The sequence below is a fragment of the Drosophila subobscura genome, chromosome O (assembly GCF_008121235.1).
Source record: "Drosophila subobscura isolate 14011-0131.10 chromosome O, UCBerk_Dsub_1.0, whole genome shotgun sequence".
Lineage (NCBI taxonomy): Eukaryota > Metazoa > Arthropoda > Insecta > Diptera > Drosophilidae > Drosophila > Drosophila subobscura.
The window spans coordinates 27,197,865-27,258,812 of NC_048533.1; the positions used below are offsets into that span (position 1 = coordinate 27,197,865).

The 60,948-nt window shown below is 46.8% G+C and overlaps 9 protein-coding genes across 10 annotated transcripts; 5 read left to right on the forward strand and 4 right to left on the reverse strand.

Moving 5' to 3' along the window:
* The first annotated feature begins 6,115 nt into the window (after positions 1–6,115).
* On the forward strand, positions 6,116–10,043 carry LOC117898097 (farnesol dehydrogenase). The gene is made up of 5 exons (XM_034807277.1): positions 6,116–6,329; positions 6,388–6,553; positions 6,620–6,746; positions 9,449–9,584; positions 9,781–10,043. The coding sequence occupies exons 1-5, from the start codon at positions 6,192–6,194 to the stop codon at positions 9,955–9,957; spliced, it is 744 nt and encodes a 247-aa protein (XP_034663168.1). The 5' UTR covers positions 6,116–6,191; the 3' UTR covers positions 9,958–10,043.
* An 8,726-nt stretch (positions 10,044–18,769) lies between these two features.
* Positions 18,770–19,940, forward strand: LOC117896974 (protein FAM170B). The gene is made up of 3 exons (XM_034805528.1): positions 18,770–18,932; positions 19,025–19,654; positions 19,735–19,940. Exons 1-3 carry the CDS (start codon positions 18,838–18,840, stop codon positions 19,895–19,897), a joined length of 888 nt encoding a protein of 295 aa, XP_034661419.1. The 5' UTR covers positions 18,770–18,837; the 3' UTR covers positions 19,898–19,940.
* Positions 19,941–21,001: 1,061 nt separating this feature from the next.
* On the forward strand, positions 21,002–24,287 carry LOC117896855. Its single transcript, XM_034805383.1, has 2 exons — positions 21,002–21,148; positions 23,784–24,287. Exons 1-2 carry the CDS (start codon positions 21,146–21,148, stop codon positions 24,270–24,272), a joined length of 492 nt encoding a protein of 163 aa, XP_034661274.1. The 5' UTR covers positions 21,002–21,145; the 3' UTR covers positions 24,273–24,287.
* Positions 24,288–27,069: 2,782 nt separating this feature from the next.
* LOC117897371 lies at positions 27,070–27,976 on the forward strand. The gene is made up of 2 exons (XM_034806169.1): positions 27,070–27,267; positions 27,326–27,976. Exons 1-2 carry the CDS (start codon positions 27,241–27,243, stop codon positions 27,833–27,835), a joined length of 537 nt encoding a protein of 178 aa, XP_034662060.1. The 5' UTR covers positions 27,070–27,240; the 3' UTR covers positions 27,836–27,976.
* A 332-nt stretch (positions 27,977–28,308) lies between these two features.
* LOC117897372 lies at positions 28,309–28,914 on the reverse strand. The gene is made up of 2 exons (XM_034806170.1): positions 28,781–28,914; positions 28,309–28,699 (listed from the first exon to the last, which is right to left on the reverse strand). Exons 1-2 carry the CDS (start codon positions 28,808–28,810, stop codon positions 28,328–28,330), a joined length of 402 nt encoding a protein of 133 aa, XP_034662061.1. The 5' UTR covers positions 28,811–28,914; the 3' UTR covers positions 28,309–28,327.
* A 268-nt stretch (positions 28,915–29,182) lies between these two features.
* LOC117896020 lies at positions 29,183–29,986 on the reverse strand. The gene is made up of 4 exons (XM_034804027.1): positions 29,850–29,986; positions 29,638–29,793; positions 29,401–29,571; positions 29,183–29,338 (listed from the first exon to the last, which is right to left on the reverse strand). The coding sequence occupies exons 1-4, from the start codon at positions 29,907–29,909 to the stop codon at positions 29,183–29,185; spliced, it is 543 nt and encodes a 180-aa protein (XP_034659918.1). The 5' UTR covers positions 29,910–29,986.
* Positions 29,987–30,398: 412 nt separating this feature from the next.
* On the reverse strand, positions 30,399–31,909 carry LOC117896021 (ataxin-2 homolog). Its single transcript, XM_034804028.1, has 3 exons — positions 31,717–31,909; positions 31,370–31,648; positions 30,399–31,321 (listed from the first exon to the last, which is right to left on the reverse strand). Exons 1-3 carry the CDS (start codon positions 31,747–31,749, stop codon positions 30,542–30,544), a joined length of 1,092 nt encoding a protein of 363 aa, XP_034659919.1. The 5' UTR covers positions 31,750–31,909; the 3' UTR covers positions 30,399–30,541.
* A 6,331-nt stretch (positions 31,910–38,240) lies between these two features.
* LOC117897369 lies at positions 38,241–50,667 on the forward strand. Its single transcript, XM_034806168.1, has 7 exons — positions 38,241–39,005; positions 43,434–44,029; positions 46,181–46,453; positions 46,580–46,757; positions 47,048–47,154; positions 49,414–49,491; positions 49,584–50,667. Exons 2-7 carry the CDS (start codon positions 43,658–43,660, stop codon positions 49,722–49,724), a joined length of 1,149 nt encoding a protein of 382 aa, XP_034662059.1. The 5' UTR covers positions 38,241–39,005; positions 43,434–43,657; the 3' UTR covers positions 49,725–50,667.
* On the reverse strand, positions 45,472–60,689 carry LOC117897368 (carcinine transporter). 2 transcript variants are annotated; one of them, XM_034806166.1, is made up of 11 exons: positions 60,330–60,689; positions 60,152–60,270; positions 59,652–59,814; positions 59,383–59,559; positions 59,145–59,294; positions 58,843–59,067; positions 58,620–58,747; positions 58,042–58,463; positions 57,700–57,831; positions 51,481–51,486; positions 45,472–45,483 (listed from the first exon to the last, which is right to left on the reverse strand). In XM_034806166.1, exons 1-9 carry the CDS (start codon positions 60,635–60,637, stop codon positions 57,721–57,723), a joined length of 1,803 nt encoding a protein of 600 aa, XP_034662057.1. In that variant the 5' UTR covers positions 60,638–60,689; the 3' UTR covers positions 45,472–45,483; positions 51,481–51,486; positions 57,700–57,720. The 2 variants fall into 2 exon arrangements, with proteins under 2 accessions (XP_034662057.1, XP_034662058.1); XM_034806167.1 differs by lacking the exons at positions 45,472–45,483; positions 51,481–51,486 and having other exon boundaries at positions 57,531–57,831.
* Between the last annotated feature and the right edge of the window lie 259 nt (positions 60,690–60,948).

A 60,948-nucleotide genomic window follows, 5' to 3' on the forward strand; every position in this document is an offset into this window, starting at 1 on the left:
ATCCGATCAAATCGATGAACACAGGAAGTGTTCAATCTAATAACTAATTTGACCTTTTATGCAAAAGTAGATGTAGAATCGTGTAGAATTGGGGGATTCTTTATAAAATGAAAAGTTATACAGCAAAAGTGAAATACAAATCTGCGAATGGAAGTACTCGTGTGCATTAAATTCTTGCAAAATCTTAGGATTATTTATTAGAGACAACACCTGGTTCGTACGAGTATATACTTTTGGATCGTTCATTTCCACTTGTAATTCTTTTGGTGCATGTGCATTTGAGGTTCAAGGAAATAGATCATGACAAACACAAGCTTGCCCAGTTGGTGATCTGCTGGGACCACCCTAAAAGGGAAACTTTCTAGCCATTGTACAGCGGGTGGAACTTCCCACAGCGTTGGTTCCACTTGAAGTGGTCGCCATATGGTGTCCTGGTCGAAGGAGTATCAGTACAATTTCACCATAAACCACACCGCCCATACGCTGGCCATGAGACAAGCGCCTGTTTCTCAAATTAATAATTGCAAAATTTCGCGCTAAGTGAAACCAAGAGAATGGGATTGGTAATGCTTGTGCCCGTTAAGGTTAAGGGTCACACATGCCCGGCACATTTGGGCCTCGATTCGAGGAGTCAGTTGGTCACATTTTATGAGTGCATTAACTGGACGGGGGAGGTACAGCACGTCCCGACACGGCATGAAGCTCACAGTTTCGACTTTGACTTGGACAAACAGCATGGGAGGACGAAAGACAAACAACCGCCAGAATATGCCGCTGCTGCTGCTGCCGTTGCTGTTGCTGTTGCTGATGTTTCACCCATGTGTGAGCCATATGAGACGCTGTTCAGTGACTGATCCTTGCGTGCGTGACCGTTACAAACAGGACGCCGGCCATTCGACCATTCGAACATTCCCATTTCGATGACTCAGCCGAGTGCTATATGCTATTTGGTGGCAAGGATCGGGAATAGCAGAGAGGCGCGGGTGCAGGGCGTGCGTCAGTTGGTCTAACCCTTAAACGCAGCCGGCTCTAACACGCCAGCCACCCTCTCCAGAGTCTATCTAGTGCAGTGCTGCCACTCCACCCCGTGTGTCCCAGTTTAAAATGTTAACCGACAGATAAAGAAGCAAGCGGCAATCGACGCGCCCACATTAACCGAACCCCGAAGTTGTTATCCTAGGAATATTTTCATTTTAATTGTTATGCTGATGTTGGCACGAGCCATCGCCAGCCCGAGCATATGTTGGCAGAGCAGAGCGGAGGTGCGTCCTCGTCCTGGCAACAGCGTTTTCAGAACCCAGTCGAATGTCATTGACTGCCAACGCGGTTGCCGCTGCTGCTGCTGCTGCTTCTGTTGTTTTGGCGCCCAATTCCCAATCGCACCGGACTCCCGCTGCAGGAAAACTCCTCGCTCGGGGGTTGCACTGTCGCTGAAGGAAAACTGTTAGTTCTGCCACCGTCGCCACCGCCACGCCACCACCACCAGGCAGCGGAGCGCAACCAAATTATGCTCAAGTTGTGGCAGCAGCGCTTGGCTGACTCCTCGACTCTGTCTTTGGCTTCAACTTCGACTTCTGCTTCTGCTTCGGGGCTGGCCCTCAACCTTTGCCTTGGCCATGGTTTTGGAATGGGCAAAGAGCACGCGCTAGCAGCCACTTCCACTTCCACATTCACATCTACATCCATTTCCTCAACTTCCTTTTGAGGCACGGCACCCAAAATGTAATGAGTCGGCTGTGTCAGGTGCATGCATGTTACATACTGAATGACCCCGACAGCGACGGCGACCGCGATCGCGACCCCAACCCCATTTATCCACGAATTTTCTTAGTTTCTCTCTCTGTGTCTCTCCGACTTTGGCTCTCTCTCTCTCTCTCTCTCCATCTCTCTCTTTCTCAGTCTAGCGCATAATTACAGTTGAAGTTTTTCTTTATGGGCCAGGTCAAAACAGCGACAACGAAAAAGACAACGACGACAACGAGGAGGACTCGAGAGCGGTGTTCATTAGACCAAAGCATTTTCATGGCCTATAGTAGAGGGTGCATAGACATCTGTATGCGAGCACGAGCTATGCCCAGTTTTGTCCTTATGTTTAGCGTATTTCGTTGTAATAATTTGAAATTTTGATCAGGTGTTTCTTTTTATGCACTCTGGCTTTCTTTCTCTTCCCTATCGCTGTCCCTGGGTCGGGGTTCAAAGGGGAACTACCAGCGTTACGAGTCGTCGAACCGTAGAATGCCACACCACACCACAACGCAAGGCAATGCAACTGCCTGTCTTGGGGAGGGTCAGTAAGTAGGAGTGTAGTACTCTGGGAGAGCCTGCCCCTGCCCCCGAACAGGAAGGAAAACCGACAATAAAAAGCGCGCGATTTTTGGGAATTTCTGTGCGTGTGTTCTTGAGCTGTTTTGGCCATTTAGCATACGAACCGTGTCGTGGGGTCTCCACTGAAGTATTCAATGGGTAAGGGAAGTTTGATTTGCTCAAAGACAACAACAGGTGTGGAACTAACAAAAGTTCAAAATCTTATCCACTCGGAACCACATTTCCTGTACATGTCTGCCTCAAGTTGTTTCGGTCGGAGAACAATGCCCACAAGCAGCGTCAAATTCAATCTGCATCGCCCACTCCCAGATCTTGGCGGCACTCCTAGTTCCTTTTCTGCCTTTGCCTGGCAACACGCCAACTCCTTCTTCGTCGGCAATCCCCAAGACATTATTGAGCAATTTTGGGCTGCAGACGATATACAAATTGGCATACGGGGAACGATGAGTGCAATGCGAGTACTAATGAGTGCAAGATCAAAGTCAATTCTGGGCCCACGTAAAGTCACGCAATATTGTGTGGAGGCAGGATGGCAGGATCAAATCAAATCGGGCTCTCTTTGGGTTGCATTTCAGCATAATTTATGTTTTCGTTTGCCCTTGGTAATTGCAGAAAAAAGCGGTAAAATTGTTTATTGGATTTGCTTGGGAAGTTTTGATTTTGATCGATTTCGGAATCATTCTTCAAAATATATTTTCCAATGATCTTGCAAAAGGTTCAAAAGGTTTTAGTTAATATCGTCAGGGTATTCACTGTCTCGACTCGGACAGTTCGGACTATTCCATAATTTGTTCTTGCAGTTCTTGCAATTGAAATAAGTTTTTGTGTTCTTGGCAAAGGCCACCAAAGCGTGCAGCGCACGTACCCACAAAATTATATTCACTGGCAAATTGAGTTTTGGTTTCTGCCTCAATGGATGAACGTTTTGAGGGAGTGCTGACGAAAATTGCCGAAAAATGAGCCGAGAATCCGTGCGATGAGAACGGACAAATGCAAATCAAAAACCAAATTCAACCGCAATGAAAGCCAGTGGATGGGGGAATCTCAATCTGAATAAGAAACTGAAACTGATCCGCTTAACAATATAGTACAAACAAGAAGTTTTGGACAGTCTCAAGTGTACTCAGCCATGACCGGAAAGTGCATTAAAAGTTGACCGCTGGCCGTGGGACAATGGCTAGAATATTGAAAAGGTTAAACGGGGCCAGGTTCAGTCAGTAAAACAAACAGAACCAGGGCGACATACATACAATGGCCAGCGGTCAGTGGTGGAGAACCCGTTGCAGGGTTTTCTAATGCAATTAAAGTCTTTCTTTCATCCACATCTGCATAAGTCAAATGCGAATCGAAGCGTAATAACCCGTTGGCGCGGCCAAGTGTTTGCTTAGTTGCGGTCAGTTGCGTTTGCCTTAAGGATCGAGCTGGGTTCGTGGATCGGGTATATTGTGTAACCGATCTCGATTCAGCTCCTACGGTTACCAGTGGCAGGACAACGAGGGGTCAGCGAATCGCGTTAGGGCATCAAAATGTTGAAATTAAGCGTTAAATGGAAAAACAAAAGCTTAATCTTAAGAACAAGGCAATGAAAAGACAAACTAAAATGGAACACAAAAGAAATATAATTACGACCCCCGGGCTTAGGCAAAAGGTTGCAGTTGCAGGGGTTGCATTAGCCTAGGAATATGTTGGAATGGGTGGTCCTCTTCTGGACGGGGTTGCGATGGGGTGGACACTTGAACCCGAGAACCTGGTCAGTTATGACTATGAAATGGCAACCGGTTTATTGCGGTTATTTGCCGAGTTTTGACGCTGGCCGCGTAATGAAGATAAACGATTTACAATAAAATTTTATTGTCTTTACACCACCAGATTGCGCTGTCCAAGGCTTACTGGTCAAGGATATTAATGATTGGCTGACCACCACCAAAGTCGCTGTCCTTGGCGAAGACGCTGCTGCTGCTTCTGCTCATGCGGGACTTCGTTACACTTATCCATTCAAAGGAGTGTCTAATGCGCAAAATCCTGTTTAGATACTCGTAAAGACCACAGCAGGAGACCCAATACGGGATGAAGGATACGTTTCCATGTCACATTATGACTTTGATGGGACAAGGCTGAATTCGTCTTCCTTTGGGACTTGAAGGACTTCTGCAGCACTCAGTTAAAAAGTTAGTAGGTATGTTTTAGTTCTATGAACTGACAAAAGCTGCCTCCGGGAAGGTCTAAAGTTGATGGCTGTAGCTTATGTTCGTGGACATATTGTGCTCAAGGTGAGTATCTTTTCATGCCATCCAAAAGTCAATTAATATTCTTAGAAATTTACTTATGTAACGTTAAACCTGTGTGACAAATTCGGTGAAGTTAGTGCCTCAGTGGTGCCAATATGTGCGTCCGTTTTTTGAACTATGCTCTTTCTACAGGATGACTACTTGACATTACTTACGTTACATGACATTTAACATTACATTATATGAAAAAAAGTTCACAGAACTCCCGCTGACAAAATGAGGGCGCCACAGTTATTTGTCAATTGACATTCTGACAAAAGCTGGTCGAAGCTGAAATGTATCCTTTCATTTACTGAATGTCACACTTGAGCCACCAGCGGCTGGTAATACAACGCTGCTAATCACTAGCGCCCCCAAACGGAGAGTAGAAATAACGCAGCATTACGAAATTAGCAACATTCTTCATCAGCGGAGTTTTATGGCAGTTTGACTTTGTCAGAGATGAATGTCTATTATTATTGATGTTGCGTGTCGTCAGCAGGTGTCGCTAACAAATGTAGTTAGTATGTCATGTCAGAGCTCTCTCTGGGAGCTCTTAGCTTCGGCTTCCAGGAGATACTCCTGATCTTGCAATCAACCCAAAAAGTACCTTTGGGGTGTGTAACTCTAAGATACTATCTAGTAGTTCCTTCGGCCATCTGTCCTATGTCACCGAGATATATTGGCACGAACTTTTGGCTGTGCCAATAACTCAAATATCGGTATTTTCAAACCTTTCTTTTTGGCTTAAAATAATTAAGAGTGAAAAACGTGCACTTGTTTTTGTTCGATTTTAACTGTATCCATAGTTTCGCCAGCTTCATGTTCCTCTTTGTGTATCTCTCTTTCTCTATTACCAAGTCTCTTTTCACCCGCAGTGGCTTTAGTTTTTTGAATAGAAGTATGAAAATAATCCCCAAGTGTCAGCCCGAGAGATTAGTGACAACAAACCAAAGCCGCAAAGCGAAATGAGATTTTTCATTTGGTATCAGATATCCGCAAAACCAAGCTTGGAAATACCCACGCAAACAAAAGAAAATGCGAAGATAAAAAAAACAGTGGAAAACCAAAGTGAAACGCAAACGAGTGCAATGCTCCGTGAAAAGTGCCGGGGGGAAGGTCTTGGAGTGGGGCAAGTGCAAAACGCAGAGTGCAGCCATACAATATGACAGAACGTAAATTGCAATCAATTAAATGCGACTGGTCCAGCAGCCGATGCAATCAAAGGGAACATCGTCCCTGGCCCCTGAACCGCAAAAACCTAAAGAAGCCGACGTTGAGCTGATCGACAACTCGAAAGTACAGTGGGGTCATAGACGCGAAAAAATTGTCAAAAAAGGTTGTACAAAAATATGCCTATGCTATATAAATCGAAGTCGTATAAATTTTGGTCATTGTTTTTACAAGATCAACCTAATTAATGTCACTTTTAGTGCACATTCTCTTCACGTTATGCCCACGGTGCTGTGCTATGGCTGCTTACGCTGGATCCACGATCGCTGGCAGCATCCCCAGGCAGTTGCTACCGGCACACGAAGCTGCTAGGTTGTCTCCACTGTTACAGCTCCCTAAAAATTGTCAGTCTTTTGCTTCTAAGCCATGGATAATTCCTACTGGCGAAACAAGGTGGCCGTGGTAACGGGCGCCTCAGTAGGCATTGGTGCCAGTACGGCTGTGCTCTTGGCCAATGCCGGCATGACTGTCGTTGGACTAGCACGGCGAGTGCAGCTCATTGAGGTGAGAAGTGAATATTCAACATACGTACATACGTGAAGCTCTCGGCGATATCTCGTAGGCTCTCAACGATCAAGTGAAAGGCGAGGGAAAGATCTTGGCCCATGAGTGCGACTTAAACGATGAGCAGCAGTTGACCAGCGCCTTTGCCTGGCTACGCGAGAAGTTCCAATGCATTCATGTCCTTGTCTGCAACGCTGGCATCCTAAAGGCAAACTTTCTCAGTGGTTAGTGTCGATTTAAACACGTTTAATCTTGAACAACAAAAAACCTTCCCTCCATCACACTCCTAGAGTCAACGACCAAGGACATTAAGGAGCTTTTCGATACGAATGTGGTGGCCACAGCCAGCTGCCTCCGGGAGGGTCTAAAGCTGATGGCTGCAGCTAATGCTCGTGGACATATTGTGGTCATGAATAGGTGAGTATCTTTTCAGGATATTCATGCTAGCCAAAGGGTCAATTAATATTCTTGGAAGTCATTACTTTCACATTAACCAGTTGGAGAAGTCCTTTGGGTTGGTAATAATGTTATTTCAAGCGAGGTTCCTTTCAGTCTCTCTTCGGTGAACTTTATCTCTTGATACTAAAAGTGAAATCAAAACGAAACCACAAAACATTCATTTATTAACAATTCTGAATAGACATATGTATGTACAAATGCTAGTCTTTGGCAATTGTTTTATGGTTTTCTGAATACTGCTTACCCTGCTAAAATACGAAAATTAGGCTTAAACTGAAATGAATGCTTGCCCCCCCCCACAGCCACAGCAACAGCCACACATGAATACGTCCATATCCATATAAATGTGTGTGTGCATAGCGGAAGAGAAGGTAAATCAGTTAGCACACTCGCACCTATTTGTATTATAGCTTTGCTTACATGGGAAACACGGGTTGACCAAAAGCTTCTGCCTTGAGTGCCAAAATATTTGCCAAAATATGTCGTGGGGGGAATGCGTGAGTGGGTGTGTCCGGTCGGGGCGTAATGAAAGTGCAAACAGGGGGCAGCCAGGCTGCCATGCCCGATGTTGGTCAATGCATGCATGTTGCATGAATCGCGCAAAAAGGACTCTGCTCCTCCTAGCCCCCTGTTGCTGACGTGATGGTTGGGGTTGGTGCAGAATAGCGAGTGGGGCTGGTGCGTTATTTAAATTAAATTAAAAGCCATGCGGCAAACAAACAGCACAACAGCACAAACATTTATTGATATTTAAATGCTGAAAGCAAAGAGAGTGACAGCAAGGGTGGGAGCCAGCGAGCAAGAGGGAGAGATGGAGAAAGAGAGGGACAGATAGGCGGACCTGTTAGGGTGACCAAGCACAAGCCAAGCTCTTCCTGTTCAATCATGTTCATTTCTCTCGCTGCTGTTGCTTCTGCAATACCCTTGGAGAGGGTGTCAGGACTTTACAACATCCTTCTGCAGTAGCATATACAATTCATAATCTGTTTGTACATCTATCAGAGCTTGGGAAATAGCATCAACTTAAATGCTCTTTGGGTGAAATATTTTATGTTAGCTTCTTTTTACGAGGGCATCTAAAGCTGCGGCCTTGCAGCTGGACTCCTTTCCTGTTGTTGTTGCTGTTGTTGTGCTTTTGCGGTGTGGGTGTGCATTAAAAGCTTTGCATGCCCAATGTGTTTGCACAAACAACTCCAGAATCCAGCAGCAACAGCCGCAGCAACACCAGAACCCCAGAACCCCAGAACCAGAAACAACAACAACTCAATTATTCAACATAATTAAGTATTTTGCATTAAGCTGAATGCGTATTGCATTTGCATTTTCCATTCAGCCTCCCCGCAGTTTGCCCAGCCACCCATCCACCCAACTGCCCAGCCGCTCGTCGATGATTTTTATTATTTCATGAATTCCAATGCGCGACGCATTTAAAATCAAAAATGTTGCGCATTAAGCCGAATGTTTGATTTGCGCTATGGCTTTAATTTCAAATTGCATTGATTTAATTTTAATGAAATTTACTTGAGTGCACAAACGAGAGTGCGAGTACATATGTACATACATACATACATATTTACATATTTACCACATGGAGCCCAATAGCAGATAGCAATTATTGCCGTTCGCCCATGAGCAAATGGATAAATTGAATAATTGCGTAGACGCACTGTGGGCGAGCCTGTTTTTCCATGCCAAATTCATGGAACAAAATTTGTATGCCGAGTTCTATAAAGTCAACATTTTATTGATTATAGGGCAAACGGATGGAAATTGGGAGTGGAATTTGACTCAGTTATTCCCTTTATTTATGAGCTGCTTTTAAAGACACTCAATCCATAAATGCAGAACGCATTTTTCCGCCATAATGAGCAACGGACATGGACATATTGTCAAAACCGAATACAATTGAGCAGTGGAAAAGGAAACTTCGAAATTCGCAAACGTTAATTAATGAGAAAATGTATTTATTTGGTGGGCGGTGCATTGGGAGTCAAAGACAATACACGGGCCGAGCGGAGTCGAAGCCGAAACTGTCCACTGAGGCGTTGCTAATGAGCGTGTGACGCTGTGGGGTGGGCCAGTGGTCGTCAATATGCATTTCGCTTAATGTCAATGAAATAATATTAAGACTTAATTAATTAAAAAAAGTGCACAGGGATGGATGCTGGCTGGACGATGGCGTGGCTGAAGCTGAAGCTGAGGCTGAGTATGCAGCTGTTTGCTTTAAATGCTCTCGTTCCCGAAAACGTATGGCTACGGTCACCTTGACGGTAAATTAAAAGAAGTTTACGCAATGTTTGCACAAAATGCACGGCGACATGCAGGCAGATGGGGCGAGACAGGACTCCGACTCGAACACGGACAGGGACAGGGACACGGACACAGGTACCCGGACACATTCTTTGAGGCATGCAAAGTGTGGATTGCAGGCGGTGGGGTTGCGTGTGGAGACCGTGTCAGCTGCTGACCGCCATTTTTCGTAAGTGTTGCTGCTGCTGCTCCGAGCTCTCTCCTGTCTGTGTCTCTGTCGCTGGCATTGTTTTTTGTTGCTGTTTTAAGTGCTTAAATCCGTTATGTTGACTTTATTTACCCACACTCACGCACACACACTCTGTCTGCTCTGCCTCCTTACGTACCTACACTGCTGACGCGTTTGACAGCGTCCTCGGCCATCGCATACCGGAAGTGCCGGTACCCTTATTCAGCGTTTATCCGGCCACGAAGCATGCAATTACGGCACTCTGCCAAACGGTGCGCCAGGAAATACATTTTCTCAAATTAAATATTAAATTAACGGTAAGTTAAATGCAGTGCATACATGGCACTCCCCTCCACTCCACTCCACTCGTCCCCATCGATAAGACCACCCCACATTTACCCCCATCGACAATCGGCAATCACCAACCCAATCCATTCACGAAAATTTGCATGGCCATCAAACATGACGAACGCGTCTGGTAACCAAGCAGTACTCGTCTTTATCCCCCACCAGAGCATCTGTCCTGGCATGGTGGACACGGATTTTCTCAGTGTTTACTCGCACGCGGTGGCCGAGCTGCCCAAACTGCAGCCCCTGGACGTGGCCAAAGCCGTTCTGTATGCACTCGATACGCCCGATGGAGTTCAGGTCGAGGACATAATCCTGCAGCAGATGCGAAAGGTTAATTAATGTTCCCAGTACAACGATGGACACATTTTACCATGCAGATAAAACATGCATTTCACTCCTAATTATCTACACAATTTCTACGCAATGTTTCATCACCTAGACATATTTTTTATGCTCTTAAACTCCCATTTAATTTGAATAAATGTTCGTAAAGATGCGGAATTTTTGTTAAGTTAAGCATCTTTCATGCTGAAAATTAAACTATTCATATGAAATGTTATCTTAGACTTTAGCTATAGCTTACATTTCATTTTGATTTCGTTACACTTGAAATTCCTTCGCACAAAAGGCAATCCTTGCTCTGTTTTTCTCATCAAGTGCTTGACACATTTTTGCCTACGTGCAGACATGAGCATTATCGATAATCTGGCATAACATATTCCATTATACTTTGATTGTTCCCTCAACAACAGGCCATGAATATTTGTATTGGTATTCGAGTATTAGTTTTCCACCTGACTGGCTGCTCCGAGTCTTATCGTATTTTTGTAATTACTGAACAAGAGACTCGGTTTCAGAGCGGTTGGATGGCACATCGATGGCTTCATGTCGCCGCATGCCTCAGTGGGTCTGCTGGCAAATCAAAAATCAACTTTATCTAGACTCGAGGAAAGTATTTGCATGCCAGCAAGCCGAAACCGAAGATATTCAAGCGGCAAATACTGAAAACCACAACGAGTGGACTGAGAGGGGCAGCTCAAAAAATGCACATAAACGGGACAGAGCAACGTTGCAGTTGACAGTCGTAAAATGCAGGTGCAGCTTAGCCAGGATGGGGCCAGGAGGAGCTGATAGTCGTGAATGCTGTCACAACGAGCCTTTTGTGCATCCACAGATGCAATCGGGCACAAGTCAAGCAATTGTTTCGATTGGTCGGCCATAAATTTCCTAGTATTCATGTGGTACAGTTGTGCAAGCTGTTAACTAACAGCGATCCAACAGGCAGAGGCTTGAAAATCAATTGGAGAAAAGCCATCAAACAAAATGCTCACATACAGGGAAGGGGCAACAGAATTTATGGGGCCATAAAGTAAAGTGGCCAGAACTGGAGATAGCACACATGGAAAAGATCAAGAGCCCATGGCTCTGTCTTGGTGGCCATCAAACTGGCAACTACCAAGCTGACCACAAAAATGTACAATTGTAAATATTTTCGGTGGCTTGGGAAGTTTCCATGAAAATTGATAGAAAATTGGCGGACAGAATGTGCTTGATTTTATTTATTTTCTACCACTTTCCGTGTGGGAAGTGGGTAGGGATGGAGTGGAAGGTCTGGACTCTAGGGTGTGAAGGGAGTGGGGTTTGAAATAAATGAAAAGCTGGCGTCATGGTGGAATTTATTGTTGCATACTTTTCGGCTCAGCGCTCGCTGTGGCATGCAAAAACCAAACGAAACGAAGCGCGAAAGAATTTTTGTTGCACACATGACGGTGCAGGCAGCACCACGCAGCCTCATGCCACCACCCTCACCGTTGGCTCTGTTGGCCTTGTTTATTTTTCGGTTAAGCCCAAATATGCATTTTTCATGGCACATCGCAGCCTTTTCGCTGGTGTTGCTTTCCATTATAATTGTAATAACATTTGTCGAGACCGAACTTATATTGCATTTACGAGTATTTCTGGCAATTAGCGCTGCTGTTCGGCACCGCGTTTATTATATTTATATCACTGACACACGTCATGGGTTCGGGGCTTGCACTTTTGCGCTTTCTAAATCGAATAAAACGAAGCTCTGGGCAAAGTACAGGGAAACAATGGCCACAGAAAAACACTCGCGGCATGTGCAAACAAAACATCCAATTAAATTAGAAAAACTTTACCTTGAAGCCGGAGCATTTAATTGAATTGCTCAGTGCTTTAAGCACCTCCTCCACCCAAGGAGGGTGTGAGTTGTAAGCTATGCATGAGGAACTGTTTCTAAATAAACATTTCCCATGCGTTGCAGTGCTAAGATTTATCTTAAATTACTATAAAAAAGATATGTTATTATCGTAATGTCGTAAACTGTTCACGATTCAACAAAGAGACTCACGCTCCTAGCGAAAAGTATCCAACATTTTCACTTATTCAGTCACATATCCTTTCCCCCTTGACATAACCTCGTTTATCCATTGTCCCAGCTCACACGCAATCCACAGAATGTTTGTTATGTGACAATTAATCAAGGGACGACAGAATGATTTAATTAAGTGCCACGCCCACAATTGACACCTGTACAACATGACACTTAAGAGCGTAAAGGAGAGAGTACGGGCACTGGGACAGAGACACGAACATTGCCAGAGATAGCGGGCAAGAGGGCGTGCGTAAGACGACTTTCACAAAACAACTACAAAACTTTGTTGGAATTTTAAAGCGTGTAAAGCGACAGCTGCCAGGGGCGAGGACAATGAAAACGAAGGTGCAGAAAAACCATTTTGTAACCCAAAAAACTATGCGAACAATTTTAATGTAAAATGCCAAAACGGTGTCGGCCATAATGCTGCTGCTGGTTGCCATGGCTGTTGCTCCTATCGTTTCTGTTATAGCCACACGCAGGCACATCGCACATCGAGACAAATTTTGATTAAATTAAAATTTATTTTAATTAAACAAGCGTCGTAAATGTTTCATTTACGCTTCAATGACATGACAAACCAGATGAGCCAGAGGGGCCTGAGTGGTGCGGAGCGTACAAATATATCCATCCCAGTGTGTGGGTGATGCTCCAGTGTGGCCTTAATGTTTGCGTGTTTTGTGGTCTACTGACAATTTGTGTCCTTCTCCCCAACGAGGTCAGAGGCAGGCGGCACGGCACCAGCAGCCCAGCCCCCATCCCGTAGCACAATTTTTGAGTTGGTTCCCCAAAAATTGTTGGCAACATTATAAAGTATGTTTTTTTTTTGCCGCTTTGGTTGTTTTGGTGCTTCCCCAGAAGCACAGAAACTGCAATTACATATATTAAATGCTCGTCCGCCCAGAAGCATGCTAACCATTTGTGGCAGCATTTCAGCCCGAAAGGGTTGAGCTTGGGTGGGGTTGGGTTGAGCTTGGGGTTGCAAGCGTAGCTGCCATTAGGCGGCACATAAGCCGCGTTTAAGTCCAACTAATTAGCCCAAATTTGTTAGCCGGCTACGCAGCCACCTGATAAGTGGGCAGAAAACGAAACTAATGCAGGGTAGGCTGCTGTATGCTGGAAACTGGGTGGACAGAAGATGTTTGTGGCTGCTAATTTGATGAGAAGTTCCTAGGTTATGCCACATCCTTCTGCATTTCGAAAGACAATCAACCAAAGCAGAAAATTGTACTTTACAGGGTACATTCGGGTTGAGTTCCAGGGTGTGGTGTCTGTGCTCTGCTCACATAAAGAGTTAACTCTGCTGCATTTAGCGCTAAGCGAATGCACGACCACAAAAGTTTTTCGGGGCTGCGGATGTGGCAGTGGCAGCTGGAAACTGGCAACTGCCAAACTGCAACGGCAACTGGGATGCTGATGCTGCTGCTGCTGCTGCTGCTGCTGCCACTGCCACTGCCAAGTGTTGCAAGTGTGGCGCTGGTGTTGCCAGTTGTTGCCAGTTGTTGTTCTGGTATTAGTCGGTCTGCTGCTGTTTCTTGTTTTTGGCACTTTATTAGGGAGGGGCCTCGGCATTCCCCCCATTCCCCCTCGGCAGACGGGGCTATTATTTGATGTTATTTATGAGTTGCAGACGTTAAGACATGAATTGGCCAAAGCACACACTGGCACCCACTTAGAGATGTGGTTCACCTGCAGCCACATAAGATATGCAATGTTATTTTCATTTCAGAGGATAAGTTTCCCTGGCTGGCGCTGCGGCAATTAGAGGAAAGTGTTAAGGACGCTCGCCGATGCCGCTTTCATTAGAGCTGCCGAGTTTCGTCCATTTTTTGGCTGCCTGATGAGCTGCCATTAGGATGCACCCGCCTCGCACTGAGCGAAATCTAAATGTGCATTAAGCTGCAAAACAGAATGAGCAACTTTGTGTGCGTCTTGGATTCCCTAGTCTCCTCTTCTGCTGTTGGCTGGCTAAGCCGGACGGACCCGGCTAAGTTTTTACAGCGGGGCGCTCGTGCATGTCGCCGGCGATCCTCGCCAGCTTCCACTGCTGCTGCTGCGGCTGCCACTGCCACTGCCGCAGGCATAAATCACGTGCGCAGCTCTCACAAGAAAGTTTTGATTTGTGAAATCAAAAGCCATTTGCCGAGCTGCAATCAGCACAAACATTGTATGCAGCAGGAGCAAGAGCAGCAGCAAGGAAACTTTTGCTTTTTGGCACTCGTCAGATATGGATGCCATCACCAGCAACAAGGCTGAGGCTAAGAGTGAGGCTGAGGCTGAGACTGAGACTGAAACTGAGGATGCAGCAGTGGGAGGCGAAAGTCTTGGTCCTGCAACTTTTTCTTGTTGCAAAAGTTTTTAATAGTTTGTTGGCGCTTTCGCTGATTTGCTGCAAAGCAAAGTTTTCTTTTTCTCCAGCATCTCTCCAGGGGATACCAGGGGGGTCCGAGATGGCCTTAAAGTATGCATCGCATTGCTTTGGTATGCTAAATTTCAATGGAGTCCCTAATGAAGAGGCAGCTGCCCATTGCTGCTCCTAATACGCAAGTGGGTTGCCCAAACATGTCATCTGCTGCTCGGACTTGCTTGTGGGAGGCGCAATCCCCACTACTTTGCATGTTTTTGTCATTCAGTAGATGAACAGCCAGGAAGATCTGAAAAGAGTTACCTCTGAGAATGCATAAGTCAAGGCTTAATATCTGATATACTTATGTATAGAGTAGTAGTTAGATTTTAAACACTATCAAACACAACGATGATTTGTGATTCGTTCTGGTTCTCTAGCAGCCCAAAGTCCATTGTCAATGCCCCACTTTCAACTCTTTTTAAATCCTAGCAAAGGATACTTTCCAGTCGGACTGCTCCACTAAAGTGTTCTGAGTGGTTTTTGTTTTTGTCTCTCCTTGTGTCTTTTATCTGCGAGTGGCTGCGACGTGTCCGCAATAATCTGGCCGCACTGCGCTGCGCCCGAAGTATGCTAAAAACCATGGGAATATATGTCAGGCGTGGCCGGAGAAAGCCGAGGGAATTTGTCACAGTTTGTAGGCTGCAGCAGCGCAGCAGGAGCATCCGCACTAAAGGAGCGACTAAAATAAGCAGGCGAGGGGCAAGTGCCACAACTGCGACAAAGTGTGCCGCACCAAATGAAGAAAGTTCGCGCTCTTTCCGGCATTTTACTCGACTTCTTTTTCCCTGGTCCCAGCAATGCGAAAAAGTCGTAGAAAAGTAGTTAAACTCCAACTTTTAGCTGCTCCAGCCTGACATAATTCTCGAAAAGTGAGCGCGGCGCCAGCTCTGAATGATATTTCCAAGTTCTAGTAATAAATTCTCCCTCAGACACGCCACAAAGTATGCTCGAGTTTGTCTTTTTGCCACCAAAAAAAGGTTCCCATATGCTGAAAGTTGTGGGTAGTGTAGATGCCTATTAAAGTTGTATTTTGTGAGACAAGTTGGAATTTAGAAAGTAATTTAGTTGGCAATGTTCTTTAGGTTTAGACAATTTTGCTAGTTCTATGATAATTTTGTTGTTTATCTAATATTTACTTCTGACAGGCGTACTAAATTCTGTATGAGAGTGGAATCGACGAATTTAATTCCTGTTCATATGAATTTATTTGCCTCAAATCATCCATGAATAATTTCGCAAAAATCTATTACCATTTCAATTTATTTATTTTCACAAAAATTGTATCCATTTTGTGCGATACAAAGTCAAACCACCGTTTTGACGCACAAATGAATAAAATTGCATATGAATAATGTGAGCATTCGGCTATACAAATGGACTATTCATTTCACTTTTGCCTGTTGCCGTTGACCTTCATTTAACATTCACAATCCGCATTCGCCTGGCAGCCGATTAAAGCCGCAAAACTGCAATTTCCCGGTCCCAATGCAGGCTGAGCCACGCCCCAAAGTGGTGCGTGTGTGTTGAGTGTGTAGGGTGTTTGGCTCCAGCCCTGTTTTGGCCAAGTTCAAGCCAATGTCTGGCGGCGTCTCCAGCACGTGCTGCCCAGATTCATCTCCGTCAACGGCAGGATTCGCAGTCGGAGGAGGCATCAGCAGCTCAGCTCTGCTCCACTCGCTAGCCATTTCTCTCCATTTAAATGGAGAGGAGAAAAATTGTAAAAAATTTGTAACCGAGGCGTTTTGTTTGCTCTCGTTTGCTTTGGTCACGGATGCCAGACTCGGTGCAAGTCCCGTCTACTGACTTTGCTTGCCAGTCAAGTCAAGTAAACATGATATGCGGGGTCTAATTTTTTCCCTTTTTTAATACCCTAAGAGTGGGTATTCGAATTTTGATTCACTTTGTTGGTTGTAAAGGAAATTAAGTCTGTAGAAAGTGTACATGCAGATATTATTAATCAGTGTCTTTAATGTTAGTCTGACCAAAGACCTTTGATAAGTTGAAGCTGGTTTCAAAATGAATCGCTACCAATAAGTAGATACCCCTGTAAAGGGTGTAAAAACATCGACTTGTCGAAGAACTTATTTGTGTATTTTCTACCCATCATCTCTCACCCTTGCTCCTCTGTATGGTTCAGTGTCTGTCTGGGGGTATGTGTACTCGTATATGGTTGCACAATATTTTACATTTTCATGCATGACGCGTTTAATCACGTGATGCATATGATTTTTAGCCAGCCCTGGTCGGTCTGGTACGAGATGAGAGCGTGAACATGGAGCATGGGAGAGGGAGAGGGAGACGGAGGGGAGCAGCAGAACTTCTCTCATATATTCATGCATACAATTTCATCAGCATGAATTATGTTTTCATACTCTCAGTCGCTACATACGTACATACGTGTGTATGCACATATGTATGCAAGTGTGTGTGTCTGTATGTATGTGTGATTTGCTTGTTTTGCGTTTAGGTCTTTGCCGCTGTCTGGCGCATTCTTGTAGCTCTTGATGCCCACGGCTGTCGCCTTTCATCTCGCCCCTCACACACACTCGTCGAGAAGTTGCTCTCAGCGTCTTTTTTTTTCGGTGGTTGTGTGGGTGATGTTAGAAGGGGGTTGGGTGGAGTGAAGGCTGGTGGTGCCCGCTCAAAAGTTGTGGATTAGAGCGTGTAATTTTACTAAAAAGCGCCACCGAGCCGCACTTGATGGGAGCCGGTGAGTGTGGGGTCCGGTTCCAGGAGCATTCGCCCCGCAGCGACCGGTTGTTGCCATATTCTAAGTGTTTTCTGGGTTTTGTCGCTCCTAATTCCTCTCGCAGGACCCGGCGATGGCTCACATGTAATTTATGTGCTTAACTTTCACACTCGGCTGGCCAGCGCAGCACAGCACAGCACAGTCGCCGAAAAATCGTCATAAAAATATGCACTCTCAAACAGTTTTACACTTTGGCGCCCCTAACAGCGAAAGCAGCTGAAAATGAAAGCTGAAGCGTCCAGCCATGCCATACGTACTCCTATGTATAGCTGTGTGTGTGTGTGTGTGTGTATGGGTAGACCAGAAATATATATTCAAGTGAATATTTATGAGCGACGAAGGCAGCAGCAGCATTTGTCCTTTACATTTTCACTTTATTTAAGCCATTGTGGTTGGTCTTTTCGCTAGTAGTTCTGGAGCAACAGTCTCGGGCATCGTCAACACATTCTGGCATTCTGGCCTGACCGCCTTTGGTGGCTCTCTGTTGCCTTTGTGGCTCGGCTCGTCCTCATCGCTGTCAGCATTTCCGGCGCTGATGAGTTTATGCTTGGGGCCCATATTACTTTATTCCAGAACCCCCTAGCCACTGTCCTGTGGTTAAACCACACACACACACACAAAGACACACACAATCCCATACACAGCCACAAACACAGGGAAACGCCCATTCATGACTGTCATGAGTTTTCCGCAATTGATGGTCTAATTATGCCGCCAACACTAAATTTCATGACTCTGCTGGTCGTCGGGCCAACACGCCGACGAAGGGGCTAGTGATGCTGATGGCGACAGGGGGAGGGGGCAGGGTTGGAGCAGAGACAGCCAGCTTGTAATTTAATGGAAAAACATTTTGCCCCACATAAAGCGAGGCGATGAGGGGGATATGCTCCTACATGTCCCCATGGCTGAGTGTCACTTTACAGTTTGACAGCCATTGCCATGGCTTGGCTACGCTTTCAGCTGGGATTTATTAAAGCCAGCGAGACACACATGTGACAGTTTGAAGGCAAAACATGGGGGGCTTAACAACTCTTGGTGTAGAGTATACTCTTAGAACTTTAAGAATAACTTTGTGTCATTAAAAAGGGTAAATAGAAATAATCAAAAAGTGTTTATGTTTGCCTCCAATATTTAAAACTCTACTCTCGTGTACACAAGCAAAGCAAATACTAAATACTCGTATTTCTATTTTCTACACCTCAGGGTCAACTTCTCAAAGATGTTTCTTCGGCGGCTTAAGTTTGAGCACACTCGAGAAGCGTTCTCTGGCTTCGATTGAGAGAGAACTCTGTATGGTAATTTGGCAATCGTATGTTGCACATCAAAATGTTCACACTCCATAATATTTGCATATTAATGGGCATGTATAATTAACCCCAATAATTAATGCCAGAAAACAGGAAACCTAATGAAATGCCAAAATATAAACAGCCAAATTGGTCTCGTCTCTCTCTCTGTCGCATTGCCTCGCTCCACGCTCCACGCTCCACTCCATCTCCATCTCTCTATCGCTATCTCCATCTCTCTGTCAGTCTTAATGAGAATCAATGGCTCCAGAGAATTTGCGATGTGTGTTTGAGTTAATGCCTGAGCTGAGTTGAGGCTTTTAGTTCCTAGTTGGAGTTTGAAGTGGAAGGTTCCAGGTCGGGCACTAATAAGCCTTTAAATATGTATCCAAATTGGCTCGTTCTGCCCCACTTGGCCCTGGGCTGTCTTTGGTTCTGCCTGGCCGGGGGGCAAATGTTTGAACAGCAGTTGACAAAGTAGGTCGTCGTCAAGTCTCTCTCTGTGTGCCTCTCTCTCTCTCTCTCTTTAGCGGGTCAATCTATTGAGCAAACTATGTATTTACTTGCAGTTTGATTTACTCTAACCGCGTGGGAAGTGCCACGGATGGGAGCCCGCAGGGTGTGACCATTCAGCGCCTTCCCTCTCAGATGATAGAGCCGGGCAGGCTGCATCAGCATCTCCAGGAAATCACGGGCAGCGAAGCGTTGGCGCCATTGTTGCTGGAATTACTGGGCCAAAGTGGGCCAAATTGGCAGGGCCAACAGCCAGGCATGGCAGCCACCAATCAACCGCGGCAAAAGGAACAGCAACCACAGCAACAGCGACCGCAGCAACTGGAACAACAACCACAGCAAGAGCAACAGCAACAGCAACACTTTTTTGTTTATGAAAACTCTCAGTCCGCGGGGCAAACGAGTCAACAACCTCAAATATTGCCAGGGTTCAATGGCGTCAATGTGCATCCTGCATCGCAACAACAGGGCCAACAGCCATTCAGAGCGCCAAAGCCAATTCAGGCACAACAACAGCAACAACAATATCCAGAAACCGAGCCAAAAATCGTTAAGGCGCCGCTTGTGGCAGCCGTACAGGCGCCAACGTCCGCCTACATTGCCACATCCTTTCACAGCCTCCCACCCGGACCGCCTTCACTCGATTTCAGCCTGCCAAACTCGAGGCCTGCTGGCACTCGGCCGGTGTAAGTAAACACTGAACACTGAACACTGAAAACTACCAACTATAATCCATTATTTGCATTAAACAATGCATTTTAATTAGCTCATCCCCATTCCCGGCAACTGCAGCGCCAGCAAGTTGCAGCCATCCATCGGCACAAGTCCCCGCCCCCGAATCCGCACCCAGTGGCATGAGCATGCCCTGCCCCAGCTATGTGACGACCCCGCTGTTGAGTGCCGCTGTGCTCAAGGCGACAGCTGGTTAAGTTTTTAATTAAATCGCTGGCATAATTAATAAAGATGCGCATAGACAGTAAAGAAAGTGTTGCACACTTCCGGGCTGCCCGATTGCACGTGCCCCTGCCAGAGTGCTGTGCCTGCATGAGTGCATATGAGCGTAAGTAGCATGCATGTGTGCCCATGCAATTTTCATCTAAATGACAACTGCATCTGTGGCAGACTAAGAGGAACACACAGGAGTGTCGACTTGTGGGGCGGGTACGCTGTGGATAATAATTTTCGCTCGTTGTACGTTGAGAGAACTTCCTTAGAAGAGGGCAAAAAGTATTTCAAAAACTTATTCAGTGGCAAGCAATTTTCTAACGTAAAAACTCTTAATATATTTGCGAAAAAAATATTCGCAGCAATTTAATTGTTCTTTTTTGTGACTGTGTTAAGCAGCTTCCTCCCACCTCCCAGATCATACTTTCATGCTATGTCTGTTCCCACATACAAAAACTTCGTGAACAATGTGTGTGTCTTATCTGTCGTCGTGTCTCTGCTGTACAGTGAACCTACTCCACCCAGATTCTAATCGCATTGCAGCCCCTAGTCAGCCCCGACTGTCCAAGCTGTCACAGAGCGTCAGCATAAAAGTAAAACATGCAACTAAAAACAATTTCTAAAAATATATATAAAACATAAAGCACAAAAACCGCACAGAACACTTCATGCTGAGTGCGACTCGGAAATTGTACTGCCTGTGCGATGGTGAGTGAGTTGCCACCACAGAAACAACAACAACAGCAGCAGCAAAAAGAAGAAAAATAATAAATAAAAATCCACAAAATGTATGTGGCAATGCGTTGAGTCTGCGGCTGAGTGCCGCGGCAAGTGTTCGAGCAGGAAAATGAAAGTGCTGAAGTGTTGCCCATTGTTTTGTGTCAACGCCGAGGCGGGCGGGCGGGCAGGCATTGGCCGGACGAGGGCCACCACGCGATGATTGCCACAAGTTGACGACACGGATAGTCAGCAGTAGGTGCTGTAGGTGCGAGTTAGAGTCTGGGAGTGCAGTGGGAAGGGGCATCTCGGGGGTTTTGCAGGTGTTCTTTATGTAAGGTTCAGGAAAAGTTAAAATCAAATTATTGATTTCACACAGCAGCCACAAATTTTACTTCAAATTAGTAAAACAATACTCTAAAATGGCTTGTAAGGCTCATTCGAAATTGCAATTGCAGTTAAACTGAAAGGCGTTCCAGTATTTGGATTCCGATTCGCGCTGGTTAATTGGACGCATGGTAAGTACCTCTGGCATCTCCAAGTCCTCGTCCTGGTTCTCATTTCCTTGTTGACGTGGCCCTCTTCGGCGACTCTGCTTCGGTCCTTGTTCTTGTTGACATTGCCACTTTCGTATACATTTTATGGGTCTCTCATTTCATGCACGCCTAATCAGGGAGCGTCGCTAATTAAATTCTAAACATTTGCCAGCATCTCAATGCTGGAAACACTAAAAAATGTTTTATATGGCAACAAATCCAACCCCATTCCGTATCCCCTTTGGAACCACCAGCTGAACCCCATTTTGTCTCCAATCTCTAGGGTGAGACTCAAACCCATCCGAGGGTGCTGTAATTGCAGATCCTGGACTCCATACACGCCCCTATGCAAATGGGACAAAGCTGCTACGGCTTCTGCTCCTGCTCCGGCTGCTGCTACTGGTCCTTCTTCTGGGTCTTCTCTTTGTAGCCATCTGCAAGCTCATCTCATCTCGCGCTGACGGCTTTTGAACTGCCTTCGTTTGTTGTTGTCCCTGTCGTAGTCTAAATTAACCGTTTCGTTACGTCAGCTCCGACTGCTGTCTTTGTGCGTTGACAGTGGCTGATTCTGCTGCTGCTGCTGCTGTTCCTGTTGCCGCTGCTGTTGTTGCCCCAATTGTTGTTGCCGCTGCTCTTGTTTAGTTGCAAGTTTGTATGAGGCAGTCGTGCGTGCCCGGGCGCCTGGCAATTGGAGCAATCAGCTAGCTCCTGCACTCCAGCCCATTCCATTCCATTCTCTATTCTTCGTTCCTGCCATCGCATCGCATCGCATCCCATCGCAGCTTCAGACAGCCAATCCCCCAGCACTCAGCCGCACTCCATTCGGCTGAGTTCTGTTCAGCTCAGGCTCGAGTCGACAGTTGGCTTTGTCTTGTCAGCTGGTCCCGGGCACCACCCTGATTGGCATTTACAATTAGCGAGCGGGTAAACAGAGTCGGAGAGAGCATCGCCTGGTGTATGGACTCCAATGTTCATCTAACAAGATTGCAAGTTCAGATTTTCGGGCCACCAAGTTGGAAGCTTCATTTGGAAATATACACTTGGGTCGTAGTTCCTTGGAAAGTTATACATTGGGAGTGTGATATTTATATATTCGCGATTTTTATCAGCATTTGCAGTTTGATTTGTTTTTATCCAAAGAAATGAAGACAGCAATTTGCTGCAGTCATCCGATTGGGGGTCATTCTGGCAAATTTTTTGGCCAATTTCCATAATACCCAAAAAGCTATTCGCCTGAAAGTATGCAGAGCATGTGCCGATGGATGCACAAAATGCACAAATATGCACGTGCACATTTTGCCAGTGCGTGTGTGTGTGTGTGTGTATTTATGGCACTGGAATAATGTACTCTTAATTTGTTATGCGTGTGATTAATGATCCGTGCACAGCGATAACTTTGACTCATTACACCTGCTGATTTATTGCTGTCAACGGGAGGTCCGAGCCTCACACACTCAATCACATTTACTTTCCTGCCCCCACCCCCCCCCACACACACACACACACACCACAGACTCACACACACATTCATGCATATTCCATGGAAATGAATTTTGAATTTGGCCACTTTCGCTTAATCATTTCGCAATTAGCTGGCATTGTCAGGGGGGTTTTGCATTGATTTATTTCGACTGGTTTGCTGTCGCCAAGATTTTAGCATTGTGTTCGCTCATTTTCCCATTTTTTCCATTATTCCATTTGAATTTCCAGCTCAGCTTATTTCTGCTCATTTCCACAACTGACATCAAAGTATTCCAAGCTGTTTCTGGGCGTTTTTTCAATTAATTATGCTTTATTGCTGCGTGGTGTTGCTGTTGCTGTTGCTTTTACGGTCTCTTGAATTTCCACTGTTTCTGTTTGCTGTTTTCCATTTTCTTTTTTCCTTGACTGTACGTTCGTCGTTGCGTTTGTGTTTTTTGTTCGGTCTTTGGCAAGTGTGAAGATTAAGAGGCATCGATGGAAATGCAAGTAATTAATGGCTGGCAGAGTGGGCGCGGCAACTGTAGTTGCCCCAACACTTGTCCCGCCTGCGCTAATGACCCATATTATGAGGTTATTACTGTACGAGGAGTACTCACATCCCCTGTCTGCCTCCGACTGTTTGTGAGTGAGTGAGAGTGCGATTGCAACTGCATTTCTGATGACATTTCGTATATGTTAAGTAATTGTAAAAGGCTTCGATGAGTCGGCAACGGTAGCGGCAAAGGGCATGTGTGGTATGGAATTTTCGACTGAGGCCGCAGTTAATTGAAGTCTATTTGGATTGATGGATGGATGGATGGTCTAGTGGGCTGGCACAAGCAATGCGAATGGCTTGTCTATGAAAGTGCATCTTAATTAGGGTTTTGCAGTAGATCAGTCGCAAGATGTTTGCCTCCCAACATCTGAAATAGGATTGATGGGTATGCCTGGGTACATGTTGGGTAAGTTTAGTAGATTGGCGGGGCTTGTGTTATGTTAGGTAAGAGGTGAATACTAGTTGTGGCAACTTACCTCGAGTTAAACTTGTTAAGGTGATGAAAAAGGTGGCTTGGGCTCATGTCTCATTGCCTCTAGAGATCTGTGATCTTGCCTCTAATTCTGTTTATCTTATTTTCTTCTTAAATGTATTCCGCAGATGGATCCAAAACCCTACCATTTACTGGTGTTTCTGCTGCTCTATATACTGATGCTGACATCCTTTATGCGTCCACAGATGAACATAAGTATAAGCGTTGACTCGTACTTCTTCAGTGCCAAGTACGTTGTCCTTTTGGGTGTCACATTTAGGTTCGATTTATTCATGGTGGTGGCAGCTTTGCCCATCACCGTCCTGACGGTTATCGCACTCACGAAGTGGAACGAGGCAACAGATCATCCCACGGCCTCGCGCTCCTTCGTGTCGTTCGTGGTGTTTCTTTATGTCGCATTGCTGATCGCCAACTTTGCTGGCAATGGACTGGTCATGCAGAACACCCTCGCTAGATTCCAGCAGCCCCCACTGGCAGCTTGGCGCATGTACGGAGATCTGCTCATCGCCTTTGGGGAATTTCTGTTGACAAGCATCCAGAGCATCGCCACCAGGCAATCAATACAAATACCTGAGCTCGTGTACGTTCTGCATTAGTTGGTGGCATAACTAACTTTTCCAAATTCTTGTTGTTATCTTGAAGAAACATCTAAACATTCTAGGTTATTAAGTGTTGCTTAAGTGTTGAGCTAAAATAAACAAAATGTGCTTCATGGAATCAATTATGACTGAGTTTGCATATCACAGCTGGATTGAGACTTACTGAACTACACGTACGCGTATCATGAACTTGAAGCTCGTGTCTGGGCGAGACAGAGTCATGAGGTTTCCTGTTCACACAATGACCAGTGCTTGCCACTAACCAGCGAAGGGAGGGGGCTGTGTGTGGAGCGGAGTTTGTTGCGGTCGAGTTGCATATTAGATTTAATGCGATTTGCATTTGCTTGGCATGGGGCCGGCTCCTACATCGATAATGAGGCGACACTTCCCTAGCTTTGGCCCGCTTGCCCTGCCTTGATTTGCCCTTGGTTGGGGTTGCACCCACTCATAGAGGCATGCAACATTTGTCTAGGCAACCGCAGGGCAACGTGGACGGGTGCCTGCACGTCTGGCGGGTAAGTAATTTTGCGGTTGTATTTTGGGGCACGTTGCTTTGAGGCTTTCGACTCGGTCATCCTCTTAGTTGCCGCTGCGGCCTGCCTGCCTGGCTGGGCTTTGGCAAATAGTTGAGCTCAAACAGTCCAGTGGGGGGGGCGCAAACCCGAAACTGGCCCACGAAATAATTGAAATTTTATGCCAGGCTTAAGCAAAAGTATAAATTGTTGAAGCTCAGTCTCTCTCTCGCTGTCGCTGTCGCTCTCCCGCTATCCCCTCACATGTATCTCTTTCGGATTGTATTCCGACGTAAATTCCCAGCAAATACAAAACATTTATTTTCTCTGCCTGCTCCAAAACATGTCTTTGATCTCGAAAAACATGTGAAAAAAACCCCCCAAAACAACCAAAAATTAAAAACGGGCCAATTTACACACAAAAGGGAAAACACGAAAAAGTATACACGAAATATATAAAAATAAAGCAGCACAAAAATGTGAACAAAAAATAAAGCAATTAAAGTTGTAAATATCCATATGCAAAATACAAATCACAAACAAATTAAACGAAACGAAACGAAATGTTCGAGTAAGTGCTTAAAACAATGCCAAATGAGTTCTGGCTTTGGGAAATTTTTCCCAAATGCCAAAAAAATGCGAGAAATTCCAAAAGTATCTGGAGAACGGTATGCGGTGGGCAGGGAGCGATGACAGTGGGTTTTCCCGCGACACTAATATTATTTATTCCTTCATATTTACTGAGGGGGTGGCAGCCTGCTTTTTCATACTCCCATCGACATTTCATTAAACTCGTAATTTATTTCTGAACAGCGGGAAATAAAACTTCTGATTTAAAGCTGTAAATAAGGTCTGGTTAAACCCAACGTAAGCCTTAAATATTTACCCAAATTTGTCTCTTCTGGCATTCATCTTTCTCGTGGAGAGACTTGATTTATGGGTCTAATAATCATGATCAAATTCTTGACCAGTCAAACAATTTCAAATGAGCAAAAGATACGGCCTTTTGGCAGCACAAAAAAAAGACTAGATAGGAGTATGCGAGAACATTTGAGATTTTGTGGAATTTGTGGTTGATTTATGAGAGGTTTTTCGCATTTAAAATGTTTCGAAATACCAAGTGGGAAGGGAGTTTAAAAGGGAAAAACCTTATTAGCAGCAAAAGTCGGAATTCGAAGATTTGTCTGCACTGGAAATTAACACATAAATTTCAGAAGCTTTGAAACTGAACCACTTGCACTCAAACTCTAATATCTTTGATGGGTTTAATTTGGGAGAGTTCTCCAGCTACTGGGCTGACTTAGATTTCCCCCAGTCGTAACTTAAGTGATCGTTAAAAGGCCTCAATTAAAAGTCCCAACTTTAATGTGTGTTCCAATTTTGGTTTCGGGCTTATCCCCGCTACCAGTTTGGATCTCAATCTGACTGGGGACGATCTTATCTCGTCTCCGACTGAGAGCAGCTGAGGTAAGGCTTGGAATTTCCCTGAAGGGGGAAGGAAGGCATGTTATTGAACCTGCACAGGATTATCAGTTGCTCGATTGACAATCGAAAGACAGAAATTGAAATGTCAGATCATTGGAAGCCAATAAAGCGGGATGATTGATGTGCAAATTTATAAAATGCCGATTAACATGTCCATGCCCAAATCGTCTGCTTAATTACACACGACGCAGGCCCAACACGGGCAACCAAAGTTCACTGGTACAATGGCAGGGCAATTAATATTTTTATTAGCGTTTAATGTGGATTAATTGCCCCACACACTCCAGCGGATGCCCATGAATCAGCCCCAATCAAATGTGTGTCAAAACAAGGGCTCCCGTCCCATAGTCCAGTCCAGTCGATGAAATGGAATCCAGAAGCGAAAACGTCTGTCTGTTCTGGAATTTGCATTTCTTTTGTTGACGCAATCACTGGACCTGTACACCCCCGTTACGTCTCCTGCAGCTGCAGCTTCTCCACCCCATTCTCGCTGGAGATGTGCCTGACCTGTGCTGCTGCTGCTGCTGCTGCTCTTGTCTCCAGCGAGGGAGAAATGTGCCTGACCTGCACTGACGTCGCAGCGTGTGTCACTCACTCCAAGTGACAGAATCTCCCAGTCGGGGGCAGCGGATTCGCTTGACGCTCTGCTGGAAATCAAAAGTTTCGAAACCGGATTCGGGAGATATGGGTGTCGCACGTATCACAATCCAAACAAAACAAATCAAACGAAATGAAATTCTTTCGGCTTTCGGCTTTCGCCTGAAATTTGCTTTAAATACAAAATCGCCGAGCTCAGAACATTAGACAGGTTTAAGAGCTCGAATTAAGCACAGCCCCGCAGGAACATTGACTGGACATAAAACCAGCAGCAAAACAAACAGAAGTGCAAAGCCATTTTAATAACCAATATTAAGAGATTGTTAAAATTATATAATTTCTCCAACAACTCAAGTCTCAATTAGCTAACAATGAACATCACAAATCCCACGCAAATGGTAAGCAAACACAGACATTTCCATGTCCAGACAGAATCTGACGTATCTATTCCCTCAGATAATGCTTGGCAGCTGCTGCCTGGCCCTGCTCCTGACCCTCACCGAAGCCCTGCCCCGTTACAGTCGACGCGGAGATCTCAGACCCGCGGCGAGTCTCTCCAGCTTCGCCTATGCCCCCAGACCACAGGAGCCCATGACACTGACAGGAAACTATAACCTCATCATGCCCGACTACTATGATCACAATCCGGCAGCCTCGATGCAGCTGCAGAACTTTGCCAACTTCTACGAGGCCCAGGTGAGCCCCGGCGCCGACTTGGGCATGGATGAGTCCCAGTTTTTGGCCAGCACACCCGTCAGGCCACCACAGCCCCTTTCGGCGGATGAGATTCGCATCCGCCAGCATGTGCCATCGGTGGACATTGGACGTGAGAAGAAGAGTCTGCTCAAGCTGAAGAAGGGCAGCACCCAGCCCCGTGGAGGCGACTACCAGGAGTGGGATCAGTTCGACTACGATCTCTACAGCCTCAATCCCGGCGAGAACAAGAAGTACAAAAACGATGCCTAGATTGATGGCTCTGCATCGGAATTGGAATTGAAATCTGAATCAGAATCGAGGGCCACTTTTATGGCTCGAGTGTTTATGAGTTTGTTGCTGTGTTTTTTGTTTTTCTGTTTGTTAAGCGCCAAAATAAATTATTTATTTATTGTAAACTGCATTTGGTTTTTTGCCAATTTTGGCTGCGTCTCGAAAGAGGAATGCGGTCAGAGCAAGTTTTGTTATCTCCTTAAAGCGGGTAGTATGAAGCGGTTGCAACACTTGGCACGCAGAAGATCTCAATCATATTTAAGTAGATCCAACAGAACTAGCTGCTACGATATTTATAGAGTATTTGACGCTTCGGAGGTGCACAAGTCTTTGGTTTTTGGGATTTCGCAAGCATCTAATGGACTTGCACAATTTGTCTAATTGCCCCTGCCATTAGCAATCCGCTTAATGACCAAATCCGACCCGAGGAACAACAAATCAAACACGAGGAATTTCCTGGAGCATTTCATTTTATTGCTGGTCGAGCAGAATGCGCTTCAGCTCCTCGACTCGTTCCGGCGAGGGCTCAAAGAACTCACTGTCCACCTGGACTTCCTTGTGCCTCGACAGGCGACGCGGCGGGGGACGCGCCGCATGGTATCTGGCCAGAGCAGCAGCCTCTGCCTTCGGACTCCCGCCTTTGTTGCTGCAATTGCGGCGTGAGGACAGCTGTCGCCGCTGGGCAGGCTTCACCACCACTCCGCCCGCACGTTCCTTGAGACGTTGCTCCCTGGGATGCGGCTCCTCTGTCAGCTGCTGGAGCTCCTCACCTGGTCTCTCGTCCGGATAGCCAGATTGTGGGTTGATGGCAGCGTGGGCCAACATCACACCTAGCACCACCATCTATGGGACACGAGAACGGTTTAGCATTTGACGTCATTGTCATTGAGGGAAACGAGTTCTGTGTTCGGTATTCCGTATTACCAGTAGAGTTGACAGCAAACTCGTCTTCATCGCTGGATTGTGTTTGTCTCGCTTCGGGGTCCACGGACTGACTAACTTGGGATTCTGTTCTCTGCTGGCTAATGATGGCTTGCCCTTAGAACCGATTATGAAATCTTGGATATTACTCGTATTATGCCACAGTCCAGTGAGAAACACTGAGAGAAACCGGTTTGACTGTGCTTCTCTTCTTGCTTTACCGATTTGATTAGCATACTTGGACTGAAAAATGTTTCACAATTTGACTGAAACAGAGAAATCAATGCCGAAAACATTGCAAATTTATTCATGCTCTGTTATAATTATCAAAATATGTGTCGGACTTTTCTCAGTGCTGCTAACTTTATTCAGGGTGAGTGTATGGAATATTGTGATGTTCTGAACTTAGGACAGAGTTCCGTAAACCCAAAGAGTTCCCCGCTTGATGCCACTGGTAAACCAAGTGCTGTAAAAGGCATAGTCGCCCCTGGGAAGGGGTATAACATCCGTAAAGTGTGAGTTCACAAACTGTGTGGGAACCTTTTCCACCAAAATGTCATGCTGCAAGGAATGTCTCATCAAATATCTTCTCAGAGTTAGGATAAGTAGATCACAGAACTCACATCGTACGGACACTTGTGGTAGACATTTGAGTAGCTCTTTATCACCATATCAAAAAACTTCACCATAGGATTCTGATTGTTTTTCTTTTCCATATACTTGCACACATTGAAGGTGACGTTCATGGTGATCGGTATGTAGCCCTTGAAGCGCCTTAAAACCTGCAGATTTGCCTAAGAACAGATGTAGGATATGAGCACTATAAACCTTGGGCAGCTAGGATACATCAAGTAACTTACCGATGCATCGGTATAGGGTTTCTCATGCATGAGGGCCTTCAGGGACATGTACTTGTAGCTCCGATTCACAGCCTTGATGTAGCAGTATTCAAACTCGAAGAACTTTTTGTCATTGGAGGTGCACTTGATGTTGGTAAACTCGAACCCGGAATAGATCTGGCGATGCACAATACTACAATTACAGGCAAATGTTTCGATGCTAAAGAGGTTACCTGCTTCACACAATATGCAAGAATAAATGGCAGCATCCAAACACCAGAATGAACCCGCATTTTGATTCCGGAATGATCTAGCCCCAACTGACGTCGTTCTCTATATCCAACTATAACTAAAAATCAATTACTTTTCGTATTAATCTACTTTTAATTTTCATGTTCACTGATCCAGAACTTTTTGATGCTGGTCTGATGTCTGGAAAATCATTTGCCCGAACCTCATTTATCAGATAAAATTCTATTTTCAAATTTAAAAAAAAATGTTGATGGGTTTTATTGGTAATATTATTTTAAAGGTTGCCAATTTTTGTTAATTTAATGATCATAAATCGTGTCGCAGTTTTTCTACACTACGTTTTTCTCATGCCCATTAACATATTTAGTGGCCAAATGATCTGCCACAATTTCGCACAGTGCATTGAGCCACTGTTCATTTTTTTATGGGTGATTAACATACGACAGACATTCATTCGCAATCAAATATTTTAAAGCAAAAGAGACAGAGATGAGGCAACAGCCAACCGAACCGGTTGATCAATAACATTTCTCAATCAGCTGGCGATCCCCCCAGAGCATTGTCTACCTTTGGGCTGTTTAAACAAATCATGGAATCGGTTGTATTTACATTGAAAAATCTCCGACAAACAATAACACTTAATAAAACTAAATTCGAGTGTGGACTAGCCCCTTTAGTTGAAGGGATGCCTGTCGATCAGCTCCTCCCGGCGCTCATAGGTGCGCCTATTCCTGGGCCTAAGCTGCCCTTGAGCATTCATCAAGGCACCTGGGGGCACATAGACAACGGGACTCTTGGTGCAGCCCTCGATATGAGCATGGGCCACGGCGCGTATGTCCTGCAGCAGCTGCCTGTGTCCCGGATCCACTTGGCCCGGACTGAGGATCTGCTGTTGGCACTGTCCGTTGGGCTGGCAGTTGGTCACGTAACGCTGGTACTCCCTGGTGTCACCGGGAATCGTCTGCTTGTAGTCGTAGCCATCGAGCGACGCGCTCTCCGACTGGGCCACCTGGTTGCCCTTTCTCGGCTCTGGTTCGGTGAGACCCGTGCTGGTGAGGAGCGTGTTCAGCACCGCTGTGGGCGGCACGCCGGAGCCATGACCAGCATCCAACACCTGCTGCCCCGAGGGGAGCCTTACCATGGCATAGGGATGTGGGTTGGCAAAGTAGAGTCGCTGTGGCGCCAGGCTCTGCTGCTGTGGCACTCCGTATTGGCCTTGAAGTTGAGTCTGTGGCTGAGCTTGAACCTGAGTCTGAGGTTGAGTCTGAGGCTGGTAGTAGCTGAGTGGAGGTGCGGGGGGAGCCAATGCCAGCGTGTTCAGAGGAGCTGCCACGGCTGAGGAGTATTGCTGATAGCTACCGCTGCCCAGCAATGGATTTGCATTGGTCGAATACTGCAGCTGTGGCTGCTGCACCCGCTGCGGTGCCAGATACTGCACTTGCTGCTGCGGTGCCACAAATTGCTGCTGCTGCTGCACGTGCAATTGTTGCTGCGGTGCCACGTATTGTTGCGGCTGTACAAGCAACTGCTGTTGTGCGCTCTGGTATCCATATCCGAGCTTACTCTGCTGTCCCCTCTGTCCCCTCACATGCACAGTCTGGTGGTTCTCATAGATGGCCGGCGCCAGGTGGGATTCCAGGTCATAGGTGCGACTGTTGGGCCCCAGAGTTTGGACCACATATTTGACAGGCTGCTGACGACGCGCTGACACCTCGCTGAAGGGTACTTGGGGGCGCTGGTAGTGATATTCCTGCGATCTCACCGTTCCGGCCAGGGCCAACTATAAGGGAGAAAATATTGTATTGGTGAGGCACATTAAACGATTATATTCGGGGATAAGTTGATTACCAGCGACAGTAACAGCCACAGATTGTTAGACATCTTGGAATGGCACTTTTTGGAGCAGTTTGTCGTGTTGTTTGCGGTTCGCCGACTCGCAGCTAAATGAGTTGTGGCAGGGCAGGCAGCAGCCAACAAGCAGTTGGACGCCGCTGGACGCGCGAAGAAGATCACTCGAAAACTTGTTTCTCCAACTGGCTTTGATTCGTTGCAACAGTTTGAACATTTCATAATTTCTTTTTCCCTTTTGGTAAACGATTTGTCTCTGCGTCTCCATTTGCTCATTAAAAGGGCAGAGCAAAGGGTATTTTGGTTTCATTCAAAACGTGGTTTGTGGTTAAGGAAAGCTAAGATAAATGGGGTAAAAAATACAACTTGCCACATACCAAATATAGTTCATAGATATGCCCTTGGATTGATGATTGATCATAAAACCAATCTTTGTTTATACCCTTTAAAAGTTAGGGTATATAGCGATTCGATTCGAGATGCTGGTCTTTGTTTCCTGTTTGTTTATATGTTTTCTAGTGCCGCTTGAGCGTTCGTTTGCTTGGGGCATCATTTGACTATCACTCACGCAAAATTTGTGCCATAATTAAAGTGCCACAACTCTTTCTTCGCTTTATTTTAGAGCTGCGTTTCGTTTTGTTTATCGTTTCTTATGGGCCATGAAAACCTTTCCTTTCCGCTCTTACCCACTTCAGTGGAGCTGTGTTCGGGTCGGTTCGGTTCGGCTGCGTTTAATTTAATTAAATTTGCTTTGCATGATTTTGTGGCTTTCTGTGTAGCGAGTGGACCGGGGAAAAGTAAAAGTATATGATACAAAGATGCTCTCATCGTATGTACACGTGTTTGGCAAATGACGTGCCACACGGTCTAGTATTGCCAGCCATTAAAATTCACATGAATGTTTACCGATTTCCTCGGTGTTTCTTTCGCTTTGGGATAGCGGGTGAGGTCTTGATTGTGTGGTGAACCCCCAGTCGATGCATGAATGTTCATTTGTGGCATGATATGATATTACGTGATTTGTTTATACCATAAAATGCGAGTTTAATTACTGTATCTTTTGGTTTATTCAACAGAAGACGCGACTGTATTTTGTCTTGTGTTGCAACTCCATTTGATGGTCCCAATCATGGCAGTATTATTGCCCATAATTTCACACACAATCGTCGCTAAGCACATGCAAATGTATTCATGAATAGCCAATGAACCCAGTGATTGATTGACCCAAAACAGCCCAGCAGCTATGTCGATGAATTAGCGGGCTAAGAAACTCCTCGCACAATAAGTGTATCATCTTTGAGGGGTGAGGAAGGTTAGCTTTACTTTTTATTTGCTGTCGCTGTCATTTTTCTGGTTTGCTTTGAGATGTGCACTCTGTCTCAGGGCCGATTCCTGGCAATTGCCTGCTGGTTGACATCTCCTATGCACATTTGATCCTGGTAGAGCCACGCGGGCCAACGTCAATCAAAGACGCGCCATGTTAAATGCACTTGACTGCCACTTGACACAGCAAATGTTGCTGGCGTAGTCATTCCCGTTGTTGTTGTTGTCGTTGTCGTTGTGTCTGATGTTGCCCCGGCGTCGCACAAAACATCTTGCCAAGCCAACTGCCAACACTTGACATTCACAATGAGGGGCAGCAGCAGCAGCAGCATGAGAAAGCAGGAAGCTGAGCTGGGCCGGGGCACACGCATAAAACGCGGCATGGCCTCCAATTCCACTGTCAGAGATGGAGATGCAAATACAGATGCAGTTGGAGATGCGGTGGCTTATCACAGCATGTCACACACACACACACACACACAGAGGGAGAAAGGTAGAGAGAGAGAGATGGGAAGTTTGTAAGTGGCCAACGCTGCGTGTACGCAATCTGGTGCAGAGTGTGCGACGGAGTGTGGGTACGTCTGTGCGCTGTCTGTCTTTATGCTCTGCCCCCCCGCCAGACCGTTTGCATTCATTGCTGTCTCAGGGCATGGCATTCAGGGTTATGAGCTGCGCTTTGCATTGCTTGCAACCTCCAATGAGATAGAGCACGTGCATTGCAGATGCAAGTGCAGATGCACGGTGCCCTCTGCTCTGTGCTGTGTGCAATATGCAGTATGCAGTGTGCAGTGTGTGTGCCTCGCTGTTTGTATGCCTTCAGTTTATTCTTTCCACTTGTTTCAGCGCATATAAAGCGTCATTTTAGACACCTTTCTGTGTGTGTAAGCCTCGGCTGGCCTTTCAACGCCTGCAGCTGGGTTTTGCATACTTTTTGGCTTTAGTTTGAGGGCTTCTGGTGAAAGGGATCTGCTTAATTAGGCACACCTGCCGGGGCACCAGCAAATTAGTCTCACTCAGGTTGAATGACCTTTGTGCCAGCAGCCGTAGGTGAGCACAGCTTAGCTTTAAGCCAAGTACTTGGCCCGGCCAGGATAGGCAGGGCGTTAGCCAGCAAACAATGCAACACAAATAAAACCTGCAACAGAAACTGCCACAAAAAAACGAAGAAAAATCAATTGCATAATGGCGCATGTGTTGCGCAGAACAGTGGCAGCAACGGCAGAGGCAACGACAGCAGCAGCGGCGACATAGGCAGGCAGCAAAAATTTGCAACTCTTTTTCCATTTGCACGTCGCAAGACACAAAAACAGAAAAAACACAAAAAACAAATTCAACCACCACTTCAGCCGTCTTGCAGCAGCGATTTTAGCCATATTTTCTTTTTTTAACTGTCGCAAAGAAATGGTGAGAGAAGGAGAGAGGCGGGGCAAGAGGATTGAGAGGAGTAAAGAGAAATGTAGACATGTGTGTGGCAGCTTTTGTTTGCACCCGCATGGGGAAGCCATTTAAGTGCGGCTTCTTGAGAAAATTGCAGCCAGAGCGGATACAGAAAGAGCCAGTGAGACAGAGACATAGATATGGAGAGAGAAAGAGAGAGAGGGAGGGAGAGTGAAAGAGAGACAGACAGAGATGTGGAGCGTCACTAACGAGCAACGTCCTCTGTCTCAGTGCCGTGTCCGTGTCCGCCTCAACCTGCCCATAATTAACAGCAGGAGCACCAGCAGGAGCCATAGGAACAGACGCAGCCGCAGCCGGAGCCGCAGCCAGAGACCCAACGAGAGCTTAGCTCCCCTGTGGGGCCTATCATTTGTTGCAACGAAAAGCAAAATGCAAAATGCAAAAAGCAGTGCCTGCCACCCAAAATCAGAAGAAGGAGCAGGGGCTGCGGCATGGAGCATGTGGCATGTGGCAGCGAAACCTGGTTGGTGCAAAAGTCGTTGGCTTGTTGGGCGACTCAAGCGCCTTAATAGGCTTAGCAGCGAGTCAACTATCACAACAGGACCGATAAAAGTTGAAGCCTCTCCGCTCGGTTCGTCAGTGCAGCATGGAAATATATATCTACTCGTCCGAGTATCTCCCACATGGAAAACTTTACCTATATGATATGCTCTCTCATGCTCCAGATGCCGCTGTCGAAGCCAAAGCCGAAGCTTTGTCAACGCATGCCACATGGAATATTTATGGGGAGGTGTGGGCAAGCGACAGAGACTGTCTGGGTGTGGGTGTGTGCCACTGTTTATGGCACGTTTATGCCGAAGCCAGCTCTCATTATGTGCATGCCACCGCAAGTACGTGCCCCGGCCAGCCCATAAGCAGACCAAACTCTCCCACACAGCCCCTAATTCAGCCTCAGCCTCTGTCTCGGTCTCAGCCTCAGTTCCCGACTCAGACTTACTCTACTCCCCTTCCGTTTCAAAGTGTAGGGGGTGCCTTTGTTGTGTAATTTTCTTTTTGATTAAAGTTTTTCTATTCTTTGCTAACATCTCTTTATACCCGGTACTCGAAGAGTAAATAAGGTATATTGTATTTGTGCGGATAACGGTTGTATGTAACGCACAGAAGGAAACGTTTCCGACCCCATAAAGTATATATATTCTTGATCAGCATCAATAGCCGAGTCGATTGAGCCATGTCTGTCTGTCCGTCCGTCCGTCCGTCCGTCCGTCCGTCTTGTTTGTCGGCTAGTTCTCAGAGACTATAAGAGCTAGAGCCACCAAATTTTGGCACCAGACTGCTGTATGCTCACACTGAAACCAGTGTATTTCAAAAATGAGCCCCGCCCCTTTCCGCCCCCGCAAAAGGGCGAAAACCTCCCAAATCTACAATTTTGAAGATAACAGAAAACTAAAAACGCCATTCCGTAGGGAATGACCATATCTATCAGATCACCAAATTGGGAAACGATTGGATCATTATTATAGCCACAATGAAGAAATTAATTTGCAGTGGCTAAACCCACCCCGTCCCGCAGCTTATATTTGTTGTTTACACATTCTCTCATTCACACTCTGCTTCGCGCAGTTTGTGGCCTCTGTCTCTGGCACGTCTCTGCTACTGCCGCCACTCTGCCGCGTCTCTGCCGCGTTTCTGCCCTGACGCTGCAGTGTGTTGCTCTAGGGGAGGGTGGCGAGCAAAAGGAGCGTGTTGGCGTGAGTAGTGTTGTTGGTGTAGATGACAGATGAAGAAAAATGTAAAATAACCGCTAAGGTGCAGATGTAGTACTGAGTGCCGGGTATAAAAGTTGTGACGCGTAAGAAGCGTCTCACACGTCCCTTCTCGTTTTTTTTTGGCATATACGCAACAGTGATGCATGGCTATGACTAACACACAATATGTGCATCAAATGAAAGCTCCAATTTTAGTAATTCAACAATTATGGGGAAGTAATTTAAATTTGCCATCTACAAATCCGAATCAAATCATTTCCGTGGCATTATTAACACCCAACGATCTGGTAATTTGTTGATTGAGCCTGCTGGGCGTCCTGGGACCAACTCCCCCGCCCGCACCAAGGTCGGCCCTGTCAGTAACCCTTTATTCAGCTGCATCAGCATTTGCTGTCTCTCTGTGTGCAGCCACCTCTCACCACCAGGAAGGGGGTACACCACTAGAAAGTTCCTCCGCTGCTGCACGGCAAAATGTTGCTGATGACAGCAACAATATCATCAGTGGCAACAACAGCCAAGCATCAGTAGCGGCTGGCACAGGCACAGGCACGAACATCAACTCCTGCGCCCCACAGATTTTTGTTTGCAGTCATTCGCATGTGTCATCCTCAGCGGCCGAGATGATGAGGCACAAAATATGCCCAGGCTCAGTCGAAACTAAACTGCCAGCCAGCCAGCCATCCAACTTGCCAGCCAGCCAGTCGCTCTGTCTGTCTGTCGGACAGTCCCTGTCTCCCTGTCTGTCTCACACAAAAAAAGAAATTAAAATAAAGCACAGCAAATGGAACAGCTCCAAAGGTCGGATCTGGGAATACACTCTTGCAGGGTTCCATTCGTAAGATTGAGATTGATTTTGCATAAGTAGAAGTTCGCAAATATTCTAACGCGCTCTCACTATAAATAACCCTATTCTGAAGGTTCCCATCGCTCAGCTTTGGTATCTTCATCTTTAACCCTTCTGCAAGTTGCCAGCTTCCGACCGTAGTCAGCGTACCCTTCCACAGAGTGTATATAGATACACAGCAAACAGACAAATGAGGACGGCGGCGGTGACATGATAGCCTGTGAACGCTGCTGTCTGCCGCCCGTCCTGTCCTGTCTGCGCGTTGGTCTGCGCCGGCCTCGCTGCTGGCGTCGCTGCTGCGGATGTGGCAGACGCTTTCCACGCTCGCCGACTACTGCATGCGTTGCACTTGCCACTGCCACTGCTGCTGCTGCCACTGCTGCTCCTCTGTTATGCTGCTGCTCTGCTATATTTAAATACGCTGCGGGTTGTGCAATGAGTACGGTGCACGTTGCATGAGTTCCGAGCTGTGTGGCACTTCATTTGCTTCACAACTCATTCATGTTTTGTGGCACGGCATAGGCTGTATAGAAGAGAGCCCAGACTGGCTGACAGAGCCCTAAGCTGAGGTAAACACTCTCTGCTCTGCTCTGCTTTGCTCTGCCTGCCTCTTCTCGTCTGCCTCGCTGTCTCGCTTCGCCTCATGTGGCAGCCTGCTGCTGCCTTGCCTCACCTACTTTCTGCACTTAGGCATTTGCCGGCTTCAGTCTCTGCCACTGCCTCAGCTTCAGCTTCAGCGGGGTGGCTGACGCTGCCAGCAGCAACAACAAAAATAAAGCAGCAAAAAAGCGGAAAAAAATACTGAGAAAAAAAACCTCCCCAGCTGCGCCGCCGCCGCCACTGCACTGCACTGCTCCCTCGCGGCCAGAGTCCTGGGTATCGTTTACAACAAACACTTGCAACGTGGGCAAAAGCTCCTCTTCAACTCCTCTCCTCCAACATATGGGCTGGCAGCAGCGACGTTAGCGTTAACGTTAACGTTAGCGTTAATGTTTACGGCGCGGCACGGCTCGAGAAGTTCCCCGAGTTCTGTGACTCGTCTCGACTGAGGAGGCAACTGAGGCACGGCTGCATTGCTGCCTGCCCAGCCAGGGAGGAGTCCGCAGTACGTTCGCGTGCTTTGCATACTTTGGTTGCATTTTTTCCAGCGCTGCTCCGCCACGTTCCGCTCTGTTCCGACCCGAGCCGAGCCGAGCCGCGTACCGGCTGCAACACGGTAGCGCGTAATTTCTCCGTGCGAGCGAGTGAGTGATTTCCAGTTACGAGGTTCGGAGATTCCCCAGTTTGTGCTGGCGTTTTTGGCATCCTTTTGTTGTCCTGCAGCTGGTAATCATCGTTGGATTCGAGGCAGCAAACTGCGGCTTTTTTTGGGGCTCCTCCCTTCTGTCAGTCGTAATTTGCTCGCCATTTTCCGCGTCCTGTCGTCGTGTCGCTGTGTGCGTGTGTGTTTTTGTTTCCGGCCTCGAAATTTTCCGCGCCTGACGTTGGCCATTTTTGGCGCCAGTTTTTTGCCGGGCTGCCGTATTGTTTTTTCGCAAGGCACAGAGGGAGAGAGAGAAAGAGAACGAACTAGAGTCCTTCGATCCAATGCCATAAATCAAATGGCATAATTGTGCGTGTGTGACCAGCGTCTAACGGGCATCCTGCATCGTTCATCCGGCATCCTACAGCGTTGCGTGCCACCGAATCTCGAGTCTCTGGACCACAACAAGCGGACAGGTGGTCCACCTGGAGGGGGAGTTTGGCGGATTATGTCTTTATAGGCCCGCCAGAGACAACAAATCCCCGAACAAATGAAGTGCCGGAGCATTTGATTAGAAGCAACGACTACTAAACGCACCCAAAAGCCGCTTAGTTTCTGTCCGTGTGTCTTGTGTTTTGGGCCAGCAGCAGCAGCAGCGACAGCAACAACAACACTTCAAGCTCTCCCCCGTATCGATTGCCTAATACACAATGTAAGTAAATTAATCGAGTAGCCTGCCTGCCTGTTGCAGCCTGTTGTTTCCGTTTCCATTAAGTGATTACTCAATCAGCAGTCGATGGCTTCAACGATATAACACTGCTGAATATTGGGGTATTTCATAATCTCGGATTAGGGTTAATTCTTGGACATGGGAATGAGTGATTATGACTTTAAAACAAATTGTTTTCTGCATGGAATTTACTTAATCAAAAATGTTTCTACAGCTTACATTAAGATAATATTTTATTCATTTCGTTTCGAAATACTTGGTAATTTCTTTTGAAATAAATCTTAATTTGTAGCATTTATTTGGTGCTGCAAAGAGCAGAGTGCTAAGTGCTGCCATTTTCGCCAACTTATTTGGGTCTTAAGCCGGAGCCAAACTACTTTTTGCTCCCACTATCACGCCCCTTCCCTGCGTAGATCCCATTTAATACAGCTCACTATTTGAATAGATTTTAGCTCTTTTCCCGTTTGTTTTCATACTCGGAGCTGAATGGAGCTCCGAGTTTAGCTGCCTGCAGGCGGAAAGCTCCTTTTCAGCTGAGCTCAACTCATCTCAACTTTCGCATTGGATTTGGAGTCCTTTTCGAGCCGTTCCCAAACCACAATGAAACCACAAAAACCACACAAAAAAATGAGAAGAAAAATATGAGGACACTTCAACTCTGTAGCAGCTTCAGGCATATACTCATCATTTATTCTGCAATCTACCTCCGACTCCATTCAGTCATCTGTGGTCTGGTTCGTCTTAAACTCTCCATCCTTCCTGCATCCAGCCCGGCGATGCGCGTTAAATTTACATAACAAGCGGATCCAGCTATATCACACCCATCGTAATTATGTGCAAACAAACGCAGCAAATGAAATTTCAATTAAAAAATCCAAAGGGGGACAAACAACACACGAACTGGTGGGTGGGGGGAGGAAAAAAGTGAAATCGAAGCCGTCGACATCACACGCTTTGATGGCCACACCAACCAGCTGGCTTGGGGTTGGTACATGGCCAAGGGAAGGGACAGAAGCGACAGGAACGACTGCGTATGCATGTGCATCCACTCCATACTCCACTTAGAGGGCTTCCCAGTCACAGCCGCAGACACAGCAGCAGCAGCAGCAGCAGCCACAGCAAGTTGCAAGTGCGTAGCCATCCAAGCAGTCAGCGGCTGGGAAAGTGGAACCAGTCGAGTCGCGACTCAAAGTGAATGCCGAGTGGCAAGTGCAGCGTCAGATGCAGTGACATTGGCACACGAATGAAGCTGCCCACCACTCACCCTGCCCCCACTCAGCCAGGCTACCCCCACAGCTCTCCCCCATCGCCGCTCAAGTGACTGGCCGTGCAATTTTGTTGCCAACCTTGAGGGCGTCACTAAGCCCGTTTCCGAGCTGCTGCTCGCCCAGAGTCAAGGCTGTTTATTCCAACGATTCCAGGGAGCGAAAGCCAGAGAGAGCATTATAATTGGGAGCGAAATTATGCAAAGCCCCAAAGGCAAGGGAAAGCAAAATCTATAAGCTAAACAGTTGAACAGTTGAACCCATAAAGTCTTGCCATTGGGTCCACTAATATAAGATCTGCTTAACACAGCCAAGACTTGGAAAATAGTACAATATTTAATCTTGTAGGAATAACATTATATTCACATACAATCTGTTGTATCTTTAAACTGATTCTCCTGCCAAAATGCATAAAGCTTTAATTGGTTCCACGAATTTCTGATGACTCTGCCAGGGTATTTTCAACTTCGGTGCACCGAATTTAGCCTTCATTTTTATATTTTTGTATTGCTTTTGGGTTGTTTTTTTTGTATTCACGGCTAGCTATGTCAACATGGCATCCAGCCAGCTCCAGCTCCAGCTGCAGCTCTGACTCCAGGTCCTGTGCTCCCTCCCCAGCATTATTGTTCGCCTTTTTGTGTGCATTGTTGTTGAGGGTGCTGGCCGGGCGAGGGTGCCTGGGGAGACTGCAGCCGAGTTGCCATTGCAGTTAATTGAAAATACTAAATTTCCACTGTCTAGACGGCAAATTATATGACAATTGTTAGAGCGCGCTCATGTTTGGCTTTCATATTAAAATTAATTACTCTGGCAGAATTTTGCATATAAAAATGTTGTGAAAGCCATAAACAATGGGGCCATTGTCATGTGTGTTTATACACCTATGAGTGTACAATATACGAGGATATTTGATTGTGTGAGATTGTCCTTGGTATGTTGTTGTTTTGGGCGAAATTTAAGCAAAGACTCCGCTCCGATTCCCTGCCGGTTCGAGTGGGTGGAATTTCTCAGGTTTCATAATTAGAGTGCGAATAGCAATGGCCATTTGCGGGGGTAATTATGGAAAGTGCGTTGCACATTTTGGAAATTTCACACGCCTCAAAGGCCTCAAACACACACAACACGAAATGCCTCATAATTGCAGGGCCAACAAAGTGCAGGAAATCTCATTTGATTTCCAAAGGAGTGGGAGAGATGAAGAGCTGAGGAAATTGTACAAAATTTCGACAATAATTACAAACGGAAATCGTGTGCAGGCCAAAACACCTTTGATAGGGGATTTAACTCTCTCTCTCTTGCCACACCCTTCTGCCGCCCCCTGGGACAATGCACAAACAATTATTTAGCACTTAATAAACAACAAAATTGAAAATTTAAGACGCTTATCAGAGTCAGCTTGCGGCATATGCAAATTTGAGCATTTACATGCATGTAATTAGACTCTCATATAAATTGTAGATGACGTTATTGTAGAAGTTGTACATATGTATGTACATCTGGCTGGGGCTGCATGTGCCACTAACATTTATTAACTGAAAGTGGCAACCTTCTGAGGCAGCTGTAGTAAATAAACGTTTACAGTGGCAACCTTTTCAGGCAGCTTGCAACTGCAGTAAATAAACTTTGGCCAGGAACCGGCAGCTGCTGCAGCTCGTATGCAAAACATCTTCCAAAATTGACTTAACTGATTTCCCCACCCCCACTTTTGCATTTTATTACGTGTTTATTATGCTAACAATGTGCCGAAAGTTTTCCGAGGCAGGCAGCTGCTTGGAGGAGGGAGAATGGAGGTAGATCCTTTCGCACTTTCATATTTGAGACTACCTCTTACGCTGATTCTACATCACAATTGCTGCTTCTCCGCACAGACACATTCCACAACAGATTGTCTGGTGTCTTGTGTTACTTGCATACTTGAGAGCCGAGCCGCATACTTCATTTGCTAAAAAGCAATCATCATACGCCCCATTGTCCAGCATTGCTGGAATTTCATCTGGCGTTTATTTATCAATATGAAAGGTACATCCACACACACACACCCAAATCAAAGACAAATTCTAATTTGTGCTGTCTGCAAGAAGGAGCAGTATATAAATCAATCCACCAACCACCACAGAACCCAACCACTTGATGGCACCACAACCACACTCAATGACAACTGCAGCCAGCCGTGTGCCAGCCGTTTGTGCCGTGTGTGGCAGTCAGAGAAAACAGTAGCCACATTATTTTCATTAGGCCATTGTTTGTCAGATGTCTTGGACATTTACTTTTAATTCCTTCTGGCTGTGGAGAACACCTGGAACTGGAGTATGGAAATGCTTGCTTGTTGCCAGCAGACATTTGCATTTCATTTTTCGACAAGCAAAGATATTTTTACAGCCAGACACACGCATAACACTCGAAAGCTAACAACAACAAGAGACAAGCCCAGTTCCGTATCTGTGCATACCCTGTGGACTTTTGCTGAGTGCTGGATTATGGCTGGCTCTGATCAGATCTCGTGTGTCACCAAAAGTAGAGTTCATCTTCCCAAAAATTCAATCAGTAGGCCTTGGTTTCATGGAATATTTCCTTTTTGCGCGTCGCAAACTTCAGTTCAAAATCAAAGTTCCCTTTGCAACGGTATAAATAACAAAAGCGGGTTGAGGGCCCTGCAAATAGTTGGAGGATGACTTCCCTTTGTCTTTTGTCTGTGACCCGAGGCCGCAGTCGGCTCTCTCTCTCTCTTAGCCTGTTGGAGATTTCCCTCTGTGTATGTCTGGCTGTGTGTGCTCCCTGAGTGTTTGGGTGTGTTGGCCGGTCCATCTGTCATTTTAAGTGGCTTATTCATATGCAAGTGGCTTCCGGGGCTAAACATATTCAAGTGTTTTAGTGGCTCGTGTACATGACCGAGCATTATCATTAAGTGCTTATAGGCAGGATCCCAACCCCTGGCTTCCCCCTACTCTCTGACCATCTGTCTGCGTGGGTGAACAATGACTGCTATTAACACAAATTGATATGCCAGCCCCTGCTCTTGCATCGACCAAGGGGCAATGTCTTTAATGGCAAAACCCTGACCCTGGCACCGGCCGGAAGTATCCAAAACAGAATTACGCATACGAATGCTGTTTCTCACACTGTTTGTTGCACTTTTTCGTTGCAGCTGCTATGAAGGCAACGTCCAGCAGCACCCCGCCCAACACCAGCAGCAGCAGCAGCGCCGCCAGCAGCAGCAGCCATCCCCAGGAGCTGTCCCTGGCAGCGGCGGCCGGGACGGCGCCCACCGCTGGGGGGGCGAGCACCTCGAAGCCGCACCGGCTGGCCAAGGTATCGTTCGCACCGTTGGACATCGGCGTGCCCACGGTGGCTACGTGATACGCGAACACGATGTCCCACCACAACATCGTGTGCGAGTGGCTGCGCACCATCGGGCTGGCCCAGTACGGGGAGAGCTTCCTGGAGAACGGCTACGACGAGCTGGAGATCTGCAAGCAGATCGGCGAGATCGATCTGGATGCCATCGGCGTGGACAATCTGTCGCATCGCGGCAAGCTCTTGAAGAGCGTCCGCATGCTGCGCGAGAAGGGGGCGGCCATTGTCTATGTGCTCATCAATGACCCGAAGGCGCTCAGCAACAGCAACGAGATCCTGGCCTCCGACTGTGATACGCCCGTGACGATGAAGGAGCTGGAGGCGGTCATGAAGCGGCACCTCGAGGCCGATGGCATCCGCCTCACCGCCCACCCGTATTCCACACCGGTAAGTGGTCACACCAGAGCAGGACTAGTCCTCGAACAAAAAGCAACAGCCATCCAGCCAACCAGTATTCGGTAGCTCTGGCTCTTATCTTGGCCATTTAGTTTGGGGCTGGCAATTTGCTGGATTTGCCTTCTGCCCCACAGGGAGACAGAGAGAGAGAGAGAGCCAGTTGCAACGTGTGACAGCCGCCTGCGCCGTTGTGTGCACTCTAATGTGAAATTAACACGATTTTAATTTAGTTAAACCGAGTGGCCAACCGACTGAGCGTGCCCCCGCTGTGCTTAGACCCTCACTCCACCGTTCCCCCCGATAACCACAGCCACCGTAGCCTCACTCCTTCTGCAGAATGTTTATTTTATTATAGGAGCCAACATTTTGGTCCCAGGCCGGAGCCCAAAATGTTTTTGCATTTGCGTTAATTTTGTTTATTTGGCGCGCGTATTTTTTGGTCATTGCTGTTTGTTGGCTCACAGATAAAACGGTGCATTGTGGCCGCCTGGTCTGCAGAGGGAAGGAGGTGAAAGTGTAAGAATGGTTATTGTGTGGCAGCAGAACAATTAAATGATAGGCCAGCAAATTGGACATGGCACCAGAACACAGCACAGGGACACTGCACGGCCACAAAAAGTGGTCAAATTTCCCATAGTGCAGTGGGCTGAAAAATGCAAAATCAGGATAAGGAATCCAAGGAGAAATTTCCACTCTTTTTCATGCCACACACCATTTTAAAGGCACATAAATGCATATTGAAATGCACTCGTGAGGGCATGGGAGCCTCGTTTCGGATTGCCTTCATAGTCTATAGTTTATTTTCCATGAATGTGTGTGTGTATCTGTGGCTTTGTGTGGCTGGTGGGTGTGTGTTGGTGCCTGAAAACATGTCACTGGTTCAGGGACATTCCTGCATTCCGCCAAAGAAATCGCTTGCAATGCAATGCAAATAGATGCAAAGCGCAGCGTAGATGCAGCCTCCATTTAAAGTAATTTCAAGAGGTGTGCGACTGAATAAGAAGATGAGGAGCAAGATGTGGAGGAGCTTCATTTAAGGGCGTGGCAGGACTGCCTATTGAGCACGCATAGAGTGTTGACAGTTGCCAGACCCGCGACACTCGTCAGATGCTGTGATGCTGATGCGGCTGCTGTGCTGTCGATGTCGATGATGTTGCAGCTGCTTAATATGCAGGCCACGCGCGTTGAAAGGCTTCCGCTGCCACTTCCACGCAAAGAGCCAAAAAGTGTGCAGTCTGCGGACTGGAGTCTGCAGTCTGCCGAGTCGACTACTCCTTGCAGAATGTGTGAAAACTTTTGTCATAGGCTTGTGCCTGCATCGGAGCCTCTGCTGCTGCTTTGCATTTTAATTAGCGCTTCTTTTTGTCGCCGCCGAGTACTTAACATAGTTTGTCTGGCGAAATGTGGTTAAATATTTACGATTGTTGGCTCAAATTGAAATGGAACTTTAAGACCGAAATGAAATTATATCAAATGGATGGCTAGACGACAGGTATCCCTGGAGTGGGAGTAGGGAGTGCCAGTTGCTACACAGAGAGACTTCTTGGCTTCTGGCACGAGCTCTACACTGCTCTGCTCGGCTCTGTCTGAGCCATGTTGACGCGCGGGCTTCAACTTCAACTAATTGCACTTTGCGCTGATGAGACAGACATCTGTGTGTGTTTATGTCTGTGTGTGTGCTTTGCATCTATGTATCGCTGTCTGACTGACAGCTGCAGACAAGTTGCATTTGAGCACAAATGTTTGCATGTGCATTACATGAATGCGACGCTAAATGAATTTTCGCAGCCAACCCTCTATGCTTTGGAATAGAAAGATGCACACAGATACTGCACAGGCAGATGCAGATACAGCTACAGCTACAGATACTTACTTGCTGCCTGGGGGGCATAAAGGGAGCACGAAGGGAGCTCGGGGATGCTTCAGTGACCGCTTTGAATGTCAAACAGGACACATTTAAGTGGCCGCCTCACGCTAATTACCGGAAGATATTAACACTTGTGTGGCTCCTGCTCCTGGCTGTCTCCCTCTTTATCCGTCTGTCTGTCTTCAAGGAGCTGCTTTTGACCCTGGCCTTAGTGGATTGCGGTGGCAAGTCGTAACCTCATCTCATCTCCAACTCTCTCTCTGTATGTTTTGCAGGAGGGCAAACGTGGATATCTGGAGGGGCTGGCTGCCCACTACAGCAAGCAGATCAACATGCCGTACGAGGACGTGCTGGATGCCATCGAGCAGGTGCGCCTCTCCAAGTGGAAGGAGCGGCATGTGCGCATATCCACGGGGCACACGCTCACCCGCCGCCTGGCCGGTGCCAGCAGCAGCAGCAGCAGCAGCAATTCCGGCGGCGGACTGGTTAGCTCCTCCGTCCTGCCCACCAGCCACAGCCAGCCGCTGTATGTGCCCGGCAAGTATTTGGTAAGCGGAACGAGCTCTGACTTTTTACGGCCCAAGTGCTTTTACGACTTGTCCGGACTCCTCGCTAATCAGACCCTAATTCATCTCGTTCATTATGCATGTGTGTGTGGGTGTGTGTGCTTGCAGCCCTCCAGCTGCCTGTCGAACCGCGAGGAGAACGAGATCTACAGCTACACGCAAAACGATTTGGCCAATCGCATGGCCCGCAATGCCATCGACTCCAAGTCGGCCCTCAATCTGAATGGGATGCAGCACAGCTATCCGGGCGCGCGGACCAATTTCTTTTACGACTTTTCGGCAACAGGTAAGGGAGGAGGAGCACAGGACAAAGTGGCAGCCAGAGAGGTTAGAGACACTTTGGCGGCTGTTTGGTTTTTATGGCTTTTAATTCAATTAAATTGGTTTGCGCTTAAACTTTGTCTGTCTGGTTAATCAAATGAATGTCTGTCTATCCGTTTGCCTGTTTGTTTGATTCTCGGTTTTGATTGTTTGCCTTCTTTCCTGGAACTCTGCTTTTGGATTTGGATCGGCTCTACATGGATCCGGTTGGGTTGATTGCCACATCCCATCACACCACACCCTAAACCACACCAGAGGGTCGCAACAAGCACAAGCAGCGGCGCACGGTCTTTGCCCGTTTCCTGCAGGGCCTGCGGCAGAGCGGAGACGAACTGAACGCCACCGAGGGAATGCAGCTGAAGGTGAGTGAGTGGAAATGGGTTGGACTTGAGGCAGTGAAGAATCCGGATTCATTGCGTGGTTGAGAGTTTCCGGTTCCGGTTCTGCAAGTGTTCTTAACCGAATTGGATTTGCAAGGAGAAGGCGTTGCATTTCGAAGAGAGTAGAGACTCTTCCGTCTTGACATTCACTAACATTTTCGTTGCTTAAAAATACACCGCACTATAATCTCCTCAGGAATTATGAATATGGCGAGAGTTTTCACATTACCCGCCTCCTCAATACTGCTTCCATTTTCCTTCCTCTCTCCTTATCGCCATATCCCTGGGATGCCATGAAAAGTTCTATAATTTGGAGGCAACTTCAAAGCATTTCCTTGCCACATTCAAAACAAAAACTTTCCCTGCCACTGTTCCCCGTCTGCATCTGTCCATTCCATTCTCTGGCCATCTTTCTGTTTAATGTCGAATTTCAGCTATGGACAACTTTGGCCATCGCTTGAGTGGAGGGCGGACATGGGGGTGGCCACGGGGGCTACTTATAAAATTAAATTAAAATAGAAAAACCGCGTAAACCTACAAATAACAACGACAGCAGCAACGAAAGGGATGGGCAGTGGGTGAGAAGTCGCCTGCCAAAAGCGGTCCGTGGGCTGGAAGTGGTGGGGGTTCTAGGGGGGAGAGGAAGTGGAAAACTTTATCAAGGCTAAGCCGATAAAAGGCAATTACCGTTAATTGCGTTGACTTGGCCAAGGCAAGCGGGCCGAAACCAGACAATGACAACACTGCCAGAGCAAAGAGCACAGGCAGGAGCACAGGCGGACAGGACATGTGCCGGATGCAAATGCCAGACTCCCAGATATGAACTGTCGATGGGAGGAGGCTGGGGGTATGCTGAAGGTACAGAGACAGAGGCAGGGCAAGTGGCAGTTCCAGTGGCAGCACCAGTGGCAGTCACATTGGCAATGGCAGGGAGTGGACAGCAGCAGCAGCAGCTGCAAGTGCAAGTGCCAGATACAGATACAAATGCAGAAAGCAGGACAGCAGAGGACAGGCCAGAGGAGTGCCGACCAGGACAGGACTGGTAAGAGGCTAACAGGGAACTGGTAACTGGGCTCTGGGATTGTCAAGGGCTTGCCGCACGTTTCTGGGGGCTTCTCCATGGGAGCTGGCTTGGGTCATTTGCACCTTTGCGCGTTCCGGCGCGTTCCGCCTTTTTTTTTGCGGTTGCCAATGGGTATCAAGATGGAGGAGGAGGAGATGCAGAGGGGGTCCACTGGTAACTGGATTCCCTACACACGATTGTCCTTTTTTTCCTCGTGCGCATTTGTTTTTATTATTTCAGGCGTGCCAAAGTGTTTTGTTTGGTATGTTCGCTCTTCATTTGGGGGCGGGGCTCTGCCACCCCCACTTCTTTTCTTTTTCTGTTTTCATTTTCATTTTCGTTTTCGTTTCTTTTTTTGGTTGGTTCCTGAGAGAGTTTATAACTTTTCGTGTTTTACGGTTGTTGTCCGGCTTTCCTTTTGTGTCCTTTACTCTTTGCCTCCTTCTCGGTAGCTGCTGCTGCTGCCGGCGCTGTTCATTTAATATTTAAGCACAATTTGCCGCCTTCCACTACCGGACCCGGGCCACGACTCTTCTTGGCTCCCCCCTTCCGCCGACTCCTGGCGAGTTTTGCGGTCAATTTTGAAAATGACTTGGGCTAAGCACTGGCGACAATTGTGCTCCGACTCTCCGTGCTTCTGTTCTCGGGACAACTTCTTTTGTGTTTGGCTATGCTGTGTCCTGTGGCACTCATTACCTTGCCATCCCGGCAGCATCTGCCACTTGGAGGTGGAGAGCAGCGTGAGCAGCGGGCGATCAGCGGGAGGGCAGCGGGTGGCACTGCCAGTGCCAGCCACAGTCAAAGGTCACACGGAGCGTATGTCTAAACTGCTTTCCAAGCTCGGTTCCGGGCCTGGTGCTGGCTCTGGCGCTGGCCCTGGCCACGCTCTCATTATGCGGTCTGCTGCGGAAATGTTGCTTTGGGGAAATTCAGTTGGGGCTGTCGTTGGCGTTGGCGTTGGCGTTGGCTCTGGCGTTGGCCTTTCATTATACTTATTCGCCGCTTTTCATTTGACATTTCCATTTTGAAGTTCTGGGTTCTGCGGTCGTTCCTGTTTGGAGGTGTCGATTTGTTTTATGCTATGGGTCGTCTGTGCCTTTCCAAGTTAATGAAGTAATCATGGGCGGGCAGGAATGACAGAGGTACGAGTATCATCCATCCTACCATTTGCCTTCCAGACAAACGAGCGACTGAGGGCCTGCAGCACCATGAAGCGACCTGAGCCACACCAGGACTTTGAGAAGACCATTCAGAGAGTAAATATGAGAGAACCCTGCCCCAGCCCACTCTGGCATTCCGACATTCCATAACCGACTAATGTATCTCTCTCTCTCTCCCTCTTTGGCAGCTCAAGACACAAAAGGCAGCCCAAAAGAAGCCCGCCAGCGCACCCATGGACATTGCCCTGCATGAGCGGAACAAGGAGGTGGCCCTGGCCCATGCCCACGTCAATGAGATGCCGCTGAATAACTACACGAAGCATCCCTAGGATACGGCCCTAAGCAGCGCTGCTGCTTAAGACATCGACATACGCAATCTCCCAGATACCAGATACCCCCATGACAAACAGGCATTGCAATCAATCTTTCAATCAGGTGATACACATGTTAGGCAAGCAGGAATCGGAGCATAGGAAGAGGCTTAGAACTTAGGGATAGGATAAGTAAAATAACGAAGGAGTCGGCAATCGGTAATCGGCTGACCAACGAAGCAATATACAGATAAATATATACCTTAGATTAAGTCGAGTTTAACTTACCTCTAGAACTAATTGAATGACCTAGAACCTTACCTGAACGCCACCTGAACTCTCGCTCGTGTATAGTCACCATCTAGGATAGGAACCCAGCTCCTCTCTCTCTATATATATGAATCTCACTTTGTTTCGTTTGCACCCTTTCCATGTGCCCCTGAACATACACATTCACATTCCCACTCAACTCAAAATCGCCCACAGAATCAATCAGGATATGCACTTGCCCCGAAGTCTATCAACAATTATTTCGAAACACCCCGAGAAACACACACACAAACACACGCAGAGACAGTCTGCGAATGCAGCGCCAACTCCGGAGGGAAATGTTGACAAAACGCAAAAATCCAACAAGCTTAACGCTAAATCAACACTCATACAGACAGAGAGGGGACACACGCACACTCACACTCACACACACACACAAACACGCAGCCTCCCACAAATAGGGAGCCCGAGAGCGCCCGGCAAACTTGTGCTAACCGCAGACGTTGCACAGACAGACAGACACAGACGGACGGAGCGACAGACAGACTGTGGCATTTCCGTTTCAACTTGGCATTGCATCGATTTTGGTCTTTGGTTTTTCGGGTGGTGCGTGGTGCGTGGTGCATGGTGCAGCTGCAGGCTGCAGGCGGCCTTTGCCATTTGCCTTTTTTGCATTTTAATTGCATGTTGCGCCCGAAAGTATGCAACCAACTTGCCCCGGACACACGCACACACACACACACACACATCCGTGCGGTGTGGTGAGTTGTGGTATGTGTTGCACGCATCTCGCTCCTGCTGCGACAGAGAATGCGATTTGCATTTTTGAGCCGTGCAAAGGCATTCGAAATTCGTTTTTAATTTTGTTTGCTCTTTGGCCAAGAGGCATTCACCGACTATTCGATGATGGCCGCGGTTGTCTTTGCCATTTGCCAAAAACTCACTGCGAACAATCCCCGGACGGCACTGCCAGTGCTCGTGTTATTAAATGTCTGGGGCCAAAATTGAAACATTTAGTGGCTACGTGAGTGGAGTCGGATCGAGTGCGTGCCAACGATGCTCGTTTCCGGTTCCGCTTGCCGCCAAAACTGCAATTAGCTTGAGCACTTTAGGCCCAAGCCGACTCCACGAAACGTTTAATCGAGTCTTGAATGCTTTTTGTCAGCATTTCCATTGAACAATTTTCACACTCGTGCGAGTATGAGTACGAGTAGATTGAATGAATATTCGTTTAATTGATAGAATAGATTTTTTATTTGAATTGGTTTTTTGGCTAGCGTTAACGTGCAATTAACTCTGCCAGGCCTCGATGATCATTTTATTTAAATTGAATTAAGTGCTACAGAGCTTCAGCTCTATCCCCGCTACCTCCCCCTCCCCCTCCCCAACAGCCAACCAGCCATCCAGCAATAGTGAAAATAGCATAGACAAACAAACAAACAAATGCAAACAGTGAAAAAAGGTGAAATTAAATATAGGCAAAGTGAAAACAAAGCAACAAAACTCTGGCCGGTGCCGTGCAGTCAAGTGTAAAATGGTGCGCCAGTTTAATATACAATTTACATACAAAATAATTGTTTAACTACATATACATATACGGCAATACAGATACACACATAGTTATACACAGCTACAGCTACAGATATTCTCATTTAAATGGCTTGAAACAATGAGAGCCATCAGCAGATACATAAAAACATACACATATAGATACAGATACAGATACAGATACAGCGCAGAAGTGCGCAATTCATCAGCTATTTAAGTGCAAAATGTATAAAACAAAGTCAAACTTGCATTTAACGCTCTCTTTAATTTGAACAAATGATAGCAGCAACAATATATAGAGCATATGAACTGACTAAATCAGGCGAAGGAACCATTTGGGCGTAAGCCGCAAGCAGAATTAAAATTAAGCATTCCATAAATCAATATGACATAGTTTTGGCACAGAGAATCTCGGCAGATGCACGGCAATCAGGAGTTGCTCAAGCAAATGACAGAATTATGGCCAAGTGCACTCAGAAGCACCACAAATCATAATGAATGAGCCCCACAGAGAGATGTCCCGCAGAAGACTTTTCCTTTAAAATGTGTTCAGTTAAGCAATTAGTCTACAAAATCAATAAATAGCCATACATATTTATTAGTTTACCATGAATATTGATGACTTTTACATAATATATATACATATACATATATAGACAGAAATATGCATACATATATATTTACTTGTAGCCTACATCCATACATTTATTTACAATTAAAGTCCATGGACAATGGTCGACAAATTTCAATTTACATACGTAAGTGTTTAAGCAAAATGCCAAAAGCATTTCAAATGCAAATGGAGAAAAATGTACGAATAAGTCATGAAAAAATTAAACATAAATACATACACACACATGTACGAGTTTATATACAAATTGATTACAAAACAAATAAATAATCTATATGAAAATAGAGCACGCGTGAAAGCGTGTCAAAATTATTTGACTTCCACACACAAACACCCAGACAACCCAGTACCCACCCATGTACCCATGCAAATATATGAATATTTACAGATGTATGTATGTATGTAGTGTTATGTATACACACACCAGGCAATATGTAAACTTAAATAAATATTTAGCAAACGTACGGAATGTCGGAATATGTTCAAATTGTAATCGGTAAAAAATATAAGAACAAAAAAAGACAAAAAGGTATTTACGTATAGAAAATCTGCATATGTTATGTGGGAACTTTTACAGTCAATTGACTCCTGCATTTTTTAAGTTATTTTCGTTTAGAAATAAAGAGAGTTTTTCCACACCAAAGTTGCTCAATGGGTGGGGAGTCCCCCCGTTAAAGTACGAGCATCCATCAGTGAATCATTTTCGCCCTCGGCAGATGATTGATGATTGCTTTTGAAGCATCTATCTGGGTGAAGGGACAGCATATCAGGGTGATTGCTCTTATATTTACACCTTCAAGAAGAAGTAAGGTGACACCTACGTACATCAAAAGGGGTACATGAAGTTTGTTGTAAGAGTCTACGGCGAAACATCAAGATTCAAAGTACATATAAATAGGAAAATAAAACGTAAATATTATAAACAAAATTAGCTTAGATATCTGAAAATACGAAGATTATATAGGTCTTGAAGATTGCAGTCGTAAGGATAATGATCTGCCATTAAGATTAAAAACACGGAATGGTTGAAGTCATAAAGAAACCACATCGAGTCATTTAAGCGACTGCAATTAATCAATAAAACCATAATTATATGATCCAAAACAGAGTAGAAAACGATTAGAAGTTTGCTTGCATATCGCGAGACATGAATGAGATTCCACACAAAACTTGTTCAGACTCCTTTGTGGCATGGCTTCACTTGAGGCACATCACAGAAAACTGCTTCATAGATAAAAAAAACATGAAAATTCCTTAAAAATATCCCGTCTTTGTATGAGCTTGTGTAGATTCCAGCAGCCAGCATTCAGCTGCCATCAATATTTATTTTTCAGGTCGATCAACTTACCAATTATTTGGTTTCTATTAAAATATGTTCGTACGTATGCAAATCCACATGGCACAAATCGGGGCAAGAGAAGGGTTCTGCCCTTCCGCCTGCCGTATCCCATTAAAACAAATGAAAGCAATTTGTGTGGAGAGTATGGGCCAAGAGTTGCATGAGGGGCAGAAAGAAATGCAGTGGCAGGTTCCTACTCGAATATTCCCAAACAAATATGCAGGGCTCCTCTGTGGCGCCACTCCCACACTGCCACACAGTGCTCCTTCCTTCTCTCTCTCTCACAGTTCGAACTTCGAACGTGTCATTGTAAGTTCAAGTGTAGCCAAGAGCATCGGCATCCGCAGCAGTCGGAGTGGGAACAGGAACAGCAGCAGCAGCAGCAGGAGCAGAAGTCCTCCAGCTGACTCCTCTGGAGCAGACCAGGATGAGTGCTGATGATGATTGTTGGCATCGCAATGGAGATTGGGAGAGGAAAAGGGAGGATAAGGATTCGGGATAGGGACAGGGACGGGCACTGCCACTAGTGGGTAGTGGGAACTGGGACTTTTCGGGTCTGGTCTGTGATGATTGCGATGGGCACAAAAGCCAACGGCTCATGAAAAATGCATGCGACTCGCCCGGCTCATATGTTTTATGGCTTGTTGAATTCCGTTGCTGCTGCCGGTGCCTCGTGCCACTCCCACTTTCCATTCCCTTTCCCGTTCCCCCTTCCATTGTCGTTCAAGTTGTAGTCAAAGTCGCAGCACAGCCGTAGAGCCTGTTAAATTAATAAAGGACACGCCGGCAGGACCCTGACAAAAATTTGTATGCGACCAAGTTGAGGTTTGTTTTCCAACAGCTGTGCAGGAGACGTCCTGTCAAAATTGCCAGCTGCACGGGGAGCGGGGAGGAGTATGAGCTATTTGGACGGCCTGGAAGCCCCAGCAGGACAGAACGGGACAGGAATAATATGTTTAATTTTCTCTTACATATATCCCCTGCCGCTTCTGGGTTTTTTGTGTTTTTTTGGTCCAGTGGTTGTTTTGGGGACTTTCCGCAGCCTTAGATTTCAGCTTCTGTTTCAGCTTCCGCATCAGCATCAGCTTCAGCTTTTGTTTTCTTTGATTTGATGAGGCTCCGGCTGCTGCCCCCTGCCCACAAAACCTTTAGCCCGTATTTGTCTAACGGACTGTAAACTTTTCCTACCCCCCGTAACCCATACCCCTTCCCATCCGTATGTGTGTGTGTGTGGTTTGAGAGGGTTCATTTCTTGTCTTCCCTTGCCCCTTCCCTTTCCATGCTGTCTTTTTTTTTGATAAATTTTAATTTCCGTTTGCATTTTGCACGTTTTTCATAATTCATGCTCTCCAAGCATCTAGATTGATGAGGACCGTTTCCAGTCGGGCTTTTTGGGCTGTCCACTGGGCTTATCCCCACCCAGCTACCAGCAGCAGCAGCAGCAGCAGCAGCAGCAGCAGCAGTGTGCCAGAGGCCAGGGGGAACACCAACACCGCCACTCACATGCATAATCGTGCGGAAATGCCAGACACACTAAGCTGACCTGAACCGACTCGGTGCCCGGGAAGTTGCTCGAGAGAGTCTTACTTATATATATATTATATCCATAGATGTATGTGCACACACACATAGAGATATAGATACATACATACGTGTGGAGTGGGGGAAGTAAATCGCAGTATCTGAGCTGAGCCATCACCAATCACCCAGCACCACCCTTGCACCCAGGCCACCGAGAAGTGCCCAATCTCAACCCTTTGCCGCCGAACAGCTGCCTTGATACAGGCAGTAGCCTGGTGGTGCTGATGCTGCTCCTGATGGCGTTGGCGTTGCATCCCCATAGGGCCATTGACTAATAGGATTTGAAGAGCGTAAAATTGGTTCGTTGTGAACATGAAATATGCAGTAAATCCTTTGGCACCCCCCACGTTCCGCCAACTCCCCCCGAACAACGACAGAGCCCGTTGTGTTTTCCTTTAATATTTGCTGCAACGTTGTTGCAGCTTAAATATTCTTGCCCTGCCACGAGGTCCTGACTTCTGCTCTGTCTCTGAGCCGGCTCCTGCTCCACCAGTGCACGCGCAGTTTGTTGCAATTTCGCGGTTCGATTTGGCTTTGCTGCCCCTCCCAGCCACTGGCTTGCCACATCCTTGCTCCAGTAGTCGCCGTCGTCTGGGCGCGATGGTGTGTTTTATTATCACAAATAAAGCGCAATCACTGTTGTGGCACCCGCTACTTGCAGCACTTTTCCGCCACTTCTGCACTCCTCACTCCTCACTCCAGCAAGTATTGCATTTTTCATGTCTGGATTCCGTTCATGTGGCAGCCTGATGCAGCTGCTTGAAATATTGCAAATAGTTTCGTTCATTCTCGATTGCGTGAAATATGAAAAAATCCCCAAAGAAAATGTGCAAGAAAAGCCAGTCCTTCAGCAGTCCCTGGCCTTCCCTTCCATTCCGAGAAGTGCAACTCAGATTTACTTTTCATTGCACTTCCTCCTCCTCCTCCTCCTAGTGCCTGCTTCTATAATTGTCCTTCTTCTTGTAAATGGCCAGGACTTTGTTTTCATTACTGCCAGAAGGGGGAATAGGAAAGCGAACCGAACCAAGATAGAGCTGAAAGCTTTTGGAGGGGAACATTTGGTAAAGGACATTTGCCTCCATGGACGACACCCGGATGATAATTGTGAGCCATATTTATGCAGTGGTGGAGTGGTCCTTAAAGAGCTCGCTCGCCGGCAATCCCTGCTAATAACAGTTGCCAAGGACTAGGGCTTGGCCGGGGCCACGTCTTAAGGTTAAGCCGATTCAAGCCGCCGCCTCCTCGTGGTCGTAGTCAAACCAACTCCAGGGCCCTCTTCGTCGCTCATCGTTCATTCAACTGCAGCTTGGCTGACTTCCGGCGTGGCCTTTTATGATAAATTGAAACAAATAGCCACCAACACTCGCCAACGCACACACCTATAGAGCTACAGGACTGGGCTTATCAGAAAATTGCGCTCAGCTGTTTATGAAAGCATAACAATGTTAGCTGCCTCGGCCATTACAGCTCCACTCCATCTCCAGGAATAGCATCAGAGCCAGCAGCAAGCCCAACACCAACCCCAGCCCAGGACCAACATCAACACGATCATCAAACTGAATGGCTGCTCCGGCTTGGCCCGGGTCTGGCCGGGACACATAACTCACAAGTAGGATAAACAATTTACTTATCGCTGCTGCAGCCCTGGCCAGAGATGGGGTTCCGTCGCCGGCAACGTCTCATAGCCGCAGCCAGACGGAAGACGGTTGCCACATCAGCGCGCCACATTGGCAAATAAATCATAATAAATAACTTGAAAAACGAAACACCTTTGCGCACAAAAGTTGCACGTCCTGTTCCTTATGCCGTACCATATAATACTTACTTACTAACTGTGTGTGTGTGTAGAAGTTTGTGCAGCCGCCAGAGTTGAGGTAAGGGCGGGTTACATCAGCCAAGCGGAGCATGCAACACCGAAGAGAAGCGCGTTTTAATTTTGCGGTTTCAATGAAAACTGTTTCTCTTTTCTGCCCCATGATGAGTGTGTACACCTCTTCGGCTTCCCATTCGCGTTTTATTTCCATGTGTATTGTAATTCCAGTTGCTGTTGTCTGTCTTTTGGTCTGTTCTTAGTTCCCGCTTACAGTTTAACACTTTGCCAAGACCCAGCCCACACACGGACAAAAACCACTGATGGAGCGACGTGGAGAGACAGAAGTTGGCTCAATTCTTGCAACTGGTGATAAAAATTGATACATAACTTGCATAAATCAGGCGCCTGCCACGCATTACGTATACGCTGTGTGTTGGCTGCTGGCTGCTGGCGCGTCATTTATTAAATTAGCCACAGCATTAGCTTCTCGCACAGCCCTGGAAATGGCTGCCAAGGGCGCGTCAGGTAATTTGTAAATTTCTGACAGATGCGCTGATAAACTCATTGCAGAGATTTCTTTGGGCTACCTGTCTGTGTGTGTGGTGCGGTGGGTGATTTGTGATTTATGTGAGTCTTACTACGGGCTGCCTACATAACAATACTTTATTCGCAATACTTTGGGCCATACCTAATGTAACATCACAAAGGGAACAACGTGAACGAGATTGTAAAAGAGTAAGAGCAACACTGTAACAGTATCAGTAACCGTAACGGTAATGGTTGGCGACATCGGAAACGTGGAATGACGTGGAATCGATTGCCGTATCAGCCTTCAAGGCGAAATGGAAACCTCCGTCTGGCTGAGCTTGGTTAGCTCCGGATGGGCGGACAGCGACTGGTTGGGCACTGGCGCCGGCGGCAGCTTTGGCAGACTGAAGAATTTCTGTAAATTAAATTTGTGAAAAATGAAATTAGGCTACACGGCTGCTTTGCATAATTTAGATTATAAATTAGATGAGCCCCAGGAATTTGCATGGATGGAAAGAGCTTATTGGCGCAAAAGAAGAAAGGTGAATGAACTCCCACTCCCTCTCAAGATGAAAATGCATCGCCAGCGAGGGAAGTAATTATGAACGGAATTCTGATTGCTTACATCATTCCTGCCGAAGTTGCCCGCCTCCTCCATGGTGTCTGGCAGCTTCTTGTGGAGCGTCTCGGGCAGGAACAGGGCCCCAATGCCGCCCAGCAGGAAGAGGGTGCCCAGGATGTAGTAGGGCGCACGAATATTTACGGTGGTGCCCAGATATACCAGATACGGGGCCAGCACACCGATGGCATTGGCCAGGATGGTGCCCAGCGCCACTCCTGTCTGCCGCATGCACGTGGGATAGATCTCCAGGCACTGCAGATTGACGGTGAAGAAAGTGAGCGCGTTGAGGAACTTGATGAAAGTCGCCAGGTAGATCATCAAGTACTCGTGCCGCTCGTCCGTCGCATACACAATGATGGGCACGCAGGTGATGAACGAGACGAGGAAGGACACCGAGTTGGTGATGCGTCGTCCATATGTATCGCCTATGGAAACGCAAAGAGGGTAAAGGATAGAGCACAAAGAGCAAGAGATGATGGGATAGATATGGCCATAGCCATAGCCCTTGCCATAGCAGCCATGGTCCTTTCTCAATCAGCGTCAGCGACAGAGTCCAGTCTTGGTTGGATACACACACTCACCCAGATAGCGGCCGACAATGTAGGCGGGAATTTCGACAATGCTCTGATACAAAAAGTTCAAAAAGGGATTGCCCGCCATGCGGGAGCTGAAGAGGACCAGCGTGAAATAGGAGACGGCCACCACGCACCTGAAACCAGAGTGGTCAGCAGTTAGACATGCAAATTGCTTTTCGTCAGACTCTGTCCTCGTGTCTGAATGACTCTGAATGCGTTACCAGCTCACCAGCTAAAGCCCATGATTGTGGTGTTGCGTGCGAGGCGCCAGCCGGCGAAGAGCGACGCAATGCCGTAGGTTACATCCTGCTTGTCCTGGCTGTAGATTTCCGCCAGCTCTTTCTCGGTCACATCGAAGCGGCGGCCATTAATTTTGGCTATCTTCCGCAGCTGCACAATGGCATCGCGGAAGCGCCGTTTGCTAATCAACCAGCGCGGCGATTCGATGACGTATCTGGTCAAAGAATTGATGATGATTCGATTGGGAATTGGGGATTGACGAACGGGAACGGAATGCTTTGTCTGACTTACTTGGAGAAAATTAAAACCGTAGCCGTGGGCACCGATGTGAGCCACATAAAGGAGTCCCAGTGCCCCAGCCACCAATAAAGCAGCGGCATAAACGTGGTGCCAATGGACCAGCCACAGCTCTGAAAGAAGGCAATGCGACTGCGATCCTCCCTAGAGTTTAGTTGGGTTGGACAAAAAGTTAGTTTCGTCCATCATTGGGGGAGTAGAAGGCGAAACTTTGTTCAACTGTCAAACTTACTCCCGGGAGATTTCCATGCCAATGATTTGGGGCGACTGAAAGAGACTGTTGACGGTGAGGCCCACGATGCCGGACATGATGAGGAACCACGTATACGAGCTGGTGCACATGATGGACCCGATGCGTCCCAGGGAGCAGAAGACAACGCTAATGTAGTAGACCAACCTGCGACCGTAGCTGGTCAGGCACGTGGGGAGGACATTGGAGAAATTCAATTACTTGTCTTCTCATAACTTAGTTTTCGTGGAACTTAGTTCTCGTGTACTTACGAGTCGCCCATTTGTCCCAATATAAATGAGCCAGCCACCTCCGTCACACGACCCACAACGAACACATTTGTCACGAACAAATCCTTGGCACACACCCAATTGTGGTCCGTGGGAATCGTGCTCTCGTACCAGGTCTTGTCATAGCTCCAGCCATTCTGGCAAGCTGCGCAATGGGCATGGCAAATGGTAAATGGAAAATGCGCATGGGAATGGGTATGCGAATGGGAAGAATGGTAATGGAAACGCTCGTAAAATGCATTCGAGTGCAAAGTTGCAAAAATTTATAAGACAGCAGGGAGAACGGCACAGCGAAATGCCAAGTAATTTCACCACTAATCTGGCCAAACTTCTGCGAGTATTCCAGCAGACATTTTCTTAAGGAAAACGCTGAATCGAAATAATGCAAGTTTCCCTCAACTCAGATTGAATTGGGTTGTAATCCTCGAATCTTTGTCAACATCTAAGCCGTTTCCCCTCCGTTAACTGAAACTTTTACGCACCTTGTGTCTGATTGGTTCGCAGGCTCGTGTTCCACGTGGACCAGTCCTGGATCTCGGTGAAATTCATTTGGAACACCTCACAGTTGCTGAATGTTTCTCTGCCCCGGTTGTCCGCCTGCCTAATCGAAGAGATCGTAGAGTGGCACTTCGTTGGTAATTCCTTCCCATCCGAACTTACTTGGGCAACGTTATGTCCCGCCACTCCTCCAGCGTGAAGTTTGTGTTCTCCCGACCGGAGACTGTGCACCAGTGATCGGGTATGTTGAGTGCCAGAATGATGTTCATGTAGATCATGGCACCGCTGAAGGCCAGGCCGCCGACGAACAGGAAATTGTAGAGGGTCTGGTAGCGGCCATGGTTTCCCGCCTTCTCCATTAGCGCCTGGAAGGGGTCGTTCAGCTCCGATTCATCGATGTCCATGTGGGACACGAGGGCCGACGCCTGCGACGCCTTCCTGCTGTTCGCCTTCTCCGATTTCTCATTCATTTTGCACTATTTTGGAGTGACCGCTCTGCTCTGGCACCGTGGATGGCACTCAGTCGGTAATGGGGCCTGATAACGAGAGTAATCTTTATGGCATCTCAGCTTAAGAACTTCGCACTAAACGAGAAGCCATTCGTCCAAACTCTTATGAGAACTTGGCGCCAGAACAGTTGTAAAAATCTTTAAATTATATGTACAATTGCCTGTCATAATTTCTGGTATTGGACGGGAATAACGAGCCCAGTTTGTTTGCTTATGAATAAATCTGATTGCTATAAATAAACTGTCAGCGATTTCATGATGAAATAGTTATC

Excerpts from the sequence above, each read along its gene's own strand:
- LOC117898097 (XM_034807277.1), top strand. The coding sequence starts at position 6,192 with ATGGATAATTCCTACTGGCGAAACAAGGTGGCCGTGGTAACGGGCGCC. Across the intron at positions 6,330-6,387 it reads GGCGAGTGCAGCTCATTGAG|GCTCTCAACGATCAAGTGAA; the intron begins GTGAGAAGTGAA and ends GATATCTCGTAG. Across the intron at positions 9,585-9,780 it reads AATTAAATATTAAATTAACG|AGCATCTGTCCTGGCATGGT; the intron begins GTAAGTTAAATG and ends ATCCCCCACCAG.
- LOC117896974 (XM_034805528.1), top strand. The coding sequence starts at position 18,838 with ATGTATCCAAATTGGCTCGTTCTGCCCCACTTGGCCCTGGGCTGTCTT. Across the intron at positions 18,933-19,024 it reads TTTGAACAGCAGTTGACAAA|TTTGATTTACTCTAACCGCG; the intron begins GTAGGTCGTCGT and ends ATTTACTTGCAG. Across the intron at positions 19,655-19,734 it reads CCTGCTGGCACTCGGCCGGT|CTCATCCCCATTCCCGGCAA; the intron begins GTAAGTAAACAC and ends CATTTTAATTAG.
- LOC117897371 (XM_034806169.1), top strand. The coding sequence starts at position 27,241 with ATGAACATCACAAATCCCACGCAAATG. Across the intron at positions 27,268-27,325 it reads TCACAAATCCCACGCAAATG|ATAATGCTTGGCAGCTGCTG; the intron begins GTAAGCAAACAC and ends CTATTCCCTCAG.
- LOC117897372 (XM_034806170.1), bottom strand. The coding sequence starts at position 28,810 with ATGAAGACGAGTTTGCTGTCAACTCTACTG. Across the intron at positions 28,700-28,780 it reads GTTTGCTGTCAACTCTACTG|ATGGTGGTGCTAGGTGTGAT; the intron begins GTAATACGGAAT and ends CGTGTCCCATAG.
- LOC117896020 (XM_034804027.1), bottom strand. The coding sequence starts at position 29,909 with ATGCGGGTTCATTCTGGTGTTTGGATGCTGCCATTTATTCTTGCATAT. Across the intron at positions 29,794-29,849 it reads TTGCATATTGTGTGAAGCAG|ATCTATTCCGGGTTCGAGTT; the intron begins GTAACCTCTTTA and ends GTGCATCGCCAG. Across the intron at positions 29,572-29,637 it reads AACCCTATACCGATGCATCG|GCAAATCTGCAGGTTTTAAG; the intron begins GTAAGTTACTTG and ends ATCTGTTCTTAG.
- LOC117896021 (XM_034804028.1), bottom strand. The coding sequence starts at position 31,749 with ATGTCTAACAATCTGTGGCTGTTACTGTCGCTG. Across the intron at positions 31,649-31,716 it reads TGTGGCTGTTACTGTCGCTG|TTGGCCCTGGCCGGAACGGT; the intron begins GTAATCAACTTA and ends TCTCCCTTATAG. Across the intron at positions 31,322-31,369 it reads TTGTACAGCCGCAACAATAC|GCACCGCAGCAGCAAGTGCA; the intron begins GTGGCACCGCAG and ends CAGCAATTTGTG.
- LOC117897369 (XM_034806168.1), top strand. The coding sequence starts at position 43,658 with ATGTCCCACCACAACATCGTGTGCGAGTGGCTGCGCACCATCGGGCTG. Across the intron at positions 46,758-47,047 it reads TTACGACTTTTCGGCAACAG|AGGGTCGCAACAAGCACAAG; the intron begins GTAAGGGAGGAG and ends AAACCACACCAG. Across the intron at positions 47,155-49,413 it reads CCGAGGGAATGCAGCTGAAG|ACAAACGAGCGACTGAGGGC; the intron begins GTGAGTGAGTGG and ends TTTGCCTTCCAG.
- LOC117897368 (XM_034806166.1), bottom strand. The coding sequence starts at position 60,637 with ATGAATGAGAAATCGGAGAAGGCGAACAGCAGGAAGGCGTCGCAGGCG. Across the intron at positions 59,068-59,144 it reads ACGGTTTTAATTTTCTCCAA|ATACGTCATCGAATCGCCGC; the intron begins GTAAGTCAGACA and ends TTCTTTGACCAG. Across the intron at positions 58,464-58,619 it reads CATTGTCGGCCGCTATCTGG|GCGATACATATGGACGACGC; the intron begins GTGAGTGTGTGT and ends GCGTTTCCATAG.